At 37.9% G+C, this 72,089-nt stretch overlaps 2 protein-coding genes and 1 non-coding gene across 4 annotated transcripts; 1 reads left to right on the plus strand and 2 right to left on the minus strand.

Annotated features, from left to right (window-relative positions):
• Positions 1-7,930: 7,930 nt before the first annotated feature.
• On the minus strand, positions 7,931-26,141 carry Tyw3 (tRNA-yW synthesizing protein 3 homolog). Its single transcript, XM_042677985.1, has 6 exons — positions 25,887-26,141; positions 22,868-22,948; positions 20,781-20,879; positions 16,080-16,151; positions 13,383-13,516; positions 7,931-8,389 (listed from the first exon to the last, which is right to left on the minus strand). Exons 1-6 carry the CDS (start codon positions 26,127-26,129, stop codon positions 8,170-8,172), a joined length of 849 nt encoding a protein of 282 aa, XP_042533919.1. The 5' UTR covers positions 26,130-26,141; the 3' UTR covers positions 7,931-8,169.
• LOC122112998 lies at positions 9,531-9,660 on the minus strand. Its single transcript, XR_006148351.1, has one exon. It is a non-coding gene; the product is annotated as a small nucleolar RNA SNORA40 (small nucleolar RNA).
• A 72-nt stretch (positions 26,142-26,213) lies between the features above and the next one.
• Positions 26,214-51,389, plus strand: Cryz (crystallin zeta). 2 transcript variants are annotated; one of them, XM_042677977.1, is made up of 9 exons: positions 26,214-26,299; positions 31,845-31,968; positions 33,535-33,687; positions 37,332-37,495; positions 40,913-40,964; positions 45,279-45,428; positions 49,429-49,530; positions 49,621-49,716; positions 50,178-51,389. In XM_042677977.1, exons 2-9 carry the CDS (start codon positions 31,858-31,860, stop codon positions 50,340-50,342), a joined length of 993 nt encoding a protein of 330 aa, XP_042533911.1. In that variant the 5' UTR covers positions 26,214-26,299; positions 31,845-31,857; the 3' UTR covers positions 50,343-51,389. The 2 variants fall into 2 exon arrangements, with proteins under 2 accessions (XP_042533911.1, XP_042533917.1); XM_042677983.1 differs by lacking the exon at positions 33,535-33,687.
• The last annotated feature ends 20,700 nt before the right edge of the window (positions 51,390-72,089 follow it).

The raw sequence follows: 72,089 nt of genomic DNA on the forward strand, positions 1-72,089 counted from the left end.
GCTATGCACATATAACCATATAAAATGATGCTAAATGAAATGAACTCCAAGATAGGAACACAAGAGATTTTATCTTTCTTGCTGTTCTTGTTAATGTACTTATAGTAGACTGTGTTTTTTTTTTTTTTTTTTTGGTCATGGTGCCTGAACTCTGGGCCTGGGTGCTGTCCCTCAGCTCTTCAGCTCAAGGCTAGCGCTCTACCACTTGAGCCACAGTACCGCTTCCGGCTTTTTCTGTTTATGTCGTGCTGAGGAATCGAACCCAGGGTCTTGTGCATGCAAGGCAAGCGCTCTACCACTGAACCACCTTTCCAGCCCTGTGAATTTTTTTTTTTGTTGTTTCTTTGTATTTCTTTCCCCATGGTATAACCCATGTTGTCCTGCATTTTATATATACATTTTTCTAATTTGGGAAGGGAAAGGGAAATAACAGAATGCTCAAAGAAAGATATAGGATGATCCATTGTAACAATGAGATGTTCAAGACACTATGTTGAAAACGAACTTTACAACTTTGTGGGGGGATAGAGGGAGGGAGGGAGGAGTATGGGAAGTGGGGAGGAAAGGGATGGCAGGGGATAAACAAAGAAACAAAGGAGGGGGTAATAATGCTTGATTGGAAATGGACTCATTACCTTGTTCATGTAACTGTAACCCCTCTGTACAGTATCTTTCCAATGAAATATATATTAAAATACCTTCAAGTATTTATACATTTGTTATATATGCGTATGTATATGTATACATATGTTTGTATATATGTATATGTATACATATGTATATATAATGTAAAAAAGGATTGCCATAAAAACATTACTCTTAGTCACAAATACATCTTGGAATGCTGGGGTTTGGAAATTAGGATATTTTATCATAAATATTACATAAAATTATACACTTAGGGAATTACTTGAAGACTTATTTTACTCAATACTACCTTCAATTTTGTCATTCATAACATCAAGTAATGAAGAATAACAGAATTTGCTTAGGTCATTTGTCTATATAATAATAAATTAATGTTTTAGAATTCTTACCCATACAATGCACCTATAAATCAATATTGTTTTGAAAGTATTTGTTGAAAACCAACAAGCAAGGTATTAGAAAGACAGAAATGTTGGAAACACAGCTTTCTCCTGCTATTAGTCTAAGTTTAATATAGTGATAGTGGTGGCAGAATGTGTATATAATAGACAGTCATAAAGATACCCTTAGTATGTGTGACTGTAGAGGTATAATCAGAAGGTATTTTTATGGGAAAGACTGGGAATATAGAACTCTGGATAATAGGAAGGCTTCACAAAAGAGATAACATTTGAACGGGGTCAGTACATGATCCTAGGCAAATGTTCACAATATTGTCATTTACCAAGGTTACACAGTGAGTGTAAGTATTATTTTATCTATGTGACAGACATAGAGATGTTTGTGAAGTAAATGAGGGACAAAACATGTGCAACTCTTTCATACATCTGGAAATGATAGGTAAACAATCTGGTCATTGAAAGAAACTGTTTCTTCCTGCATAGTTTATATGTATTGGTGGACAAGGTGACTTCTAATTTATCTTTGGAATAAAGAAAGTCATTTCTGTAATAAGTAGATATGTGAAAAGTTTGTATTAATGGAATTTAAAATAATATCTAGACAAGGGCTCTTTGAAATTAACTACTGACCTCAAAATAACTTCTATAAATTAAAAAGAAGTGTTGAAATACAGAATTCAGACAGTAGATTAGACCTGAAGAAATAGTGACTTAATTGAAAGATAATTGAATTAAATGGAACAGAATGATGTATAGAAAGTAAAGAGAAGGGACTGGGAAGGTGGCTCAGTGGTAGAGTGCTTGTCTTGCATGCATGAGGCCCTGAGTTCGATTCCTCTTCCTCAGCACGACATAAGCAGAAAAAGCTGGAAGTGGTGCTGTGGCTCAAGTGGTAGAGCACTCACCTTGAGCTGAAGAGCTGAGGGACAGCACCCTGTCCCAAAGTTCAGGCTCCCCAACAAAAAGGGGGGAGGAAGTTGGGAAAGATGGGTGGAGAGGTTTGAATGCATGAACAGTAGATGTGTAAATAGGTTCAATATATGACTACAGTCTAAGTATTGGTCCAGAAGCACAGAAATAAAGAAATGAGAAGAGATGGAAATTATGGACTTTAGCTAAAAAATATATGGTCTTGTGATCATTTGGGTAAATGCCCAAAAAAGGGATTGCTGGGTCATAGGGGAGCTCTATGTGGAGTCTTTTGAGGAAGCTCCATACTGCTTTCCAAAGTGGTTGAACAAGTTTACATTCCCACTAACAATGTAGTAAGGTTTCCTTCTGTCCACATCCCCTCCAGCATCTGTTGTTATAGGGTTCTTTATTTATTATTTTTTTTTGTCTGTCGTGGGGCTTGAACTCTGGGCCTGGGTGCTGTCCCTCAGCTCTTCAGCTCAAAGTGAGCGCTCTACCACTTGAGCTACAGCGCCACTTCCGATTTTCTGGTGGTTTATTGGAGATAGGAGTCTCACCGTCTCTCCTGCCCGGGCTGGATTTGAACCGCTATCCTCAGATCTCAGCCTCCTGAGTAGGTAGGATTACAGGCGTGAGCCACCAGCGCCCAGCTTAGGGTTCTTTATTATAGCCATTCTAACTGGGATGAGGTGGTATCTCAATGTTGTTTTGATTTGCATTTCTTTTATGGCTAGAGAGGTTGAACATTTCTTCATGTGTCTATTGGCCATTCTTCTTTCCTCTTCAGAGAAGTTTCTCTTTAAGTCTTTAGCCCACTTATTTATTGGGCAGTTGTTTCTTTGAGGATTTGTTGTTGGGGGATGTAATTTTTAGAGTTCTAGGTATATTTTAGATATAAGACCCTTATTCATTGTATGGCTAGTGATAGTAGTATGGAGGTCCTCAAAAGACTCCACACAGCTCCCCTATGACCCAGCAATCCCACTTTTGGGCATTTACTCAAAGATCACAAACAAGACCATAGTAAAGCTACCAGCACAACTATGTTTATTGCAGCATTGTTTACCATAGCTAAGATATGGAACTAACTCATATGCCCCTCAGTAGATGAATGGATCAAGAAAACGTGGTATATATACACAATGGAAATCTATGCCTCCATCAGAAAGAATGACATTGCTCCATTTGTTAGGAAATGGAAAGACTTGGAGAAAATTCTATTAAGCCAGGCCCAAAGAAACAGGTCCCACGGTTTCCCTTATTTGCAATAACTAGTATATGTCTTGGACAAGCAGAAAAGGTCAGATAAGATGATGTTAAGCGAAATGAACCCCAAGATAGGGACACAAGTGGTTTTTTATTTCTTGCTATCATTTCTAATGTGTTTATAAGGTACCATGTGATTTTTTTTTTGTTGCTTTGTATGTCCCTCCCCACTTGGTATAACCCTTGTTTTCACTGTTTTTGATGGTGGTATAATTTGGGGAGGAGAAGGGAAAAAACAAATCGTTTAAATGGGGATATAGGTTGACCCATTGCAACAATGAGATGTACAAGACACTATGTTGAAAAAAACGAACTTTACAACTTTGGGTGGGGGGAGAAGGGGGGGAGAGGAGGGCAGGGATGGGAAGGGGAAACAGGAGGAGGCAACAATGCTTGATAAGAAATGTACTCATTACCTTGCTCATGTAAGTGTAACCCGTCTGTACAGTATTTTCACAATAAAAAATATTTAAAAATATGGGATCCAGTGCCTTCTTAGATTTATAGCCAATGCTTCTTTACTAACTGAAGAGTTGCAGAGTATTGTATTTTTTTAGACAAAGGGACTAGAAAAAGAGCCCTTCTCTTCCAGAGTTTCATCTACATACTCGGTTATGGAATCTTTGGTATGTGCCATTCTCTTAGGGAGCAATTCAAATAAGTGAGGAAAGGCCAATGGATGCTAACTCAGATCGGTTTTACAATAGCAGAACACATAGTTATTCTAGGACAGGATCCCCCGCCCTGGACCTACTGCTCTTCTTTAGGGCTTCTTTATAAAAATTTGTTTCTCTTTGCTTTTTTTATCTACCTGCTTGGCATATTCTGTTGGTTACAGTAGAAGAAATGCCCCAGACATTCTGAAACTGTTCCTGTCCTGCCCAAATTCTCTTCCTGACAGGACTACAGTCCAGTTTATACTTAAGAATGTCCACTGCACAAGTTCAAGAAAGGGTAGTGACATTGTCATGTCAAGGAATTTCCCTTCCAGCAGTTGTTCAATGTACACAGCTGCAGCCCAAGGGTAAGGGCAGCAAATTAATGAATTAATGTAATGTAGTTTTAGCTTATTCTCCTAACATGTATACACAAAGCCTATGCCACAAATATGTCGCAACTTCTATTATTTGCATGTTATCCTTAGCTTAAATCTATTGCTAGTGGATGCTCTAAGTGCTGGGTTTATTTTATTGGATATCCTGAGAAGAGCTGTTTAAAAATAAGGATTCCTAGACTCTGGGCTGAAGATTAGGGTTTGGAAAACCTAAAGTATTTTAGGAAGCAGCACCTTCATGACCTACATTTTTTTTTCAAAGACTTATGTGATGGGGCTGGGAAGGTGGCTCAGTGGTAGAGTGCTTGCCTTGCATGCATGAGGCCCTGGGTTCAATTCCTCAGCACCACATACACAGAAAAAGCTTGAAGTGGGTGCTATGGCTCAAGTGGTAGAGTGCTAGCCTTGAGCTGAAGAGCTCAGAACAGTGCCCCAGGCCCAGAGTTCAAGTTCCACAACCAGCAAAAAAAAAAAAAAAAGACTTATGTGATAACATTTTGTTATTGGTTCTTGAGATAACATTTGTCTATGTAGTCTGGGCTTATGAGTCTTTTAACTCATAATCTTCCGGTCTCAGCCTCCTAAGAACTTGAATCACACCCAACAAAGAATCAGTTTTCTTTGCAGTGTTGAGAATGAAATCTAGGGTCTTAAAATATGGTAGATAAATGGCTTACCACTGAGTTCTATTAGCTCCCATCATCTTTTTAAAAAGGTGTTAAAAATAATCTAACTTTTGTCTTAAGTTAGAATCTTCTAGCATGTGACTTATTAAGCAAGTGCTCCCAAAAGATGGTAGGGAAGACACAAGATTTTAGATAAAGTCACAACCGAAGCTGAATCCAGCTAGATTAGTTTATCCCATTTCTGAACAATGGAGCTAGCTATTTTTCAAAGCTCTTGAGTTGTCTTTATTAGATATGAAGCAATAGATTTGTGTGTGTACGGGGAACTGAAAATATTCACAGGCTCTTCTTCAGAGTACAAAGGCTCTAAAAATTTCAAAGAAAGGGGAGCAAAGGACATAGGTTGAGAGGTAGAAAGCAGTATTAAATTAAGGATATATGGGGCTGGGAAGGTGGCTCAGTGGTAGAGTGCTTTCCTTGCATGCATGAGGCCCTGGGTTCAATTCCTTAGCACCACATAAGCAGAAAACCTGGAAGTGGTGCTGTGGCTAGAGTGGTAGAGCTGAGGGACAGTGCCCAGGCTCAGAGTTCAGGCCTCACGACTGACCAAAAAATAAATGAATAAATAAGGTATGTATGGCAAGCTGGATAGAGTAACAAAGATGCTCTCAATAATATCCCAACCTTTTGATATTACACATTATTTATAAAATACATTAGCTTTCTGATTGTGGGAAGGCTTAGGAATATGGCTTCTTATTCCTTCTAAGTGCAGTGATTTTTTTTGTTTCTCTTGTATGTTCTTCCCCCATAGTATAACCCGTTTTCACTGTATTTGATGTTGGTGCTCTGCATCTTGTATATATTTTTTTCTAATGCTCCATAGGAAATGTACTCATTACCTTACTCATGTAACTGTAACCCCTCTGTACACTATTTTTACAATAAAAAAACATAAAAAGAAAACCCTCTGGATATTATGTAGAAAATAGATATAAGTAGACTCGGGAAAGTGGCCCAGCTGGGTATTTCATGACAACACAAAACAGTGGTGACTTTACTGTTTAGTAAGCTGGGTTTTTTTTTTTGTTGTTGTCGTTTTTACCTCACTTACTTCAGACAAGACACTGGAAAAGCCAGCAACTCCAAAATGCCATGGGATTCAGGCAAAAAAAAAGTCAAAACAAAAACCAATTTTCTCTTGCCAAAGACTCTCTTGAGAGAGCAGGCCACCAAGAAAGAAAACCTTCTGTAAATAATGGCTTTATTGCAGAGGTGCACCAGTTAGCCAAAGGACACAGGAAAGGACAAGAGTTGAGAAATACGATCTAATTGGTTAAGTTTCCTGGACTGGATGGGATGCTAGAGTTAAAGAGGAGAATGTAAAATGAAGGGAAAAAACAAATTTTGGAATGTCTATGATATTCCTATCTCATTTACAGTAAGAACAACTTGGGAACTTTAAAAAAATACAATGCCTCCTAAACATCTCTGGAGATTGAGTAACTTTCTATATGTTTCTAAGATTTTATAGATGATTTTAAAGTGTGAAAAAATGGAGATTTCATAAACAAGAAATGATTTAGAAGACGGTAATTTGGAAATCACTTAGAGGACAGATTCCTGGACACAAGAGTGACCAACCAAATACTGGGTAGCAAGATTGAGCATTCAAAGAAAGTTCTTTCTTGAACAATGAAACAAGAATAAACTTGGAACTAGAACTGGGTTTGAGGACTCCCCAAAAGTTGTGGGACTACAAAAAATTAGGTCAAAAAATGTCAGTGTCTTTATTTTATAGGGTAACAAGAGAGCACTTCAAAGTAATGATAGGACAAACAAAAAAAAAAACCTTACAGTTACATTTAGAACAATCTGAAAACTCACTCTGCTAATTTTACTGTGAAAACAGCAGATGTCTAGAAAATCAACCAATTCTTAAAAGAGTATAAAGCTATCAGGAGGAAAGTATTTAGAGGAAAATCTAAATATAATTCTTAAAGCTTAGACAAATTATGGTTAAAAAATGGAAATGGTCAAAATCACAACTCAATGTTTACTATGTTGTATTGTTATTTGACATTCTAGGGTTTAATAATTGATTAGTTCTAGTACTAACTAGTAATTTTTAAAAATATATTATATTTTATTTTTATTTTTTTGTCAGCTGTGGGGCCTGAACTCTGGGCCTGTGCACTGTCCCTCAGCTCTTCAACTCAAGGTGAGTGCTCTACCACTCGAGCCACAGCGCCACTTCTGGCTTTTTCTGCTTATGTGGTATTGAGGAATCAAACCCAGGGCCTCATGCATGCAAGGCAAGCACTCTACCACGGAGTCACCTTCCCAGCCCCTTAAATATATTTTTTATGATTTGGTACATTCTAAAAAGTTTAAAATAACCATTTTATAATGATAAATGCTCGCATACATGCACAGTGATCTACTCACAAATATTTTAAATTTGATACTGTTAATACTCCTATAATATAAATAAGGCAGTTATCAGAAATACTTTTATGCAGAAGAGCATGAAACAGAAGCTTTGGAAAGTAAATGGTTTGCTCTAGAAGCTCAAGCTTCAATTCACACTCAAGGCATCTGATCCTTGAATTTTTTCTATGGCACACTTGTTTGAGTATGATGCTTATGTGTTAGTGGTTATTTCTGATCAGCCTTAGTGAAAAATTATGCCCATGTGTTTCAAAGTCTGTACAATGTTAAGGTCACATTTATAATAAACAATGAGGAAAAGGGGTTCAGATATTTTTTCATGAATAAAATTGGTATCAGTTGTTTATTCAAGAGGTCAAAAGGGGGAAAACAACTTGTCACTGTACTCCATGGAAACAGGAGTAAATTCAAACTTTCTTCTAAAAGCTGGAGGAACTTTCAAAGTTAGTTTCATGTTACTATGATTTTTAATGAAATGTCCATGATGTAAGGTTGTCTTCAAAGAATGTTGTACTTTGTTTTCCTATTTCATAGAACTGGAAGTTGTAACAAAACAGAGGCATTGAAAGTGATAATTTTGCAAAGATTCTCTTTGTGTTTAACAAGGGAGTATTAAATGAGCAAACATTAAAACATACTGAATAAAGATACAAAACTATTTTTAAAAGTCATGTATACATCAAAATGGGTTTCTCTGAATATAGAGAAATATTGTGTTTCTAAATAGACAATACATGCAAAAAACTCTTATAAAGAGCAGTTTTATAAAATCTACTGGAAACATTTTACCAAAACACTTCAAAGGTAAATGCTAGTAATCTTCAGGGAAGATGGTAGAATTGATTTTTGGGTCATCATCATCATTGTCACTTTCAACTTTTTCATCATTTTCTTCAGGAATACATTGGCCATGTGTTTTTTCTGGTTTCTTTTTCTTGTGAGTATAAGATGACTTGTTTTTCTCTTTGACCTTAGGATGTGAATCAGTGATTGTTTTTTTTTCCAAAGCATGCTGTAGGCAGTTGTAAAACCTGTGAACAATTAAGTATTATTGCAATATTAGTGCACTTTGGAAGTAATGGCTGAAATATATCTAGAACTTCTAGATTATGTAAAACAACAATGTCCTATCATGAGTCTTATAAATAAAAACTGAAGTCATAGAAATAATATGCCTTTTGCTTTTGACATTGCTTAAACAGTAAGTATGTTTTCAGTTCGGAAAAATCCTGACAAGTGGATAGCAATCACTTCTAAACAACATGTATTCAATCTCAAATTTCATACCAGCTATAAGGATCAAGGAAAAGATATTCAAATAAAAAAACACGGAAGTAATGGAGCAGTACAATCAGGAAAGAAAGCAGCAAAGTGATGTAATAGAATTCTTCCTCTTCTGCCATTTGCATCAGGCAAACTATTCATTAATTTCTATTATGGCTTACATATTACCACTCTCTTTTGTTGTCCTTTTCTTTGCCTATCATGAAATTTCCCCTTTCTCTCATACAAAAATTCTGCCTGTAATTTTAAGGCCCTGTTCACTGACTTCTTCCCTGAAGCACTTCTAGAATTCTTTGAATAAAATAAGTTTCCTCTTTGGAAATCCTAGAGTATTCTATCTATCTTTCTTAGGTATTTAACATTTTCCAAGTTGAGTTACAGTTACTTAGGAGACAGTCTGGAGTCTCAATTTATGCTGCTATCGCTATCCCAGCAGGCCCCATTTCAGATTTTTCTCTGGATTCCAATGCCCAGCAGTGCTTTATAAGCACTTACGCATCTTTAATCAATCACCTGTATGATAGAATTAGGGCAACCCTTGTTTTCACCTGTTGCCAAGAACCAAGTAATATCTAGCCTTGGAGAGACTGAAAGCAGAGCTAGACTAGGTCACATAGGGAGTTCCGATGGAACTTGAACTGTAGCTGTGGCACAGCAAAGATCTACCAACAATAGGTCTTGCCAGTCTCTCATTCAGCCATTTACATACCAGTATTAAAAATCACCCATTGCTCAACTCAAGGATTTAAATGCAAGAACTGAAACTACAATTATTTTATTTTATTAACTTTAACAGTAACTTTATTCTCAGGGTTAACCTGTGGATTAACAAACCCCCACATTGCCAACTACTGTGGAAATCATATTCTCAACTACTGTGGAAATCAAATTCATATTTCTCACATGTATCAAAAATCTCACTCAACAATGAGTTCTGGGTTGCAAAAGAGGATTTACTGTTTGCACCTATCTGTAAGGCTTTGTCAAACTCTTTAAAAAAGTATAGGAAAAAGTTTCATTACACTAAATTTGGCAATAATTTGTTAAGTATGACACTCAAAACATATATGACAAAGAAAAAAAATAGATGAACTCTACCTTAATTTTTCATATGTGAAAAAACAGTATCACAAAAAGATGACCCACAAAATTGGAATATCATCCACAAGGAAAAATATATTGATAAGGGATTAATATCCAGAATATAAAGAACTCCTGCATCTCAACAAAAAAGCTGACAATTCAAAATAAACAATGAGTAAAGGACTAGAATCTTTATCCAAAGAAGAAGACAGATAGCCAATAAACACATGAAATGATGTCAAACGTCACTTACTCACTACAGAAATTAAAAGCAAGACTATACTGATACAGCACTTCACCCCCTGCTAGCTTAGAAAATAACAAGTGTTGGCAAGGATCTGTTGCAGTTTCTCACTGCTGGTAATAACATATAATGGTATAGCTGCTGTGAAAAAATAGTACTGAGGCTCTTCAAAAATTAAATGCAGAATTACAATGTGACCTTTCAATTTTGCTTCTAGATATACATCTAAAAGAACTGAAAGCAGGTACAGATACCTGTAAACTGATGTTGAGAGCAGCATTATTCACAGTAAGTAAAAGGTAGAAACTACTCAACTGTCTATGGACACATGAATAAACAAAAAAGGGTCTACAAATGGAAAGCATTTTTTTTCTTTTCTGAAACAGAAGAAAATACTGATATATGCTGTAGCATAGAGGAACCTTTATGATTTCAATGAGTGAAGTAAGTCAGACACAAGAAGACACATACAACTTTACTTTTATAAACTATCTATAGCAGTCAAATTCAGAGACAGAAAGGAGTAGTGCTCTCTAGGAACAGGGAGAATGGGGAGTGGCAGTAACTGTTTAATGGGTACAGAATTTCTGTGCAGGATGATGGAAACATTCTGGAGATGGATAGTGGTAACTGCTACACAGCAACGTCAATGTACTTAATGCCATTGGGAAATTCCATGTTATACATATTTTATCACAGTTAAAAAAAAAGAGTTAAGACATATCAACTCACTAGAAATAGACTCAATTACTTTGTCTTTCATATTCTATTCTTAACAATATTATATGCCAATATACCCAGCCCTTTTATGCTGTGTTTTGTTTAACATTTTCTTATTACATAGCTGATGAAAAGAATTAATCTCATTCATTCATGGTTAATTTCATTCTACTTCTAGACAACTGGTGGTTTCATTGGATCCATATCCTAACCTCCTATTAATAGACACAAAGAAAGCCTTCCTCTTGTAGTTAGTAAATAGATCTGTACACTTTGTATTTTCACCTGGAAATCATTATGTCTGAAATCATCTACTAGGCCTGGTGTCAATCCCTGTCTCTTCCAGTCTCCAAATTCACTGTTTACAAAGCAGGCTGCTCCTCGCAGGCCTTGTCCTGCCCAGCTCCAGAAACCACAGGAACCAGCTGTGCTGCTGGGTAAGTCCCTTCCCACTCAGAGTGGGCTTGGGAACTGTTTTTACAAACATGACTTTCTATTAAAAATACTTCACCTCTTCATTTTGATTTCTACTTTTGCAGACAATTTCTTCTTGCTGAAGTGTTCTATATGAAGATTTTTCAGTAAAGAAAAATTCTCTATAGAGAGTTGAATTGTGAAACTGGTTCTACGACAGAATAATTTTAGTTTTTCCTGTCTGATTGCATAACTCATCACTTCCCATATTTATTATTATTTTTTCTCCTTTCAGCATCAGAAAGCAGCTTGTAGCTTTCTCTGCACTTGGCTGAATATACAGCTGCTCCCAAAACAGCTCCCTAATTTGTTCACATTTTTTGAATTCACATGTAATCGTCTAATCAGTATCTTAAGACATTTTTTACCCTTCTTTAATTTTTCCCTGATTTTATATGATGAGCATAGCTCTCTTGATAGCAGTATGCATACTATAATCTTTAAAACATATTTTTGAGTTAATGGATTTAAAATGTAATTTGATTTTAGAGTTGGTGAATGTAGCTCAATTAACTTCACCAGGTGTATAGTTAGTTGATCTCAGGCTATATTTATAATCTTGTTAAAATTCAAGTAAGGAAACAGAAAGAACTGATTTGCTACTTTCTATGTTTTAGCAAATAGTCTCACTGGATTACTGTCTAATAAATGTATTAAACTTTTGGCATGATATCAGTCAGTTAATAACTAATGTTCAAATCTGTAGGTTGGTGAATAGCTAGTTGTTTTTCAGTTGCTTACCTGGAATCTTTGCTTTTGTTACAATCTTTGTACTTTGGACATTTTTACCAACCAGCTAGGAAAGTAAGCCCAAATGCTTTAAGACATCCACTATATGTAACGAATTAACTTCTCTACAATGTATATAAAATGGTACATTATTATGTACTTTCCCTGGGAGAACTAAGAAAACAGTCATTTAATTTTGTTAATTCTATGCTTCAAATAAGGAAGTGATGTGATGGTACTGATGTGACTCTAGGTTTATTCTCTTTGAGTGAACGAAACAGAAAGGCCACTACTCTGAAAGTTCATCACTGACCAAGAGAGTCAGTCAATGTTTTTTAGCTCTGGCTAGTTTAAGACCTACCCCTTTCTCATGGGTTAGATCTAGAATTGTGATTACTGGCCAACTTAGGAAGGGGTAAAGCTATCATTTGACATCTTTTAAACTTTTTGTACTATTCTTAAAAATAGCTATTTCCCTCAAGTCAGAAAAATTAAGACAGAGTAACCTGGTAGAACCAGACTGAATAACTTGGCAGAATATGATCTGAATCCACTTTTGCCTTTGGAGATTAATTCTACTTCTTTGTACCATGTCACACTAGTACCACTGGAACTTCTAGACTTTGCTGCTTCAAAAAAGTTCTCAATGTTGCCAGGCATCAGAGGCTCCTGTCTGTAATCCTAACTACTGAGGATGTTAAGATAGGAGGATAACGGGTCAAAGCCAGGAAAGTCCATCCCCAGTTAACAACCAAAAAAGCCAGGGACAGGGCCTGAACCCTAAGTCTAAGCTCAAGCCTCAGGACTGGCACAAAAAAAGAAAAAAGAAAAAGTCTAGATATTAAGCCAGGTGAGATGACAAAAGGCTGTAACCCTAGCTGCTTTGGAGGCAGAGATAGGGTGATATGAGTTCAAGGCCAGCCAAGATTTGTTTTCAAAACAGCCAGATACTGGCTGCTGATGCCGGTGACCTTAGCTACTGGGTAGGCTGAAATCCAGAGGATTATAGTTTAAAGCCACCTCATGCAGAAAAACTTGTAAGAGTCCATCCCCAAAATAACTAACAAAACGATGGGCAGAAGGCATGGCTCAGGTGGTAAAGTATCAGCTGAGCAAATATCTCAGTGAACTGGAGACTCTACATTCAACCTTGATACTAATTAGAAAAAAAAATTTGATTCCATCTCATCCAAGTTAGGGGTGTCTTATCCCAGTAAGAGAAAAAGCACAATGGCCAGAGTGTCATGTACCTGTCAGCCACTGCAAACTGGGAAAGCAGAAGTAGAAGACTCCAAGTAGAAAAGCAGTTGAGAATATAAAAATGGTATGGATTAATATTTTCAAAGCTGACATATAAACAAAGGAGGAGGCCACAATGCTCAATAGAAAATGTACTCATTAGCTTGCTCATGTAACCCCTCTGTACAGCATTTTTATAATAAAAACAGTGCAAAAAATAAAGAATAACAGAAATTTTCAGTTAGCTATACCTTTCAATTCTTTTCTTGTTTTCTTCCATTTTTTGATTTGCTATCTTTAATAGGAATTCAATGTATTCTTCTGTCACCATCAGATTTCCCTTATGACTTAATGGAACCTCTAAGCCATGTGTACTCCGGACAGCCTACCGGAAACAAACAAACAAACAACAGTTTAAATTTAAATATAAAGACTAATATGATACAGATACTAAAGATAACTAAAGAAAAGTTCTAGTCAGGGTTGGACTTGAACAGTTTAGTTTTACTATAGCATGTACATCTGTGCTTTGATATAATTTAACTGAACACAGTTGAATAAAGGAAGATTAAGTACATTTCCTCATTATATACAGTCATTCTAAAGAAAGAAATTCTACATTTTGTCTTCTGAGAAGCAGATTGTATCAAAGAATCCAGAGCAGAACTTTTCAATCTTACTATGTCTAAGCTTTAAATCGCAATTTAAAGAAAAGAACTAAATAAAACCTTAAGAGAACCCTCAAGGGAAAATAGAAAAGGGACCAGATGTCACCATTTCTTAGTTCACACAAACTATTTTCTTTCTTCCTCTTTCCTTCCCTTCTTTCCTCCTTCTGTCTCCCTCCCTCTTTCCCTTCTCCCCTCTTTTCTTCCTTCCTTCCTCCCTCCCTCCCTCCCTCTCTCCCTTCCCTCCTTCCCTCCCTTCCTGTCTTCCCTGCCATTTCTAGGACTTGATCTCAGGGCCTGGGCAATGTGCCTAAGTGTTTTTGCTCAAGGCTAGTGCTCTACCATTTGAGCCACAATTCCACTTCTGACTTTTTGGTGGTTAATTGCAGACAAAGCTATCATGGACTTTCCTGCTGGAGCTGGCTTTCAACTGTGATCCTCCGATCTCAGCCTCCTGAGTAGTTAGGATTACAGGTATGAGCTACTGGAGTCTAGCAGTGGCTGTTTTTTTTTTTTTTTTTTTTTCTGTTTTGTTTTGTTTTAATGCTTTAGGCTTGCCAATCTTAGTGGCCCTGGCATAAAGCAGTCAACATATTCCAAATAGATGATAAAGGTAAAAAGAAGAGCAGAAAAAAAGCAAAAATTAAAATTAAAAACAAAACAAAACCATATTATGCAGAGTAAAATAAAAATTCATCTTTGCTGAGTATCTGAAATATTCTAGCTCTCTTGTATGGTGGGAAAATGCAAGAAGAGGAAAAGGGGGCCTCTGCCTTTAAAGCTCACATTTTACAACAGGAAATAAACACAAAAACAAAGAAGGAGAAGAAACACATGCTTGCACACACACTCACATACACATACACAGGTGCTAATAAAACATGAAAGAACAACTAGTCTGAGGACTCAGTTTTATGGGAAATCAGGATTTGAGTTGAAAATTCTTTTTTAATAAAAGTTGCAATTTCACCAGACATACACAGAGGGACCACTCTGGCCACAGAATCACAAGAGAAGAATACAACACATTTGGCAAACAATGACCATGTATGTCTATATGGTCATATAGACATACTTAGTCATATAAGATCTATTAATATCAACATAAAGAGATATTTGCAGTTTTGATAACCTTTTGAATATTAGGAAAAAATCTTAAGAGACACAAAATTTTCAAAGGATTCTGACAGTGTTGGTTGGACTATTACTATCTATAGTACGAAGACTAACCAGAAATAGCTATAGAGAGGGGAGTAAGGAGCAAAGACTGAAGCAGAGGACGTTGCAGAGGTCTGGGGTAGAGTCAGGTGTGAGAAAGGTTTGATAGGATGTGCAACTAAGTGGACACAAAGAACAAAGGAGAAAAAGGTGAGGCTCTGCTTCTGCAGCGGCCACAGATGCAGTGTGGTGGGGACACAGACCAGAACTGAGGGCTTTGATTTTCTATTTAGTCATGCTTCATAGATCTTTTTTTTTTTTGTAAGGCTTCTCTATTTGGAAAATAGGTTATTTGTTAAAAATAGAAAATGTCTAGAGAGCTAGAATAGTGGGTAATCTGATCCAGCTCAAAAGCAAATAATATATACCAGGCCAAACAGTAAATACCACAGGCGATCAGAACTGGGTAAAATAAGTAGGGGTTGGCTCAGTCAGGAAAGGACAAAAAGAATGTGGGATTGGGGGGTATTATAGATCATCTAGTTGACATATTTTTCTGTGAAATAACAGTAAATATTTTTGACTTCATGAGTCATAAAGTATCTGTTCAACTGTTCAATTTTGCTACTATGACACCAAAGCAAGCATATCTAATGGCTAATCAGTAGGGAGAGTGGGTTCTGGCTCCTGCGGCTATACTTGGCTCTAGGATAGTAGTTTGCTGGACCTCTGAGAGGACTGAGAAATTCAGACCTGGGAGGTTAAAGAGCTTGCACAAGTTCCTGGGATATAACTGTAGTCCAGCAGTGTCACTAGGGAACGCTTCACATGCCTACGTGGCCCTTGCTACAACATCATGATGCTTATTAAATTTGGCCTTGACAATTTACAAAAAGGAGAATAGAGAATCACGTAAGCATATTATAAATTAAGACCATAAATGTAAAACCTTTGGCCTTTGCCTTCTGGGAAAGAGACTATGTTATTGTTAACTTTAGAGTAAGGAAATGACAAGAAAAATTGAGTAAGGATAGAATAAGGACAAGAGCCTAGCTAGAAGATTATTCAATTATCAGGACCAATTTACACGCAAAGAATTACTTTTGTCAAAAGGTATCTTACCAACATAGTCTTTCCTCTTTTTCCCACTGTGATGCCAGAGTTCCTGAAACCAGAGTCAATTGCCACTGAATGCTGTAAGAAAATAAAACATTTTATATTCTGGTACTCTAATCAGTTCAGTGCATTAGTCACAGAAGCATAATATAACTCCAAAACCTATTAAGGATTTTTAGCTATATGGACTATGCCTTAAATTCTACTAAAATTCTGACTGGACATATCAGAATATTGGTTTCTGAAGTACAAGAAAGAACACAACTAGAATAAAATAAGACAGAGGTTTAACTAGTGATAGTTTACATACAGCAGAAGATAGCAAAAAGAACTGACTAATTCCTATACTCATGTTATATAAAAGCAAACAAAATTAATTAAAACATCTAAATGCATGAAATTTTCTCTAAGAGTTAACCAAGAATCTTTCCCTGCCCTCCTCAGTACTAGAGATTTAACTCTGAGCTTTGTGTTTGCTAGGCAAGTGCTCTACCACTTGAGTTCTGCCCTCGGTCTGGTTTTCAGATAGGGTCATTAGTTTGAACTCAGGGCCTGGGCACTGTCTCTGAGCTCTTTTGCTCAAGGCTAGTGCTCACCACTTTGAACCACAGCTCTACTTCTGGTTGTTGAGTGGTTAATTGGAGATAAGATTTTCACAGAGACTTTTCTGCCTGGGCTGGCTTTGAATCACAGAGATCATCGTCCTGAATGGCTACAATTACAGGTGTGAGCCACCAGTGGTGGGTGATTCATAAGCCTTTTTGAAATTGCAATAATACTCTGTCTCTTGAGCAGCTGAAACCACAAGTGTATCCCACCACTGGGGCACAACTATCCAACTATCTCAGCCTCTTATGTAGCTAGGGTTACAGACACGGGCAACTACACCCAGGCAGCATTTTATTTTTCTAAAAAAGACTTTGTTGAATATTATTTTTTTAAAAAAAGCATATAAAGCCCCCAAACTCTGAACTTATAAGACCATGTTAAGTTACTTTGCCTGTTATTTTCTAAATGTCTAAAAAGTCTTTAAATGGTGGCCCTGGAGCCTTATGCTTCTCTAGTTCAGTGGGGTTTTTGTTGTTGTTATTCAAGACCAGAACCTACCACTTGAGCTACAGCTCCATTTCTGGCTTTTCAGTGGTTAATTGGAAATAAGTCTAGACTTTCCCACCCAGGCTGACTTCTACTATAATTCCGAGATCTTAGCCTGCTGAGTAGCAAGGATTAAAGGCATGAATCACAGGCACCTGGATTCTAGTTCAGTTCTTACTCTAGAACTATTTTTCCCTTAGGGGACAATTCTATAATGCCTAGAGACATTGGTTTGCCAGCTGCAGAGCTGGGAGTGCTTAAAGGAGAGGAGGCTGGTATATAATGGGTAGTGCATAGGACATTTTGACCCAAAGAATTACTTGGCTCTATATATCAATAGACTGAAACTTGAGAACCTTGCCCTAAGTACATGTTCTCCTTTTGAATTTCTATCCAGTTTCTTGATTTAAAGAACATTTAACATAAATGTTCTTTAAATCCGAACTTCCAGTTCAGATTTCTAGTCTGAACTTGACTGTAACCTTCATAAACTCCTTTCTCATCTCATTCAGTTCTGACTTCAAACCCAATTAGCCTTGGAATTTTCTACCTCATTTCCTATACCCAGTTCCTATTGACTCAACCTTCAAAGTACTCCTCATGCCCTCTCTGGTGTCTATCACCTTCCTCTACACTTTGAATCTCTAGATTAGTCTATCATTGTTGTTTCCTACAATCCATCCTTACAGACCAACCAGTGACAGAACCTATATTCTAAACCAGGCTCTGTAATTTCTATTTGACCTGGCTTGACTGCTGCCTTCATTTCTAATCTAACCTCAACTGGCCTCCCTTCAGATCTGTGAATACTCCAACCCTTTCTTCAGGCAATTTCTCCATTTTTGTTGATCCCTCTACCTGTACTATTCTCAGTAGTTATTATTTTGCTGTATTTGTTATTTCTTATTCCTAAAATAGTTACTTCCTAAAAAAAAATTCCCCAGCTACTTTCTTCAAAGTATATACCTCCACTACTCTCGAACATAGCTCCTTGAAACATCATACTTATTATAATAAGACAATCCCTCCCCTAAAGCACAAATAAAAGCTCATTAAGGAAGAAATAAATTTCCTTTTTCTTTCAACTTTTCCTTAATACCCATGCATGTGCTCAGAGAGTTGTGAATGAGAGACTTTCTCAGTTTCTCCAGTTCTTTTCTTTTCTTTTTTTTTTTGGGGGGGGGGGGGGAGTTCGGTCTAGGGCCTGAACTATGGGCCTGGGCACTGTCTCTCAGCTCTTCAGCTCAAGGCTAGCGCTCTACCACTTGAGCCACAGCGCTACTTCCGGATTTTTTTCTTTTTGCTTATGTGGTGCTAAGGAATTGAACTCAGGGCCTCATGCATGCAAGGCAAGCGCTCTACCACTGAGCCACCTTCCCAGCCCTCAGTTTCTCCAATTCTATTGCAATTAATTCCTCTCTCTGAGGCTTCTGGCTTAGAATATCATGGATTAGCCTTTTCAGTCCTAGCATTCAGAATGGGACCTGGTATGGGAAAAGGAGAGTTAAAAGTTTGGGTTATAGGTTAAGTAATATGTTCTGGTATAATGAGGGCATAACGTAAGGACTTCCAGGGAGAAGTAAGAACTGATGCCACTACAGCTATCTCTTATTGCTCCTGTTCCTCAGCCCTATTCTTTCTCTTTTGCCTTTCCTCTAGAGATGATTTATCTAGGCCCGGTACTTTAAATACTATGTACTGGCATCTTCCCAAAGTGTATTTTCAGTCCACTCCTCTGAGTTCCACATTTCTACCTAAACATCAGTTTGAAATTTTCATTTAGCTGTTGTTATGACTGAACTGGATCTACAGGGCTTCAGAATTTCTACGTTGAAGCCCTAACCCTGAGGTGACTGAATTTCGACATAGGGACTTTTAAGGTACTAAATCAGGTTAAATGAGATTTCTGGTAGGGTTTAAACCAGTAGGTCTGGTATCCTTTATAAGAAGAGATGCTACTGGCATGCATTCTGAGGAAAGGCCATGAAAGGATACAGGATAGGTGGCTGCCTGCCACCCAACAAGAGAGGCCTGAGGAGAAACCAACCTTGATGTTGGACTGCCAGCATCCAGAACTGTCAGACAATGAATTCCTTTTGTTTTAACTCATCCAACCTATGCGATTTTCTTTTTCCTTTTCTTTTAATTGTGAAAATACTGTACAGAGGGGTTACAATTACATGGGCAAGATAATGAGTACATTTAGCAAGCATTGCAGCCTCCTCCTTTGTTTCCCCTTCCCATCCTATGGGATTTTCTTATGGTAGCCCTAGCAAACAGGCAACTGAGACAGCTGTCAATCACATTTCATATCTAATAGATGACCAGAACTTTTGATTCCCACCTATTCAAACTCCAGCACACCCACGTAAGTGGATAAGAAATACAGACACCCAGGTACTCAAGCTACACCTAAGGAGTTATCTTTGATATATTTTTTTCTCCTCCTCTCTCAAGCTGATCTTCCCCATGCAACCTGCCAAATCTGGCAACTGAAACATTAAAATACATCTTGAATCTGCTCCCTTTTCACCCTTTACAGTACTGTCATGTTAGGCCAAGTCATCACTATTTCCCATTGTCTTCCTATAGTGGACCAAAACTGAGGGTTTTAGGACACAATTCTTATCAAGCTGCTCACCCTCAGCCTTGTAATTTTTACTTGTACTAGGAAAGCAGCCCCATTTCTTCTTCCTGGTCTATGAGGCCCTAAACAACCTGTTCTCATCTCTTATCTTTCAGGTGGTTCGCCCCTTAGGTCCAAGCTCTTTCCTGCTGACAGTACTATTATTTTCCTTCGCTTGCACTATTAGTCTTTTTGCCACTTTTCAGTCTTAAAGAAACAGGCCTGTGTGAAGATTTCCTTTTATGCTATTCTCTATCATCAGCTTGGTGCTCCCTGCCCCTCAAGGACTCTTTGTTCTTACAGTTCTCATTTTCTTTATTTTCCTGTGCAGTGTTTAATTTTGCTATCTTACCTTAAGAGATGGACCAAGAACCTCTCCAATCTTACTCATCATTGGTGAGGACCCCTAATGCCTGTTAAATGGGTCTCAGTACTTTGTTACTAATGAATGCTTATAAGGCAATTTTATGTGTAAGTCACAAAAGGTATAAAAATGAACGGGAGGATAAACTAGAAAATCCAAACCAGGGCTGGGAAGGTGGCTCAGTGGTAGAGCACTTGCCTTGCATGCCTGAGACCCTGGGTTCGATTCCCAGCACCACATAAGCAAAAAGAAAAAAGCTGGAAGTGGCGCTGTGGCTCAAGTGGTAGAATGCTAGCCTTGAGCTGAGGGACAATGTCCAGGCCCAGACTTCATGCCCCATGACCGGACCCAAAAAAAAAGAAAATCACAACCAAGCAGATGCTTAATACTAATTCAAATGATGAGAAAGTTATGAGTAAGGGACAAAAACAGAAGCCATAATCTGGATGCTATATTTTCCTAGATTATTTTTCTTTCTAACACTAAAAATAAATAGATTAATCAGACGCATGGACAGATAATTAAATAAAACAAAACTGCAAAACAATCTAGCCACTGATTATTTTTATAGGTAACTTAATGCTTAAAGTAAGATAATTCAAGTGCAATTACAAATATTTACCAGAATCTGTGCATCCTCCAACTGCCGACACTGCACATGAAGGACTAATGGTTCAAATTTTAAGATGGCATCACCATTCGCTTTCTTCAGAGCTACCATCTAAATAAATGAAATGTGATAATATTAGATGCAACTATACTGTCCTGTCCTTTGGTCACCTTTCACCTTTATAGCTAGCTTTAGTTTTTCCTAGAAGCTTTCAGGTCCAATTCATCCTATTTCTTTAATAACATTCCCTTTGCTTTCTTGGCCCTCTTTCATTAAAAACTTATTAATTAGCTTATTTTCGTAAATGATTTGATTCTAACTCTCCCATAAACCATCTGTATCATTTTTCCAATCATTGCTACACCCTGAAAAAGTAAACCAGTAAATTATTTAATTCCAGGAGTGTGGCACACAAAAACCACAATGGGAAGACAAAATTCTTTGTGGATTAAGGCAGACACAGGTATTGAGAGAAGTGTTCAAGTAAGGCCGGGCACCCTTCCTTTCTTCCTAGAAGGACTCAGAGTTGGATACAGGATCTACTAGTAAGCTAAGCTATCATAATGCATACAAAGAACTCAGGTCACAGCTAGTACAGTTCTGTTTCTTCCGTACAGGGAACAAAAATATTTTCTTGGAATGATTTACCTACATGTGCAGTCCCAGTAGAGCAAGTTCAGTATACTTTTGCTGCAGCACAGAGCTAGATGCATGCAGTCACAGCCCATCAGATCTGCTAGGCTGGCGCCTGACACATCACAAAGTGCTGGATTTCATATCATTTCTTTCTAGCTTTAAGTAAACATTATACCACTCGAGCCTGTGTATTTGCTGTCTGTTCTAAGAAATCCTGAGTTATTCACTGGCTTCTTCCTTGAGGGGTACTTAATTGCCTTTTGACCTTGGCTGCCCTATTATAGTTTATTGTGCAGCACAGCCTAGTGAAACACATTAATATGTCAAAGCTAGCATTTGTACGAGTTATTTCTGCCTGTCGAGCATTTTTTGGGCAATACTCTCCTTCTTTCCTATTTGATTCTGCTGGGACCATCAATTCTGACCTTATCACTCATCACTATCCATATATGTCAGAAGCCTCAGATGCCTATGCCTAAGGACATCGTGTCATATCACATCATAGCTTCATAATTGATCTACAATGGAGAACACCTCATACAGGAAAACCAAAGAGTCCTTCCCTGGGATGGATACACGAATATAAGGAAGTCTTATGCTGGGACTTCTGGCAGCTGTCACTTTTGCCACAAAGATTTTCTGCAGCAGATGAAAAGGGCCAACATGCAGAGAAGCCAGTTCCCAAAGATGGACACTGAGGAAGTGCTTGGAAGACAAGATTTGAGTACCTGAAGCAATAATGCCTGACTCCAGATCCATCTCTTTCATTTTTAGTATTTTAATCACCTTTTTTGTCTGACATGAAATTGGATTTCTAATAATCATTGGGAATGAAGCATTTGCTAACTTATATGAACTCATTAAACACTTCAATTGGGGAAACTGAGCACAGAATATATGAAAAATTTCTAGTAGGAATCCACATAAGTAATGTGTAACTTATTTCCAATACTGAAGGTGGTAATATTAGCACAGATGTTATCCTTTCTCCTTCTATAATTTGTTCCAAGTTATAGAGTCATTAAGTGGCAGGACTGAAATTGAAAATTTGGATCCAATGTGTCCAACAGTTTTATAAACTTTCTGATATGCATAAAGTTGTGTTTGTTGAGGTACAGTATGAATGCATGCATAATTATTTATGCTTTCACACATTTTTATCTCCAAAAGCCCAAACAAGCCACAGTAGTAAATGCTTTATAGATTTATAATATTCAGCCATTAAAATAATATGTACATTTCACCTTGAATGTTCAATTTTTTTCATATAAAAGTAACAGTGGACAGGCATGGTAGTGCTCCAGCCTCAGGACTCAGGAGGCAGAGGCAGGAGATTTTGAGTTTAAGGTTAGCCTTTACTACACAGCAAAGACCCAGTCATAATCAATCAATCAATCCATCGATCCATCAACATTTTTTAAATATTTGTGAACTTGTTTATTTATAAGTATATAAAAACTTACCACATCATCTTTTACACAAGGTTTGTGTGAAACCAGTAGCCAGCAACAGTTTTGTTTCTGAACCTCAAAACCGTTTATACCCTAAAATGATAATTTAAATATTTATAAATATTAGTACAAGACAATATGATATTTAAGCTTGGTTACATTAATAATGTGAATTAGCTTTATCAAAAACAACTCAATAAATTTTGAGATAAAAAAACTGAACCCAAATAAGTTGACATATGACTGAAAAAGTAAAGTACTCAATGCATAAGTTTTTGAAATATAGTCATGAAATATAGTTTATACCCTAAAATGATAATTTAAATATTTATAAATATTAGTACAAGACAATATGATATTTAAGCTTGGTTACATTAATAATGTGAATTAGCTTTATCAAAAACAACTCAATAAATTTTGAGATAAAAAAACTGAACCCAAATAAGTTGACATATGACTGAAAAAGTAAAGTACTCAATGCATAAGTTTTTGAAATATAGTCATGCATTAGACTTTATATATAGTCTAAAGTGAAGCAAGGACAAAAAGTCTGTGTTTAAAGAAGGCAAACATTTAACAGTGACTTAAACTTGACAAATGTTTATTTGCACAGTTCTGTTAGATATACACAGATCCTACCCTGAATACACTGGAAAGACAATGTAGGAAATCACATGCACAGAAATTACTATACTTCTACAAAGTAACTATTATAATGGTGGACAGGAGATTGCTGTCTGGCCTTTGCAGCTGTATAAGCATTGAGTAACTTTGGTTTCCACTGTAAGACTTCAGTGATTTATGAATGTAACCTTGTGCTAGTTACTGTCTCAGAGGCAACAGTGTGGCCTTACTAAGTTTACAGAATTTAATGGAATGATTTGGAAACTAATGATCTACTTAATTCATCTAAATTTTCCACGTTGTTTTCTTTTTAAAAGTCACTCCAAATCCTGAAATAAGAGAAAAAATAAAGTGCAAGAAAAGAAGAAATTAAATAGAGACTCAGATAAAGTCCTAAGCCAGTTCAAAAACAGTAATTATTATCACTTATAAGAAGATAGTATGGCTTTATGTAAGTGTATGTGCATGTTTGGGTAAAGGAGGGGGAGATTTGGAAAAGTTCCAAAGGCAAGTTAAAACGATGACAAAGGAAGTTCAATTTTAGTAATTAGCTAAGGTGAAGTGTACGGGAAAATAAGAGTTAAAAGGTACAGTACAGTAGAGGCCTGGATTTCTAATGCAAAAAACATACAATGAAAGTCAGTGAGTTCACACAGTATTCTGCTTTTAAAAGGCCAATCTGGTCACTAGAGATGTGGTCTATGCTTGCAATGCAAATTCTCAAGAAAGAGAAATGAGAGAAACTGTAGCCATCCCAGGAGAAAAAAAAAGCTTGAGATTCTGAGAAAAGAACTAAAAGCAAAAGGGTGTGGCTCCAGTGGTAGAGCACTAGTGAGTGCTACCTTTTACTACCTTTACCTCTGTAGGGTGAATCCATTAGCGTGTAACATGGTTTGGAGAAGGGAGAGCAGACTGACTGGGAAACACTGCAAGAGTGTTTAGGATGCAAGTGAGTTAGGATGGTAGAAGGGAGAAGAGAGACCACAAATGGGCAAGATTGCTCAAGACGCCACGGAAATAGGGCGAAAAGAAATAAGCCTTGCTAATTTGGGAAATCAGTAAATCATCAGCCAATTCTGGGCCTAAAGAATGAGCCTATGGATCTGCTATCTTGAATGATCTAATAAAACACTCAAGAGAATTTTTTTGTCGGTCGTGGGGCTTGAACTCTGGGCCTGGGTGCTGTTCCTCAGCTCTTCAGCTCAAGGCTAGCGCTCTACCACTTGAACCAAAGCGCCACTTCCGGTTTTCTGGTGGTTTATTGGAGATAAGAGTCTCACAGACTTTCCTGCCCGGCCTGGCTTTGAACTGTGATCCTCAGATCTCAGCCTCCTGAGTAGCTAGGATGACAGGCCTGAGCCACCGGCACTGGGGCCAGACAACGACAAACGTCTTAGTACATGATGTATTTCTTCCACACAGAACTCTTATCCTCACCACCTTCGGTTCTTGAGGCTGGAAGGGGCTGGGTTTCTAAAACTCTCCGCACTGCACATACAGGTTTGGTTCCTATGGTAAGTACACACCCGCCGCTTTTATTACTGCACTAGCGGGGCTGTACGAGTGGAGCGGAACACGGAGTCAGCCAGCTTCTGAGGGTCACCTGCGGGCAGGAGGAACCGACTTGCTAGAGAGATGGAAGTGGACTTGGCCGGGGTGGCAGGTCTTTAAACTACTCTAGCACGGACTGCGGGACGCCGGTGGCCCGCGCCAGTCATCCTAACCGACTCCCGAGGCCGAGAGCTGGGAATCGCGGTTCGAGGTCCGCCGGGGCAGACAAGTCCGTGAGGCTCGTACCCCCCCCCCCCCCCCCCCCGTTAACGAGCACCCGGAGCCCGGAAAGGCGGCCGAGGCTCCAGGCGCTAGCGCGCGAGCCCTGAGTTCAGGCCACAGGACGGGCATAAAAATAACCGAGCTCCGGCAGCGCCGGATCCCCGCAGCCGGGTCGGCGCTGTCCTCTGCGGGTCACGAATCCAGTTACCGAGACCCGCTAGCCCCAGGGCCGGAGGCCCGGGAGAGGAGGAGGCGGTCTGGTCGGTGTGGGGAGCGCGCGCCGCGGTCGGGGTCGGGTCGGTGTGGGGAGCGCGCGCCGCGGTCGGGGTCGGGTCGGTGTGGGGAGCGCGCGCCGCGGTCGGGGTCGGGTCGGTGTGGGGAGCGCGCGCCGCGGTCGGGTCGGTGTGGGGAGCGCGCGCCGCGGTCGGGGTCGGGTCGGTGTGGGGAGCGCGCGCCGCGGTCGGGTCGGTGTGGGGAGCGCGCGCCGCGGTCGGGTCGGTGTGGGGAGCGCGCGCCGCGGCCGGGTCGGTGTGGGGAGCGCGCGCCGCGGTCGGGGTCGGGTCGGTGTGGGGAGCGCGCGCTCCGCGGACCCCAGGCGAGGGCGCGGCGGCGGAGGGGCGACGCGAGGCCTCACCCCTTCCAGGAGCAGGACGCGGCCGGCGCAGGAGCTGGTGGTGACAAACTGCTCCCGAGAGTTGAGGAGCCGCACGAGCTCCACCACGTCCTCGTCCACGCTTCCTTTGCGGCTCAGGTCGGCTCGGTTCAGACGCTGCGCCTTCCACCGCCCGAACTCGGCGCTGGGGTCCACGGACGCGCGGGTCAGACCGCGGCCCGCGGGGCAATCGCGGCTGTCCAGCCGGCTCCCGGGCGCCGCCATATTGGGACGGACGGTGGCCGCGGAGGTCCGGACTTCCTCGTCGCTCCGCGACCTCGAGGGAGGCGGAGTCGCGAGGTGGGTGGAGCCTGAGAAAGTTGGCAACGGCCAGCCAGCTGTGGCCCTGCAATCCCGGAGGGCCGAGCAGGTTCCCGTCCCCACTCTAGAGACAGGTAAGTGGTTTAAAAAATAGAAAAAGATGTCCCCTTAGTTGCATAGGTTGCTACTTTCCCCCTGGCTGTTTCCAGCGGAGTCTGTGGATTTTTTTTTTTGGTGCACTTCTCTCCCATTTTGCCCCCCTTCCCCGCAACACACACACAGACAGACACACAGACAGACACACACAGAGACAGACAGACAGACAGACACACACACACACACAGACACGCAGACAGACACACTGACACAGACAGACACACACAGACACACACAGACACACAGACACACAGAAAGACACACAGACACACACAAACACACAGACGCACACACAGACAGACACACAGACATACACAGACACACAAACAGACGCACACTTTCCCCAGTGCAAAGGAGAAGCCATTCTGCCAAGCTTCTCCTGGGCTGCAAGGGCCTAGCAGCAAGTCACCTGGGGTGTCTTCCTGGACTCCCAGCCCTGGGTTCCAGTGGGATCTGTGGGCTGCAGTGGGATCTGTGCTTAGGCTCTCACAGCACCGCACCGGGCCCTGGGAGGGCGGGGGGAGGGGGGGAGTGAGGGGGTGTTCCTGCAGCCCCACCCCACCCTTACCAGCCCAGGGCAAACTGCTGGAAAGCATTCCTCCAGGTTCCTACAACCCTAAGTCTCCCCAGCTCCCTTTCCTCCTGAAGCCTCCAGCCTGCAAGCAAGGGTAGCAGGCTCCTTTGGGAGAGAAATGTGTATAACTTTATTGACCCAGTGCCCTTCACCTAGAATAATTTTCGAAAGAAAAACGGCAAAAGAAAAAAAAAAAAACGGCAAAAACACTGTTGATCCTTGGTTGTGTGTCTACTGACTTCTTAGAGTTCAGTGTGGCTCAGGGACCATGCATTAGCGATTGAACCCTGTGAAGGCTACTGTTTGGAATGCTTGTCCTTTTCTATTGTGAATGGCAGTGAGTCAACAGGCCTCCTGCACTTGTGTCTGCTCATTGCTCTAGTAAAATCATCAGCTAAACTCTCCCAATGCTGGAGAGCAGCCTGCCCCTCAATCAATCCAAATTTAACCCCTCAGACGCTTAGGGGTTCAGAATTAAGGATTTACTTACTCCCCTTATCGAATGGGCCTTCATATCCACATTGACAAGCAGAGAATTTTCTCTAGCCACCTTAATTTTGTTTTTAATATATGTATGGAAATGGAAGTGTGGCACAAGTGGTAGAGTGCCAGTCTGGAACAAAACAGCCAAGCAAGAGTTTAAAGCTGTGAATTCAGGCCCCAGGCCAGCATAAAAGAAAAATTTAGCCATGCACTGGTGGCTCACACCTGTAATTCTAGCTACACAGGAGGCTGAGATCTGAGGATCACACTTCAAAGCCAGCCCAGGCAGGAAAGTCCCTAAAACTCTTACCGCCAATAATCCACTAGAAAACCGGAAGTGCCCTGTGGCTCAAGAGCTAGAGCACTTGCCGTGAATGAAGAGGGTAGGGACAGCCCCCAAGCCCAGAGTTCAAGCCCCACGACCGACCAAAAAAATAAGAGAAAAAAATAAATACATTTTCTGGGTCATGAAGAATAGGTCTATATAGATCCAGTGCCTCCCTAGCAACTTCAAAATCCTGACCTCAGTATGGTCAGACAATAAAAAATGAAATAGCTATCAAAATAAGCCAAGGTCCATAGATCATTCTTGTTTAAAAGCAGCATATCTTTCCAAGTTTACATTTAAAAACATTTTTCCTAATAATTTCTTGATTTTACTTACCTCATAAATGTGCCATGTTTCTGGCTTTGTGAATTAATTCATTCTATATTAAAGTATACACTTCTATCATCTTTCTTAGATGTTTCATTTAACGTAGCCTGGAAAAAAGAAAATTACTGTTAGAAGAATTTTAAACTTATCAGTAGAATTGGCAACTTTTTAGTGGTAAATTAAAAAATCAAAAAAATTAAAACAAAGTTCTCCAAATGATTTTCAAATAAATAGATTAATTACTTAATTAAAAGGCTTGTTTGAACCACAGTTTTTTGTTTTTTTTTTAAGCACTATCAAACCAAGTCAGCCCTGTTCATTTTGGGAACACAAAGGATTTAACCTCAACTTTATGTCTAGGTATGCTGCCTGTCAGATGTGCTGTGAACATCTGTGGGTGTTGCAATTCACCTTCACAAGAATCTCTTTTATAGATAAGAAAATTATAATTAAAAATTATAATTATAACACATCTTTTGTGTTTCTACTGGAGTTCCTGAGTTACATACATTAAAAATTTTTGAATTCTTAAGTAGATGCCTTAAACATAAAGTATGTGATCCTATTTATATCATATTATTGTCCTTCTAAAATTTGTAAAGCAAGAGTTTTGTGGAAAGTTGTAGAAAGCCAGCCGAGAATGCTTGAAACACTAAATTTAAACGCCAGTATGGCTATGAGAAAAATAAAATAATATGGTATTTTTTTCTAGGTAATTATAGGTGATCTCTGCTAACATTTCAAAGGGTGAGATTTAAAGGATCACATAGTAAGGAAAGAAAAAAAATCAACTAAAAACATGTAAGGCATAGGACTTGCATTCTAGCTCTGCTTCAAGTCTCTAAACTTCTGATGTTTTCTCATTCATGAAATGAATGGCGATTTTATTTTTACTTCTCCATGAAGAAACAGTCTTAATTAGTATCAATTTCTACTCGAGAAAATAATTAAATCAATAGAAAGTGATTTAATTACTGACACTTTTTAAATAAAAGATATTGTTGGTCTTTGAGAATTATCATAATTACTGTTGGTGTGTCATGTTGTTTTATTCTTTTTTTTATGATTCTCTTTGATAGAGGGCCAGTATTATGAAACAGATGCTGCTGCTGAAGTTGAGTTCAAAGGCAATGAGCACTGACTGGAGCCTGATCAATCAGAATGGCAAAGGCTCAATGGGAAAAAAGATCAAGAGAAGCAGGGTAGAAATTAGTGCTGTCAAGGTCATGCTCTATCTCCTTACAAGCACTGTAAGACAGTGTGGTATGCTGGGCAAGGCAGGTGGATTCCTAAACCCAATATTAAGTCTTATTCTTTCATTGCTCCTTTCTCTCACTTTACTCAGTGCCAAAATGTAAGAGAAATAAATATGTAACGTACAAGATGCAGGTCCTATTTCAGGCTAATTTTGGTTTTATTAATTGTCCAATACTATATTAATTATATATAATGACTAATAATTGTATTATTAGTCTGTACAAAAAGGAAAGGCTCAAAAAGTTGATTGCCTTGCTGGAGGCCAGTGGCTAGTAGATGATAGAGCCTGGATTCAAACCCAGAACACTTAGTATGTCTATAGCTGACATACTTTTGGTGACACCTTTCACTTTTTGTCTAAGAAAATCCCAGTTTGAGTGATGCCTTTAATACACAGTAGTGAAATATCTAGTAAGATTGGCCAAACTTGTGCTGGTCTGTGTCTGACATGTCTTCCTGCCGTCAGGACTGCCTCCTTGCTTCTACTGTGCATTTAGCTCATGTCTTCTTTCAGCTGAGCTGCTCTTTGGCGGCCTGTTTTGTCAGGGTACATTACTGCTAATGAACCTTTGGAAATTTCACTTTCTTCTTTGTGTTAGGCACTGGTTTAAATCACTCAACCAGAGGATTTTAAAATGATGCAGATTTTGATTGTATCAAGAACTCCTCATTAATAACACCAGTTAAATGCTTTTGATCCCCACCCTCTTCCCCGCCGCCCTCCCCCCCCCCCCCCCCCCCACACACACACACATGGAATGACATTTTGTAACCAGTATTGGCTGTGTTCTGAGGAATCATGTGCTGAGCTCTGGTACAAAGTCTGAATTCTTTCATCACAGGTCCTAGTCTAACTCTCATATATTTAAACTACTTTTATTTGAGAGACATGATTAGTTCAGAAGTTAGCAAAAATGTTCTAGGTGATGGCAGGACTTAGCAATATTGGATTTGGGTTAGGAAATTATGATAATCTACAATTAAAATTATGGAAATATAAGCAAAACCCTTTCATATATTTCTACCAATATAGGAGAATTTCCAAAGTTATATGATTTTATACACTAAATATCTTTCACCTTTTCTTATTATTTGTTTATTGTTATTATTAAGTAGTTGTATAGAGGGGTTACAATTCCATAACCCAGGTTATGAGTATACTGCTTTTGTAATGTCACCCCTTCCTTCGCATCCCCCATTTCCCCCTCCCCCCAACCCACAAGTTACATACTACAGTTTTTATGTAGTATACATTGAATACAATTACTGCACTGTATTTATCTTTAACTATGAGTTTTCTTTTCAACTTATTATTTATCTTTAACTATGAGTTTTCTTTTCAATTTATTATTAACAGTGGTAAGACAAAGTTGGTTGAGCTCTAGCAAATTGCAAAGGTTGTATCCAAGCTGTGTTTCTCACCTTTTAATATCTTCTCCCTTTTATTAACAACATAAATCCAAGTGTTTCAAAAAAAATAATTCTCAAAAACGTGACACTGAAAGGACAATGTAAACTGCAGAATTAAATATAGCACAATCTAAGTAAAGTTTAGAAGAATTGCAAAATAATAACACATATTAGCCAATTGCCAGTGTGCATGCCTATAATCCTAGCTACTTAAAAAGTTGTCAGGTGGATTGTGGTTTGAAGCAGTCTGGACAGAAAAGTCCTTGAGACTTCATCTCCAAAATAACGAATGCATTGTTGTATAATGCTTGATAAGAAATGTACTCATTATCTTGCTCATGTAATTGTAACCCCTCTGTATGGTATTTTCACAATAAAAAAAATAACGAACGCAAATCTGGTTTGGCAATGTGGAGCTAGTGGTAGAGTGCCAGCTGAGCAATCACGCTGAGCAAACTGGAGGCCCTGAGTTAAAAAACAAAAACAATATTGTTTTACTAGTGTAAACACATGTAGTAGTGGTATACCATGCTAAAGAATGATTAGCACTGACTTTGTAGTAATCACCTCTTAAAAAGAGTAGTCCAGAAATAGGTTTGGAAATGGGTACAATTACATCTATAATGTTTTAGGTGATTAAAATGTTAACATTTATTAGAGCTAGTTACAGGTGTGTTTATTATTTTTCACTGTTTACAATTTCACATTTTAACAAAGAGATCTATTTAGCTATATTCATAAATTTAATATTGGCTCCTGAAATTTCTAAGATGTTGAAAACCAAGCGTGCGCGTGTGCGCGCGCACACACACACACACACACACACACACACACACACACACACACAAAATCCAGCTATAAGATGTGGTATCATGCTATGTCTGTCCAGATGTTTTTGTTTGCATGTTTGATTCTCTTATTGAAGGCACTGAGTCCCCACAGGAAACAGAATGAATTATTTTGCTTTGTAGCTTAAGGATTTGTAAGATGAAAGGTCCTTAAACATGAAATGAGATCAGTGGTAAGCTCATGATTTAAATTGTTATTTGAAAAATCGTTTGATCTGCCCCTTTCAGAAGAAGGGGGGGGGTAGAACATAGTGATAGCCTTGATACAATATGATAATATATTATTTTTTTCTTAGACTCTAGATCACCATGGCAACTGGACAAAAGTTGATGAAGGCTATTCGGGTTCATGAATTCGGTGGACCAGAAGTGCTGAAACTGCAGTCGGATGTCGTTATACCAGTTCCAAAAGACCGTCAGGTGGAAATAATTACTCTACTCAGGCAATGATTACTCTGAACGTGAGACCCTAACACACCAAGTTAGTGTTCAAAGGAAGCAAACTCACAATGGTTTATAAAGACATTGAATTAGGGCAGAGTTTCACACTGTTTGTCTATAAGGCAAAATTAATGCAAATAATAGTGAAATATGTATGAAAAGGAATGATTTTTGAGTATAAGAAAGTTTAGAATCAACTATGTAATGTAATAATTAAATAGCTATGAATAAACTCCTAAGTAGTTTTGACATTTTTCTATTATAAACTTCCATAATTTTTTTTGGTACGTACTGGGAAGAGAATTTCCTTCCGCATTCATGTTCTCTCACATATGATTGAAGAGAATTTTAATTGTAGAATTCAATCACCACTACTGGTTATAGAACTATCTTTTTTCACTCAAAAGTATTTATTTTCATAACTGCACTCACTACAGCTCTCAAGTCTAATTTCTTAGCAAATCTTTACAATTTGGCTATAACCTATCTGTAAAGGTTTATTTCTTATCATTTTCTCAGTGGACTGTGTTGTAACAATATTAGAACTATATCCCGTATTCCTAAGACTTTCTTATTCCTTCTGACATTGTGCACAATTTTTCTTTTACCTGAAATGTTCTTTTTAAAAAGATTTTTATTAGCATATATTAGCTGTACAAAAGGGAATTTCATTCCATATACATATACAATGAATCCCATCAAACTTGCCCTCTCTATCTCTCTCCCTCATGCCCTCTCTCCACTTTTAAACCAAGTTTAATTGTTCTATTTTCATATGTTCATATAAAGCATTTTGACAGTATGCATCCTCATTCTCTCCCATTCCTAGTCATCTTTTAAGGTCTACCTCAAATACTTCTTTCTCCGAAGACCTTTTTTTACTCTTAAAAAAAAAACCTAAAAAAATGTGTAAAGGGGTTTCTTTATAAGAAAGATAATCATTCTACATTAAGGGAAAATTGGGAAAATTAGCTCCCCTAGGAGAGGTAATCTCAAAATCTCAGTGGTTCAACAATAGAAAATTATTTTCCAACTTATAAAGTGTTGGTGGGTTTTAACAATGACTTACAGCTTTTTTCATCCTACAGCTCTACTGCCTTTGGCAGTGGACTCTCTAGTCCTCCATGGAAGTGCAAAAGCACAGTGTGGATTGTCTGGGTCAGGTCTGCAAGTGACTCTTTTGTCACCGCAAGGACTCCATTTCATTGGTTAGAACCCAGTGCCTTGACTATTCATAACGATGAAGGGGGCCAGGAATTACTGTTGTTTTCATGTACCTAGGAAGAGAAGTAAATAGGCCTATAAATACATAGAGATCTCTTCCTTAAAATATTTATGGTATTGTTTTCCAAAACTGTTTTAAATATAGCATGTAAGCCAAGACTCTTACCTTTTTATTTATACATGGTTTTGCAGAATTAGAATGTGAGCTCCTGGAAGATAGGAGCTTATTTGTTTTATCTATTTTCATAATCTGCAGTTATTACATAATCCTAAGACAATGTCTACATGTGCTGTTAGAACTGAAATACATTGTCATTGCAGGTTCTGATCAAAGTCTATGCGTGTGGGGTGAATCCAGTGGAAACCTACATTCGCTCCGGTACTTACAGTAGGAAACCAGCCTTACCCTATACCCCTGGCAGTGATGTGGCCGGGCTAATAGAATCTGTAGGAGATCATGTATCTACTTTCAAGGTATTACATGTTTAATTATTTCTATTTTGCTTTAATATGTCTTCTTAAAATATTTTAGTTTATTTCTGAGGCATTCATAGGCTCCATTATATAATTTCTGCCACTTGGGGGACTCCTCTAGTCAGAAAAGAAATTCCTTCTTATCCAGAGACTTTATTTTTCGGAATCATATAAAATGAATGCTGAATAATTTTTATATCTTCACAGCTCCACAGAATGAACTGCTATCCTGTTGATTTAATAGAAATGTGTAAATAAATAAAACAAATAAATAGTATATCCTAACTCTCTGTAGTATACAAGCCAAGACGCTTTTTAATTCCTTTTGTAAATTTAGTTTTATAAAGGGATAGTTAACTCTTTTGAAGATGAACTAAGACAAGTAAACATGAAAGGTCATTGTATAGTTTCAGACCCATGAACAGACCGAGATCAGTGAAAGTGTTATGATCAGGGCTTTTGTTTGCTTCTTGTTTTGTCATGCCAAAAGGTATAAACAGCATGGATCGTGTATGCCTAGTGTGCTCATCTTCTAGTATCTTTCCTTAGTTTCTTAACCTGCTCAACTCTGGCAGCACATTTACCAAAATCAGGCTCGAGATGGAGAAGCTTACAGTGCCCCTGTACAGGAAGAGGAAGAAGAGGGCAGAGTCATACAGCTTTTCACTTCTCAGATTGTGTCAGTCTGGCTTCTGCCCCCAGAGCCCCACTGAAATGATTCTTGCTAATGTCACTAATGGCCTCTATATTGCTGGAGTTAATGGGCCCTTTTATGTCATTATCTTTCTTGACTTCTCAGTAACATTTGACACTTTCAGCCACTTAAGTTTTTTTTTTTTTCTTAAACAAGAAAACAAACCTTTTTCTATAGTTTCAGTGGCATTTTCCGCTGTCTGCCTCTCCCTTTCCTCTCTGGCCATCCTGTCTTAGCCTTCTTTTCCCTGGAGGTCCTTCAAATCATGATGCTATCCAGGACCCTTGGTCCCTTTTGAATCCTTGGGCTTTTTGTTTTCAATACCTATTATGTGATATTTTCTGCACTCCCTTTGTTTTCACGACTGAGTGTTCTGTCTTTTAAGCGTTTTCTAGGACAGTGCTGTCCAAAATATTAATAGTCATAGACTTATTGTGGCAATTAAAATGATTGTCAAACTACCTTAAATTCACATTAAAAATCCAGTTTCTAGGCCATCCAACATGTGATGTGTTCACATGGCCCAGGCATCGCCCCTATCCAGCTGGAGAGTACAAATGTAGAATGTTTCCTTAGGTGCAGAAAGTTCTACTGAAGAGTACTGACTGCATGGGGTTAGCCTGCAGGAGACTTTACTCAACTTATCTGAAACCAAGCCAGTCAGTTGTCACTGATGATCCATTCTGTGGTTGATTCCTGTGGCTTGCGGCTCACTCACTTGGGTCTCCCTCACTCAGCTCTCCCTGACTGTATCCAGTGTTTCTTGTTGCATGCCCGCCGCCTGTAGCTGAGTTCAGGTTATTTTACCCACTTATCTATATCTCTCTCTTGGACACTTAACTTGTGCTCCCCTTTCTTCTTGCCCCTGAAATCTTTCCTTACTCTAGGAAAAGAATCATTTTTCTAGACTGGAAGTCTGATTATTTCATACTTCTATTTTGATTCTTGAGTCAGTTGCTTGCAGATGTCAGGTATTGCTGATGCAGCTCCTTATGGGATAAGGTTGTCTTATGCTCTCTCCTGCTTGTTTTTTCACTCTCAGCTCCCACTCCGCCTCTTTTGTAGTTCAGTCTTTAGCAGAGAATGGACTGTTCTTCTCTGCATACCCCATAGGCTCTCATGTCTATGTGTTTGTTCATATTGGTTCTTTTGCTTGGTAGAATTAATGTTAATCTAATAAGCTTGGATTTGAGGTATATCATACTCCAGCTTTCATTGCTTTCCATTTTATCTCCTGAAACTATTGCATACATACTATAGACTACTAACTTTTTCATTGTGAATAAATGCTCATAAGCTCTTTATTCTTGCTTCTATTCCTTTGGTAACTGTTTTCTTCACCTATAATTGACATCTCAGTTTTAGTTTTCAAAATCTCCTTCTGTCCTTTAAGACCTGTGTCAAATATTTGCTTCTATGTAATTTCCTCACTTCAGAAATAATTCCTTTATATTTTTGTACCTGCCCTTGATGATTCTCTGTGCTTGCCTTGCTTTTACAATAGATAGAAATAACTTCCTCTTTTTTTCTTTCCTCTCACAGTTTAGGGTGCTTAGGATTAGGGACAATGTCTTGGTACTAAATCACTTTTTAGAACTCAAACAATGCTTTCCATGCAATAAGTTTTTAGTAATGAGTTACAATGAAATTAATTCAAAATGTGTCTTGGGCTGTGAAGATGGCTCAGTGATAGAGTGCTTGCCTTGCATGTGTCTTAAGATGTAAAAGTGAGATTTATTGGAACATAGTCCTTTTTGACCATTTCCTGAAATACTGTTGGATGAAGATGCTTGTAAATTCTGAGATGCCCTTTGAATCTTTCTTTGTATTTCTCCCACTGTAGAATACCTTTTCTCATTTTTTTAAATTATAAGATTGTATAATATATACTGGACAGTCTTTGCCGTTCTAAAGAACATGTATTTATTCTTCCAAGGAAGAAAATTTAGGATACATAATTACAGTGGCATTCTAATTTCACCTAGCATACAGATAACATTGCTCATATAATGCCATCCAGGTGTTTTACCATAGTGAAGGCCCAGCCGACTCCCTGTGACTAGTTCCTCTGAGTGAAGAAGTGAGTCCTGGCTCATCCTGTTGTTGGAATCCATACTTTTTGTTGTTGGTTCCACACTTTGTGGGGTGTATGCACGAAAAATAATGGGAATACAAGAGTGAGAAATCCATGAAAGGAATTTAGAACCTGTGTTTTATTTGAGGAAGAAACTGTACTTTGTTTCTTTCCTTAGTATCTTACACAAAATGTAAAGGTTTATAAGAACGCCATTTCCTACCAACTTGATTTGAGGATACTATGGAACTTATTTGTACTTCCAACAGCCTTATTGGAGAGTTGAGATAATTAAAAAAGAATACTTGCCTCACATAGGCTGTTGTGATGACCACATAGGACACTGAATGCAGAGCCTAGCTCTCAGTAGAGGCAAGTTATCATCATCATCATTACCATTATCATCATACCACTCAAGAGGGTCTCTGTTTTCCCATTTTCTTAATTTTTTCTTTTTTTTTTTTTTTTGTGCTGGTCCTGGGGCTTAAACTGAGGGCCTGCATGATGTCTTTGAGCTTCTTTTGCTCAAGGCTAGTGCTCTACCACTTAAGCTCCAATTCTGGCTTTTTGTTTGTTTGTTTGTTGAATAGTTTGTTGAGTCTCATAGGCTTTCCTGTCAGGGCTGGCTTTGAGCCACGATCCTCAGATCTTGTTAGTAATTAGGATTGTAGGCATGAACTACTGGCACCCGGATTAATTTTTCTTTTCACTAATTTTATTTTTAAAAGTTCAAACTTATTTTTATGAGATCCAGTGTTTTAGAAATCAGTTTATAAATACTTATTTCTTGTCATAAAGGATACTTCATAAGGAAGTATACCCATTTGGCCATGACTTTACAGCCCTGAAACCTTTATTATTTGATCTCTTCCCCAGAAAGGTGACAGAGTTTTCAGCACCCACACCGTCTCCGGGGGCTACGCCGAGTATGCTCTCGCCAATGATCACACTGTTCACACACTCCCAGAGGATCTGGACTTCAAACAAGGAGCCGCCATAGGTATCCCATACTTCACTGCCTACCGAGCTTTGCTTCACAGGTAATGACACACTCAGTAAACTTTAGAGCCAGCCTCAGAGGTGGGCAGTGCTAACTGCCTTCCTTCCTGCCATCCATCCATGCCTCTGTCTGTCATCTTGAGCTATTTCTTATTTATCATTAAATATTTATGGAGCAGAAACTGCTAATTTGTGAGGTTTTGCTGACCACTAGGGATACAGAGCAGAACCAATATCCTCTTGATGATGCCTCCAGACTAGTGAGGGAGATAAATCCGAGTAATAATATTTATATATAATGTAGAATCTTCAGTGGTGAAATGCACTGATGTGTATAAGGGTTTATAGAATCATAAGGGATATGCCTGTGTTGATGAGATGCTGTTTCCTGGAGAAAGGTAAGAATTGGATTATTTTTAAGGCTTAATTCAAATACCCTATTGTACATTAGAATCTTCTAGGCAGAAGTTTAAAAATACAGTAGAGAGCCCTATGCCCTTAGCACCACTGGGACCCGAGAATCTATGTTTTCATCAAATCCCCTAGGCATTTAAAGAGAATCAGAAAGAACTTGCTTGAGGAAGAGCGCTTGGGAGGGGCTAGAACATTCTTAATAATAGGAATAGAGTGGCATGTGGAGAAAACAGCATGCTATCTCGGGAGAGGTATAGCAATTGTTTTTGTTGTATTGAAATTTTCAAGTCAAAGAACAGCAAAGAATAAAGTTGGAGCATGGTCTCAATAAATATTAGTTATCATAATCTAATAGGGTAGGTTTCAGATTGTAGAAAGCTAGACAATAGAACATTGTTCTGTAAGGGATTGGAGGTCAGGAAGTGTTTTCTACCCATATATTTGAGACTTACTGATATTATCTATCTGCTGTGAGAAGGTTGTAATTTAGGACAGGAATGGAAATCCTATAGCAGTCTCCCTTGGACAAAATCTCACAGGCCAGAGAAAAGGATATGGAGTGAAGAGGAGAGACAACTTTAGTATAGAAAAATCATGAGCATTTAGTAATCGTTTGTAGGTCAAGAGTGAGAGAGGAATGGTGCTTAAGGGTACTTGAAGCTTTCTAGCTTGGCTAATATAGAACTGTGGCAATATAGCAATGCGATCTGTACAGAGAAACCAGCAGTCAGACTTAGCAATTAATAGGTCATCAGGGCTAGGAATGGTGGCTTATTTTTACTATCCCAAATACTTGAGAGAAAAGATCAGAGGAATCATAGTTTAGCAAATCTAATCACAACTTAGGATCAACTAAACCCTGGTCAAAAGGTTTAGCAAAATCTCGTCTTAATAAGCTAGACATGGTGGTGCACACCAGTGATCGGAGAGCTCTGAGGGATGCCTTAATCAAAATTGAGAGACCCTAACTGAAAAACAGCTGAAATCAAAAGGGCTTAGGAGCAAGGGTCATTTGACAGAGTACATACAGGAACTGGAAAGCCCTAAATTTTAAACCCAGTACCACCACAAATAAATAATAGTCTTTGGTGACTTTAATCAGACTTGAACATGTTTCTAGCTGAGAAAGCATCTAGCAGAGGGATAGGGGATAGAATGCCTGATGGAAGAAGGTCCTATGTAAACCAAAACAGAAAAGACATAGTACATAGGTAGAGAGATTGACTCTACTCATGTCAACTAATGGAAAGATAGCTGATCCCTAAAACCTGTAAGTGTAAAGATAGTATAAGTATGGAAATGTAAGGTAGAGAGGGCAGTGCAGTGTTGATAGAACTATATGTGATTGCTTCACTTTTCCTAATTAAGTAGAGACAAAGTAGTCATTGGAGAATTAGAACTAAAGGAAGCCAAAATGTGGGATAATGGGGTTTTCTTTTATAGTACTTAGGCATTTAGATAAGTTACAAAGAAGCGTGGTTTGAACATTAATCCAGAGCTGGAGTATTGGTGTAAAAGTGTAATAGTGCAAAGAAAATGAAGGTACTGTAGAGAGAGACACTGGATGCTCTGTCATGGGGTGCTGGCCGAGTAGGGAAGGAAATGATGGGCGGAGGTAGACATGGACAGTCAGCAAGCTCTTTGAAAACCTGAAGAAGAGCTCTTAGCAGGGATTATATTTCTCAGCTGGAATGATTGCTGGTGTTACCTTAGAAGTGGAGAAGTCTGGGATTGTGATAGTAAACTTTCTTCTTGATGAATATTGAAATCTACAATAGGGATGGGGTTATAGAAGAGAAGACTTTGTATTCATCTTCAAGCACTAGGAGACATCATGGGTCAAGTGGCATGGACTGGCAGGTGTTCAAGCCTATGCCATGAGCATCGGGGGAATATGAATGTGTTAGGCAGCATTTCCCAGAGACAGAATTGACAGGACTGTTACATGAAAATTGTGGAGCTTTGGCAAGTCTAAAAATTGATGGGATAAACCAGAGGGCTGGAGACTCAGGAAGATCTTCAGTTTATGCCCACAGGTATCTACAGAGTTGCTTAGGGAGGTCAGTCTTTGTCCTGTGCAGACCTTTGCCTGATTGGAAGAGGCTCCACACACTCACTGTAATACCTTTAATCAAAAGCTATCAATTTAATCGCTAATCTCATCCAAAACCATCTTCACCGAAACATATAGAATGATGCTGGAACAAGTATGAGATGCCTCATTATGTTGTATAGGTAGCATTAGTTGTCACCTCAACTATGAAGAAAAACTGTCCTAACTGAGAACACAAGGCAGGATTTGCCACCCTTTTTTCTCTTTCATTTCTGGGTATTTATGGAAATATGTCCTTAGTGCTCAAGGGACTGCCTGAAAGATTTTCTAAAATATTCATTGGGGCAACTGAGGGTGATCTCATGCCTGTAAACAAACCTGCTTGGGAGGCGGAGATCAAGAGGATCATGATCTGGACATTTAAGGAAGCTCTGTGACAGAGTTTGTTGTCTCCACTTTGCTGACTGAGCTAAGCTTCTTGAAATGAGAGCTTACATGCCAGTGTCATATGATGTTCACAGGTATAGAAAGTAAAAACATTGCCCCTGGCCACAAACAGTCCAGTTGCTGTGCTTACCTGTCCATTACTCTGGCCTACACAATAAAGACTGAGCTGTAATAAATCTGCCTGAAAACGCCTTCTGTGGACATATGTAGGAAAGAGCAACTCAAACCCCTCTTGACTCAACAGCTCCACTTTTACTCACAAGAATTTCAGCCTATCTGATTCAGCATCGTGCTTCTAATTGTGGCACTCAGCAACCCCCAATTAAAAAAAATGAACCCACATTTCCTTTGACCTGTGGCTCTGAAGATGGATCATTTGACCCTGTGGAGTTCAGCGAATACTTTGGGCTATGTGACAGGATATATTTGCTCTTTGGATAAGTGTTAGCTAGATTAAAGTTAGAAATTCCTTAGAGATAACAAAACACCTGACCCTAACTAGCTCCGAAGCATGAAATGATGGAATCTCTCCCTTCTTTTGCAGTGCCCATGGGAAAGCTGGAGAAAGTGTTCTGGTTCATGGGGCAAGTGGAGGAGTAAGTCATCTTTTTTAGAGTGATATTTATATAAGCTGAGTGTGACTTACTGTTTTCACATTATAATCTTTTTAAAGGTATAATCATGGGGTCTTTTTTCCTTTTATATAGTGAAGGTTTTATAAAAAAAAATTATATCTTCTCAAAGATTGTTCCTTTGTCATTACTGGAGCATTTCTTAGTTAATAAATCAACAGAGCACCACATCAAAAATGTATGTAGTAGAGTTTTCCATCTAGACTGGGTGTGGACACCAAGATACACTGGCCTTATGTTTGCCTTCCAGTAACATATGCTATCAGAACATTTGTTTAGAATTTTAAACAGCTCTAAAGGTTAATATCAATTCCGTATTCTCTTAGATAAGGAAATAAGGCTCATTAAAGCTCTACCTGACTTGTCCCAGATAGCACCACACAGCCACACTGTGAGTTCTCAGTCCCTTCTATCTTCCCTCCACTGTGTGCCTGCTGAGCTTTGATGACATTCGCAGAGTGCACAGTGTACAGCTGTATCCTTAACACCGCAACCCATAGCTCAAAATGCTAATGTGCAGGGAGAGGACTCAGAACTTATCAAATAAGCCCTTCATGGAAATCACCCAGCACAGGGCTGTCAGAAACCTCTTCAAGAACCAGCTGCCAAACTGCCTTTGAGGAGCTTAGAGAAAAAGTTAAGAGCTCAGAGGATGGAATTTAACAAGAAATGCACATGACCTCTATCCTGCATGTAGAAGCTTTAGAAATTTTGGGGCTGAGATTTTTTGCTTTAAATAAAAATAAATAAAAGGCTTAGGATGAGATGGCTCACCTTAAGCAAGCTGTTATCCCCTTTAAAAGTACTGTGTATTCTTGGGAGGAGATGTAACGAGATGACTTATTGTATACCATTTTATGCCCGGGCTGAGGACAGTAGTATACTGATACTATGCACCTACCCTTAAAAATGGCCGAATTATTGAAAAAATTCAGGCCATTTTGTCTTCTTGTTTTGAATCATGAGATTTCATATCTTCCTGTATACCTCACAGAGATCAATTCTGAAGGATTTCACTGAGCCAGACTATTTACTAAAGCACCAAGATGGTCCCATTGGCGCTTGAGAAAATATGAAAGATCAACCCTGTCAAAAATCTTCCATTGTTGAGCTTTCATAGAAGAGGTTATTTTGGGGTTAAGTTAAATTTAACCCTAAATCACTGAAGTTCTGTCAAGAAACGTGTATTTATTTAACTTGTCTTGCTTTCTGAAAGCTAGCATGTGTTCTATATATAAGAGAAATATTTTGGTCAGACAAAGAGAGAAGAATTTAAAGAAAATCTTTTTATTTCCTATGCCCTCTTGTAGCCAGTTGCTTCACCATGATTGTTTTTCTGCTTTTAAAGTTAAAATCCTCAGTGTTCTCAGAGCTGGCTGAGTTTGTTAAATCCCTGGCTGGCAGGGATAGGCTGGCGACTGGTGAGTGAAGCGCTTCTGATCCCCCTTGCCCTATCAGAGGGAAACAGTGCTGAGCTTTTTTGCCTTGCATCTGTTCGTGCTCTCTGTCCTCATTTAATTCAAATTCCTGTGGGATTATGTCTTACATTTAAAATGCTGTGGACTTAGGAACACAGCTATAGTTTCAGCGTGTTGATAGGGAGTGCCCTGTGTTACTGTTAGTAAAGTAAGAAGCAGGAAAACAATTTACACAAACTGGTACATCATCTATTGAAAGAACATCCCTAGTTTTACTGTTGACAACAACAGAATAAATAGTACCTTTTCAAAAGCTATTGAGTAACTCTTTGTAAACCTGAGCACACAGAAATGTATTTACATTGAATCTTTGGTTTAAAAAGAGAGCTGTATTTTTTATTGGAAGAGTAGCCAGAGTTGGTTGTGCTGACTCCATAACGTTTTGTATCTCACTGAAATGGTTGTTTTTGTTCCTTTATCCGTTCCATGTATTATCTGTTTCTTTGATTCTGCTGGATCTGACAAATCTCTGCCATATTTAGAACTCAGGTCAGGCTCATCAAATTCCATGGGCCTCATAATTTCTAATGTCTACTGCAGGCCTGGGAGTCTGTGATGGCTGCCATTTCAAGAGTTCCGCTCATCATTTCTTAATCTTAATTATTTTCTGTTTTGCCCTATCCCATCCTACTAGATCAGTAGTTATCAATAAGGTGTGGGTGGTTTCACGTCTTCTCTTTTTCTCCATAAGGACGTTTGTCAATATCTATAGACACTCTTCATTGACACTGGAAGGAAGAGGAGTCTGGCATCAAGTGAACAGAAACCAGAATAGTTCAGGATAGTTCTCCACCGCACAGTTTCCTGGCCCAAAAATGTTAAAATGTTACTAATTTGACATATAATCAAACACATCTCCGAGTACTGCTACTTAAATAATCGTGTTTTACCTATATTCTATTTTCTTAAATTAACTGCCTTCCTTTTTATTTTTTATTTATTTATTTATTTATTTTTTTTGGTTCCGGTCGTGGGGCCTGAACTCTGGGCCTGTGCGCTGTCCCTCAGCTCTTCAGCTCAAGGCTAGCGCTCTACCACTTGAGCCACAGCACCACTTCCAGCTTTTTTTTTTTTGCTTATGTGGTGCTGAGGAATCGAACCCAGGGCCTCTAGCATGCAAGGCAAGCGCTCTACCACTGAGCCACCTTCCCAGCCCCCTCCTTTTTATTTTTACAGCATCCATGCAGCCTTGGCTGGCCTCAAACTCACTATCCTTCTTCTGCCTTCTAAATTCTGGGTTTATAAATATTCACCACCCAGCTTTCCTTCTCTTTTGTACTAAGCACATTTGTGGAGTATTCTAGCAATTCCACCTAATTCTGTGGCTTTAATACCTAAAACATGATGAATTTCAAACTTATATCTCCAACTATCCTTATCCATCTGATTATAGAACATCACTTTGGTGAGTGTTGTGCAACTCAGCATAGTGAATTCTAAGTAGATTCTTCGTGCTTTTAGTAAGTTAATACTCTCAGTTAGTGGGACTAATCAGTCTGACCAACAACCCTAGAGTGGCTTTTCTCTCCACCGTTCACTTTACTATATGAGGAAGTCATCTCAGTTTACCTCAACTGTACCTGAATTTATTATTATTTCCACTATCAACCAGCTTAGTCCAAGCTTTATATCTTATCTAGACTTACTCAATGGATTTCATCTTCCCCTGTTCTTCATTGGGTATGCTTTGAGTGATCTTTAGTGATGACTAAATTGATCATATACTCTCTTGCTTAAAGCTATCCAATGATCCTATGATAGTCACTTTATAGTCCATTGATCACTACCAAACTCCTGTGTCACTCAGCCTCTCTAGACTCATCATCATTCTTAACAGCATCCATCCCTGATCCCTGCTAACCCTCTTCTGCCCTTTGAACACCCTCAGCACATTCTCAGTTGACCAGTTAGCCATGGCCATGCACCTTGTCAGCCCCCAGATGGCTGTCCAGTGTTATTTTGGCTGCTGCTCACTTTCTTAGGTTTTGTTTCTTCATAGTGGCCTTTCCTGATGACATAAGTTGTGGCTCTTTCAATCTCATTTTAAGCCAACAGCCAGTTTGGTCTTTTTCCTGACACTATTTTTGGAATTTATTTTATACATTTGTTAGTATATGCATTGACTGTCTAACCCTCTACTTCTTGAATTAAATACCGTGCCTAGCACATACCAGTCATTTAAAAAATGCAGCATATGGATAATTTCATTATCTCGAACACGTACCTGTGTCTTTATTTAAGTAGTAGAGGTCTTTGTTTTTGAATATGAAGTATTCAATTTGTGGAACCATAAAGTTAATGAGCCTGTTCAGGTTGTATAACGCTTACACCTTTTACACAAAGCAGATGCTAAGCAACCATTTTTGTGCAGTGGTTAAAATTCAAGTTCTGGCTAAAGGTATAGTTCAAATGGTAAACTATGTCTTCTTGGGAAGTCCTGAGTTTAATCCTGAATATAGCCAACAAATAAACCAACAAACAAAAATCTCAGGTCCTGTAGTCTGATTTGCTCTGGCTCCTGTTTCTCTATCTGCATATGGCTTAAGCAAAGTACTATATTTTAAAGCTAACTCTCTCTGTAGAATGGAAGGAGACATAATATATAAGTCATAGGATTATTGTGAAGTCAAAATAAGCAATGTGTGGGAAGGCTTATTATTATACAATAAAAGTTATTTTCCCTACTTATTCGTTTATACCCTAAGTTTCTTAAGAATCTGAAAATTGCTCTGTATATGTAATAAATATTTGCAAGCTATGGAGAATGTATATAACTGGTGGTTTATATTTTGTTTTGCAGGTTGGATTAGCAACATGCCAAATTGCTAGAGCTTACGGCTTAACGGTTTTGGGCACAGCTGGTACTGAGGAGGGACAAAAGATTGTCTTGGAAAATGGAGCCCATGAGGTGTTTAATCACAGAGAACTTCATTATATTGATAAAATCCAGGTAAAATTGTGTATAATTTTTAAAAGTGAAATATTATTATAGCCTCACTTGGTGTTTTATAAATCCTTTTGCCAGCTACTCTCTCAAGGTTATTTGTTTGTTTGGTATTCCTGTATGTATTTTTATGTCTGTTATGTGTTTTATAGTTTTAATTGACTTAAAAAGCAGATCTACATTACCATTTTTATATCATGCATGTGTATAAAATAAAATGAAATCTCTCTAAATTGGTGATGTTTAATGCAAATTACGTTTTAGGTAAAGCACAGCCTAGTATTTATAACTCCTGATCCGAGTTATCCATAGAGACTGAGATGCCACCTCAAACTAGATCTGTCTAGCAAGGGAATGAAGTTTTTAAGGAAGAACAGTCCAGTGTGGTGATAGTATTTAGTGAGGTTTTGTTGCATATGACAGAGTTCAGAGTCATTCATTATTTTGCAGCTCTGAGTATGAAACTTAGGACCAAGAGCATGCTAGGCAATGCTTTACCACTGAGCAAACCCTGATGCAAACAGATTCTGAAGTTCTCCTATTTTATTTTGCTCGCCGTTTACTAAATAGTAATCCTCAAACCACTTCCTCATGTTGAGAAGAGTTAGAATTTCTTAGGTACTGAGTATTGTATGGACTAAGTCATTACAAACTAAAGAAAACTGTAAGGAAGAGTTTATTGCCACAAAATCACCTTACAAAAACACTAATGTGTCCAGACAAGCTAGAATCTAGCTCTTAACCCTGATATTTTTTCTCTAAGAATATTTACAAATAGGAGTAAAGCCTTGGTTATTTTATGAATATGTTTCTGTTACTTAGCAGCAATCTGACTTTAAGACATGAGGCCTTTATCTTGTCTACTGATTTCTTCTGTTCAGGTCGTTACTTCTCCCATCTCAAAGAGCATCCTTCTTCTAACTTATCCTCCCATTCCTTTTTTCTTCCCCTTTACCACCACACTTTAAAAAAAAGGAGTACTTACTGCTTTTTTATCCTCTTATTCCTCATTACAATTTGGCTTACATGCCCACGACTCAGCCTCTCGGGGGTCAGCGAGGAGCTCCTCCTTTGCTCCTTTCTGTCGTGTCTCTGTCTTTATCCTGCTTTATTCTCCATGAGCATACCTCTCTAAACTTTTCTTCCTGAAGCTGCTGCTTTTCTCACTTCACTGACTGTACTTGTAGTCCCCTTCCTTCTCATCTGACTTACGTATTAACATTTTTCTGAGCTTTTCCCCCTTCTTCTTGTCTTCCACATACTGAACTTATATCACAATTGTTTCTCTTCCCTCTAGTGCTTCAAGCATTGCACATATGCTATCGATTTTCTGAACTGTCTTTGGCCCAAGATCCATTCTTTCATGCCTTGAGCCTGGTAGACATTGCCATTCATCTGTTCACCCAAGACAGAGCCTCTCATTACTTACCTACCTTAAAAAAAATTAACTTTTTCATTTGGAGGGCCAGTGATGGGATTTGAACTCAGGACCTCACATTTCTTAAGCAGGTGCTCTACTACTTGAGACAACCCCCCTCCCCAGTCCTTTTCTGTCTTTATTTTTCAGGTAGTGATTTACATTCTTGCTCCGGGCCATTTTTGGACTACAGTCCTCATACCTGTGCCTCTACATAGCTGGGAATACCGTTGAAACTACCAAACTTGGCTTGTTACTTAAGGTGGGAAGTTGCTAAGTTTGGCTGACCTTGAACACCATCCTGCTAATCTATTCCTCCTTAGTAGCAACTGTTAGACATGCACCATCACACCCATCTCTTTCCCACTCAACAAGTTGTCATTTCATTCCATCAGTTTCATTTCTGATAGACCTTTCATTTTCTCTTCCATTCTATTGCTTAGTTTAGATCTCAGCTTTTCCAGGATTGTCTACTATTCACAACTAAGCTAATCTTTTCTTTGTCATCTCTACCCCTAGAGTTATTAGTCTCTCTTTAAAAGTATCTAGAAGTAACTCAAATAGAAGCTCTATGAAGAGAGGAAATTTTGAATCTTTTGTTTGGTTCTGCACTTACAGTACCTCAATCAGGCTCTGACGCATTAGTGAGCTTGAAAAAGTTTAAGTTCCTTAACATGACATTCAATGTGTTTTCATAGCCTTTTCCAATTTACAGTACCCTATAGTTTGGATAAGCATTTCTGCTGGCCCCTGTGTCCAAGGCTTGGGCTCCTAGCCCATGATGCTATGATTGGAAGGTAATAGAAGCTTTATGACGTAGAACTGAATTGAAAGGCTTCGGTTATATGGAGTATGCACTTGAACGTGATGTTGGGACCTTGGACATCCTCTTGTGTTCTCATTGCTTCTTAGCCATCATGAGATGAGCAGCATGAACCAACATGCACACCTTCCCATGATATACCTACTGCCTTGCTATAGCAATGGGGCTACTGACTGTGCAGTGAAATCTCCACAACTGTGAGCCCAAATAACCTTTTTCTCTTTTTTTTCTTTTTTTTTAATTTTTAATTTTTTTATTGTGAAAAAACTGTACAGAGGGGTTACAATTACATGAGTACATTTCTTATCAAGCATTGTAGCCTCCTCCTTTGTTTCCCCTTCCCATCCCTTCCAAGCCTCCACCCCCCCAACCAATCCTCCCCCCACCCCCCCCACCAAAGTTGTAAAGTTCGTTTTCGACATGACAACTTGTACTTCTCATTGTTGCAACGGGTCCACCTGTATTAGAACAAACCTTTTTCTCTTATAAAGTGGTGATTTTATGTGTTTTTGTTAAAGTAGCAGAAAGTTAACACACTTCTCTCTACTGCTTATTCTTGCCCATACATATCCCAGCTTTTCTTGTGAGTTTGCTTTTGATTCTTGTATTGAGACTTGCTGTTTACCATATCTACCTTCCCCTTCTTGTCTACTTCTATTTTGCTGAGGAAACTCCTTTTTTTCTCTCAAGGCCCATGTCTTTGACTCTGTGGTGCCTTCTCTACCCACTGAAGGCAATCCAACTTTAAATGGTTTCTTGTATAGCCTCTGACTTATTTCTGCTAGCATAGTACATAATCTATATATTAGAGTTAGAGTTAAGAGTATGATGTTCTCTGTCTTAACTCCTAGCTTTGTTTTGAGGCTGATATTTCCATTCTTTTTTTGTTGTTGTTGTTGGTCATAGGGCTTAAACTCTGGGCCTGGGTGCTGTTCCTCAGCTCTTCAGCTCAAGGCGAGTGCTCTACTGCTTGAGCCACAGCACCACTTCTGGTTTTCTAGTGGTTTGTTGGAGAGAAGAGTCTCACAGACTTTCCTGCTCAGACTGGCTTTGAACCAAGATCCTCAGATCTCAGCCTCCTGAGTAGCTAGGATTACAGGCGTGAGCCACCAGCACCCAGCAATATTTCCATTCTTTGCACTCTATGATAATGTCTGGCATAGACATTTTTGTTTATCTGTTTTTGTAAAGTAAAATAATGAAATGTATATATATTAGCTTTTATAAGAGACAGTTTTGGATATGGGGAAACAATATTAGAGTGCCCAAAAGAAAAGTTAGTGTATGAAGCACAGTGTAAAGTATTTAGAATAAAACTGAATGTGAGTAGGCATCTTTCAACACTAGATCCCAGTGTCTTTATATCTCCTCCTCCTTTTAAATAAAAATTACAATCCCCAGGAGGATTTAGATTTTCTTTAATTGATAGCTCATATCTCTGTAAAAGTTCATTTAGAAGTTAGGAATTTTCAGCTAAGGAAAAAGTAGTTTATGCTCAAACTGAGTCTAATATCTGAAAATTTCTGTTAAATTTTATGTCATTATGGCAGTTTATCAAGTATATGTAAACCTTTATCATCTTAGCTATTATGGCTGTTACTTTGGAATTACATCATATTATATCATTATATCATTTTAAAATTTGCAGTGTCTTAAAAAGTAGCATTTTTATATCATTTGACACACAATTCTGTAAAACATAGTACTATAGTAGCTATTCACAGATTTGCAATTTCTCATCTTGTACATTGTTTTGTATTTTACAGAAATCTCTTGGTGGAAAGGGCGTTGATGTGATTATTGAAATGTTAGCTAATGTAAATCTTAGTAATGACTTGAAACTTCTGTCTTCTGGAGGACGAGTAATAGTAAGTGTTTTTCTTTACCACTTGGAAGTTTTGCCACAGTTACATACTATTTTGAAATAATCTTTAACTGTAGACATGTTTTCATAACAGATTGTTGGCAGCAGAGGCCCTATTGAAATAAACCCACGGGACATCATGGCAAAGGAGTCTAGTATAATTGGAGTTTCTCTCTTTTCATCCACCAAGGTAAAAAAAGATAGATAGACAGTCCGACAGATGGATAGATCGGTAGATATATAGATTTTGATAACTTAAACATTGGTACAATTTACCTAGTCTGGCAGAGTGATAGTTAACGAGCTGTTCAGGTTAGTTAGCTCACTACAGGAGCAGATAAAAACTAGAGGGACAGTAAGAAGGACAGCATAATTTATTATCCATGTTCAGGACATTTTGAGAAAGTAGTAGTTGTTATTTCAAGACAATTAGAATTTTGCAAATACCACTGACCCACACAAACTGAGCATATGGTTACCCTTCTCATAAGGACTTTTTTCTATAGTTAGTACAAGGTAGCAAAAAACACATATTTGTAAGAGTCTCTGTATGGTGCTACTCTTAGATATAGAAGTTTTTTTGATGTTTCTAAAAATTTAGTCATCTACTCGAGTACAAAACAAAAAGTACTTTGTTTTTTCTTTCCTCAGGAAGAATTTCGGCACTATGCAAAAGCCCTTCAAGATGGAATAAAAGCTGGTTGGTTGAAACCTGTAATAGGATCCCAGTATCCCTTGGAGAAGGTGGCTCAGGCCCATGAAAATATCATTCACGGCAGTGGGACTCTTGGGAAAATGATCCTTCTCTTGCGATGATTAATGCTGTCACAGACTTTCTGAGTAATTAGGAGGGGTTTTTTTTCCCTCAGTATTATAAATACTGCCTTTAATTAACATTCATTTGATTCTGTAAATTTCATACATTAAAAAAAAACAAGATTTCTCTGTAGGGAGCGGAGACAACGCAGTAAAATTTATTTCATAGCTGACAACATTTTCATGCCTCATCTCTCACTCAGGTCCAGGGGTCTCCAAAGGAGGAAGTGGCATGGTAATGGCCATGTGGCTTTGGGCTGCATCTCAGAAATTCTAACTTGACTAATTCTGAACCTTTGACTAAAATGTGCTAATTCAAAATTAGACTGTTAGATTTCTGAGCTTACTTTATTTATGAGTCGCTAATCAACAAGACAGCCCAGAACTGTCTGACTCAAGAGTTTTTGGACTGAAAAAGCGAACAAGCACACAAAGTCCTTTTATGAATAACTAATCTCATCTAAATCCATAAATCTCATGTAAGGACAGAAATAAACAATATCCAAAGAAAATTGTTAGCTTTCCTAATACTTCCCAAATACTAGAACATTCTCTGCATTACTGATTGAGCATGTGTGCTATAAGGGCAACCTTATCTTTACCTTGTGATTCAGACAGATAATTCCTGATTGGTTTGATTTCCAGAATACATTTAGAATTACCTACTTGGGTGAAACTTAAATTACTTAAATTAATGAGCTTATAAACCTAGCATACTGAGAAGAGTCTGAATTTGTTTTTGTAACATGATAATCTATGATAAAGTCTATAGAAAATGAAATCTTGTGTTTGACTTATCTGTCTTTGTCATTTCTACCTTCCATCACTGCTGCCCAGTTCCTAATGGCTACTTGCTAATGGTGTTCCCTGTAGGAAGCTATGTAAAAGGGTAACCTTTTAGACATCTTAGCACCAACAGTATGTCCAGTAAATTTGTTTCTTTTTGAGATGGACATATCTTTCTGTTTCTTGTTATTGATTGACTGACCTGACTTGTTCAGTTGATTGACAGTTTGTAATTTGAATGTGGAATCCTGCTGAATAGTGAAAAATATGTGCTATTAATTCCTGCATTTGGTGTGGGGGGTGGTGGGGAGTGTCATTGATTTTTGGCTTTTTGTGTCACGACCAAAGTGTTTTGGCTATTAACATTTTTCAGTTTCATTCACTGTTTTGCAGTTTATCCTACAAAATGACAGTTTGCTTTTTAAATTATCAAAATGATAATGTCATCAAAGCATAGGCTAGCATCTTATGGTGCCTCCTAAAGCAGGAGACTCTTTTCCATTCAAAAAGATAAAGGAATCAGGCTGGACTGCCTGTAATCCTACCTGCTCAGGAGGCAGAAATTGGGAGGACTGAAGTTTGAAGCCAGCCCAAACAAAGAAGATAGTGAGATTCTATTTCAACAAATGCATCAGAGGTGATAGTTCATGCCCATAATCCTACTATGGGGATGTGTGGGTAGGAATATTGTGCTGAGAACTGACCCTGGGCAAAACTGTGAGACCATGTCTGAAACATAACTGAAGCGAGAGAAGACTGGAGGCATGCATTGCTCTTGGTAGAGCACTACCGTTTAAGCCCTAGTACTCCTTTCCCACATCAAAAAGGGAATCATTTTTATCCTATAAAATTTTGATTTGTCTATACATCTCTCATTCACAGAATGGGCAAATATTAGTATAATGCAGACATCTTAACACTGACATTTATTGTGACTAGTGCAGTTGAACGACCTGTCCCCAGTTTCAGTTTGCCTGGCCTCTAGTTGCTGACTCTACTGGTCATCCTTGCCTCAGTTGTAACCTGTCTCCTAGGCTGTCAGTGTTTATTGAAGGGATTATTCTATTTGTCAATTAATTCAGCAACTACTTATTGGGTACTTAAAGTCTTAGAAGGTATCTGCTGGAATTTGAGGGTACAAAGATGCATAGGACATGGTTCTCATCCATGGGTTTACAGTTGAGTTGTGGGTAAGACCTCACAAAACACTTAGGAGTATAAGGGAGTGTCACTGCTCTCCAGAGAAACATAATCATTATGACACATATATTACAATGTTTATTTGAAGGAATTCTCTCAAGCATCATGGATTGGACAAGGCAAGGTCAGTAGGGTATGAATACAGGGCAAGTTTCTATCAGCACTATTTCTTTGTTTTTAAGACAAATACTATGTACCCAAAGCTGGTCTGGAATTTACTCTATAGCCAAGACTTGACTGGAATTTAGGATCCTCCTGATTTAGCCTTCCATGGGCTGGCATTACGTGCATGTGCCATTTTGCAATCTTGAGGCAAAAATCTTTTTTTTTTTTTTTTAACACCTGCTATTAAAGCTTTCAGCTAGTTGGATGACATCTGCTTACATTACTGAGGTATACCTAGAGTCCACCTAATCTTATAAACTATAAATAAAACAGTGACTTTATGCTGACACCAAAAAACTCACAGGGAGCTGGGTGTGGTGGCTCACGCCTATAATCCTACCTACTCGGGAGGCTGAGATCTGAGGATTGAGGTTCACAGCCAGCCTGGGCAGGAAAGGATGTGAGACTTTTATCTCCAATACACCACTCAGAAAACCAGAAATGGCGCTGTGGCACAAGTGGTAGAGCGCAAGCCTTGAGCTGAAGAGCTGGGGGACAGCACCTAGGCCCAGAGTTCAAGCCCCATGACCAATAAAACAAACAAACAAAAATCTCACAGGGGTGGACTAACACCTAGTATAGCTTATAATTTGCAGTTTCACACGAATACTTTTGACCCATTATTAGCTTTCCCCATCTATTATAATAAATTTGGCTATAGAACTAAAAAAATAGTAACTTTGGTGCTGCTAAAAGTGGGAGAAAGAAAGAAATCATTTGATAATATCCTTAACTCATCTTTATTGAAGCAAGAAATTATATGTATGCCACCAGCCTGACACATTCACATTATAAAAGGCTTTTACATTCTGCTCAAGAAAACTTCGAAGAACAATGAAACCTACCAGGTCAGGTTGACCTGGCACAGCCTACTCAACCATGGCAGGAAAGCAACTCAGCTCAAATCTTAATCCTGTCTTTCTATTGCCACAACATTTTAGTATAATGCTTTTTATAAAAATGCCACTTAAAATTGTCATATGACAGTTTTACTACTCCACAGGGCTCCTATTATGAAATTACCCACCTCAAAGGAAAGGGTCTAAGAAATGTTATGTCATAGAAAGTTACTTTTGTCTGTCAGTGGCTTGTAAGTCATACATGGGAAAAGTCCATGTATGTTCTTTAAAAGTGAGTATAGCACTGATGTCCAAAACAGTATAAGATATCAGAAGTTTATTAAACAAGCACCAAATCAGCAGTCCTGGGTTTATTCAATCATGGAAAAAATAACCAAGAAATTATAGTAATATGTGAAATTGAGAGGAGACCCATGCAGAAATCCACTCAGAATTTCTAAATTCATTCCAGTATGTGCTTCATTGAATCAAAGTAACTGCAGGGTGATAGAAAAGATCCCATCTTAGCCTTCTCCTTTATTCATCTCCCTAAATTCATCTGTGTCTACACTCAGGCTCCAACATCCTCCAGCTCCTTGCTTTTGTCTGAACTTCAGAACTACAACCTTCATTTGTTCAATGCAGTTGCAGATGGAGGGATAGGAATTTTGTACTGGATGTTGATATGATTTGGATTTTTTTCAACACATATAGGTTTGTTTCCTAGCTTGGTGCTATTGGAAAGTGGCATAACTTTTAGAATTGGGATTGGTGGGAGGTATTGGGAATGATTTCAAAATGAATTTGGGATCCAGATTTCTAACCCTTCCACAATTCCATAGTGCCTCCACATTGTGTTCTTGCCATGATATACTGCCTCACCACAGGCTCAAAAGCAACAAGGCCAACCACCCATGGTCTGGCATCCCCAAAACTGAGTCAAATAACTTTTTTATCTTTATAAACTGGTTATTTCAGGATTTGCTGCAGTAACATAAAAGTAATTATCAATGTACAGTCACCCCAGAGAAAGCACAGAACATAGTGGAGAGTAGAGGATCTTGCATTGAAGCAGATGCTGCAGAGAATACAATATTTGTTCAGTGAACATTTGCTGCTTGTAATAAAGCCAGATTAGGAACTGGAGCAGAAGATGTTCATGCTTTAGCAAGCACTGGAGTGGATACAAGGTATTTAAGAGGCCTTTTCACAGAAAGTGAATCTAAAAAGGAACTGAGCTCCCTTATGGAAAAGGAGAGAGCCATAAAATATGAAATTCTGATATAGTTGTTTATGGGATAAAAATACAGAAGACTGGCTTTAAATCCCAACTCTTTTACTGACCAGCAATGAAATCCTAGGCAAATTAATCATTTGGGCCTTCAATTTTCTAATCTATAACATGGGATAAGAAGTATGAATTGTAAGAATGGAATGAGAAAATGGGTAGCACTTTTACACTCTTATTGTTGAAATAATCTTTCAGTTTTAGTAGCTGGAAAGAAAGAGTAAATTGAGAAAAGAGGGATAATAAAGAACAACCTGACATGCAAAATAGGGAATACCGAAATGCAAATTCCAAGAGTTATAAACAAAATTACAGAAAACTTTACTGCCCATGTAGGTAAACATGATAAGTCTCAGAGTAGAGGGGAAACAGATGAGAGAAATATGTGAGAACAAATAGAAAATGAAAAAATGCAACCTTCAAATTATACATGTGATTAAAAATGTCAGAATATTGAAAAAAGTAATGAAGAAAAATTTCCTGAGCTAAGCAAAAGAGCAGTTTATCATTAATGGTACTAATTATGTCTGTGTAAATGACTACTACTAATAAAACATACCCTTAAGATTTGTAAATGTCACAAAATTTACAAAGGGACATATAGAAAAGTCATTTTCAGTTATGCTTTAAAAATCTGGTAAATGTAAGAAGTCAAATGGAAAATCTATGAATAATTTCATCAAGGCAACAGATTATATAATAAATTTATAAGAATTAATGTAATCTGAAATGAAGAGTTAACTATAATGGCAAAAGATCTCATTCAACTTTAACATTACTGTGATTACTAATTTAAAAGCAAAGAAATGCATGTAACAAAATGTATAAGAAACATGCAGAATATTAGAAAGAAACCTAATATTCTCTTGGGGGGACTTAAAGGAATACCCAAAGAAAAGATTCTTAGATTTATGTAAAAATCTCCCTTCATACTCTTAATAAAAGCCTGAAAGTAATTTGTAACGAACATTTCAGAAAGGATTTTTTTTAGAAGCATAACATAATACCTGTGTGTGGGGGTGGGTGAGCGGGATTTTAGGTGAAAAAGGCAAATCACCAGAAAACTTAAAAAGACAATGAATTGAGCTCACTCCCAGAAAATTTGTTCTAACTTGAGTCACAATGCTCCTAGTACTAAGTCAGTGGAACAAGACAGACAGACATTAAATGCTTCTCAATTCTTTGTGCTTTTATTAAAATTTTGATTTTATTGTAAAATTGATGTATAGGAGGGTTACAGTTACCTAAATAAGGCAATGAGTACATTTCTTTTTGAACAGTGTTATCTCCTTCCTCATTTTCTCCCACTTCCCTCCCCACCCCTCTCCCCCCAAACTGGAAATTTCAGTTCCAACATATATCTATTGAGTATCACTGTTGAATTGTCCCACCATATCTGTGATTCCACCTCCCTTCCCCAATCAGAAATACTTATATACAAGACAAAGGGTACAGAAATAAAAAACAGCGACAACAGGGAATAAACAAAAGGGAACAAAAGAAAGAAAAAAAGTAACTGCCAACAGTACAATTAAAAAAAAAAAAACCCTTGTTTCCATTTCTTGCAGTTCATTTCGATAAGCATCATTTTATATGTTCATATGCACATAACTAGTGAGCCATTGTGATCCCTTCTAAGAATATTCTCCTTTGTTCTCACTGTGCAATGTTTAGAGTGCTGTTTAATTAATCATGTCCAAGTTAATATACTTAGAGTTCAAAAAATTAAACCACCCCCACTCCCTGACCCAGAAAACCAAATACCCAAAGAAACAACAATCCCATCAATAAGTGGACTAAAGATTTAAAGAGACTTCTCTGAATAAGAAATAAGAATGTCCAGTAGATACATGAAGAAATGTTCAATATCTCTGGCCATAAATTAAATGCAAATCAAAACAACACTGAGATTCCATCTCCCTCTCCTCCCTAGTTAGAATGGCCTGGCCATTATCAAGAAAACTACTAACAGCTGCTGGTGGGGATGTGGCCAAAAGGGAACACTACTATAATGTTGGTGAGACTGTTCAACTACTCTGGAAACTAGTTTGAAGTTTCCTCAAAAGACTAAACAGATCAAGTGTTTTTTTCTTTCAGGTGATTGTTTCTAACACATTTATAAGATTATTTCTTTGTTGCTTTGTATGTCCCTCCCCCATGGTATAACCCCTGCTTTACTGTATTTGAGGTTGGTATAATTTGTGGAGGGGAAGGAAAAAAACAAATTGTTTAAATAGGGATACAGGTGGATCCATTGCAACAATGAGACATACAAGTCGTTATGTGGAAAAACTAACTTTACAACTTTGGTGGGGTGGGGGGAGGAAGATTGGGTGAGGGGGTAGAGGGAGGATGGGAAGGGATGGGAAGGGGAAACAAAGGAGAAGTCTACAGTGCTTGATAAGAAATGTACTAATTATCTTGCCCATGTACTTGTAACCCCTCTGTACAGTATTTTCACAATAAAAAAAAAGACTAAACAGAGAGGTTCCCTATGATCCAGCAATCCCACTCCTGGGCGTTTACCTGAATGACCACAATCAGCCCTCACTAATGCCACCAGCACAGCAATGCTCTTTGCAGTGTTATATACCATAGCTAAGATAGGGAATCAACCCAGATGTCCCTCAGTGGGTGAATGGATCAAGAAATTGTGGTATATATACACAATGAAATTTTATATTTCCATCAAAAAGAATGATATAGCCCCATTCATAAGAAAATGGAAGGATTTGGGAAAATTAAATTACGAGAAGTAAGCCAGACCCAAAGAAACATAGGCTGTGTGGTTTTGCTCATTTGTAAATCTACAAGTTAATGCAATGGATAATAAAAGACAAATAATTGTGATTCTTAGCCGGGTGCCAGTGGCTCACGCCTGTAATCCTACCTATTGAGGAGGCTGAGATCTGAGGATCACTGTTCAAAGCCAGCACGGGCAGAAAAGTCCGTGAGACTCTTATTTCCAATTAACCACTAGAAAACCAGAAATGATGCTGTGGATCAAGCAGTAGAGCACTCGCCTTGAGCTGAAGAGCACGGTGACAGTGCCCAAGCCCAGAGTTCAAGCCTCACGACCGACCAAAACAAACAAACAAATAATTATGATTCTTAATTCTTTGATTAAAAATGGCTTCCCAGTGGAGAAGAGGCTATTGAAGGAAAATGCCTACTTTTGAAAGAGATAACATGTAAGTTCACTTTTAAGAAAACTTTCAATATTGAGTAATTACAATGTATGTAACAATGGCATGCCAAATATTCTTCTAATGTTGTGGGGTAAAAACATAACCATAAAGACTCAGCAGAGTGAGAAAAGTAGACAAATATCTGTAATAAGAAGATTATTAACCTGAAAGACACGATATAGGTCAAATGGAAAGCTGATTGGCATGTGCAGAGAGTTCAGTTTTAAGCATACCAGAAAAAAAAGATGATTAATCTTAAACAATTAACCAAATAAACCAGGCGTGGATGGCTCATGTCAATAATCTAGCTACTCAGGAAGCTGATTAGTTGGAAGTCAGCCCAAGCAGCAAAGTCTGTGAGACCATTATTTCTAATTAACTACCCACTTTCCACCAAAATAAAAGCCAACAGTAAAAGTTGTGGCTCAAGTGGTAGAGCACCTAAACACAAAAAGCTTAAGGACAGGACCTGCATACATATACACACAATCCAAGTTAATTAGTAAATAAAGAATACCCCTGGATAGGAGCAGACATGAGTGGATGATTCATACAAGAATAAATAAATACGACCTGAGAAATTACAGAAGTTGATCAACTCCGTTAGTAGAAAAAATAGGACCCTGTGTACTGTTGATGATTTTTAAATTATTTTTAAATTATATCTAATATGGAGGGCACATAAACAATGTTTTTAAACCTAAAATGTAGTTATCCTTTGATCCACCTATACCACCACAGGAATTTACATAATGAGAGACATTTAAATAAGGACATATATCAAATGGTCGTCATTGGTCATTGTGGCATTACTTCACATGGTAAAATATTGTAAACAACCTAAATTTTCGTCAAGAAAGTGATGAAAATGTTGAAACAACCATACGATACAATGTAATGCAACAACATCAACAGCAACAGCAACAACAATAACAACCTAGAGCCATAGTTTTCTGACCTGGGATGATGGTCATTGCTGGTATTTAGAGTGTTCATTGGAAGAAGCTGATAGAGAAAATGTACTACAATTCCACTTCTACATAATTGTGTTCATGCATTCCAAGAGATTCCTGGTAGATATTTGTCAGATTGTTTCATCTTACTGCAATATTATAAATATCTTTGTCAACATTTATTCGACAGACATTCCAAATATTGTTTTAAGTAAGAGGCATCAGTGGCTCACACTATCATCTTACCTAGTTAGAAAAATGAGATCTGAGACTTAAGGTTTTAATCTCTCCTAGGCAAACAGATCCAAGAAACTCTTATCTCCAATTAACAAGCAAAATGTTCTATCATCTTGAACTATGGCTTAAGTGGTAGAACACTAGCCATAAGGTAGAAAGCCAAGCAACTGCAAGAGGCCTTGAATTCAAGTCCTAGTATTGGGTTATTATATTTAGTAGGACATTTTCTTAAATACAAATATTAACAGGATTAAATATAAATACTAACCAGATTATTTCTTAAATAATAAATACTAACAGGATCATAAAGATTACTATTACATATAAAAATGATTAAATGTCAGAATTATACGTGTTTTATCTTGATCCTTCATATATCTGTAGATTCACAGCTCTCACTTATGTAGATGATTTATAGTTTATTCTTCAGACATGCTCTGCAAAAAAAATCCATTGTAGTGTGTTTGAATTAAATTTATACTAAGTGGGTCAAAATATTTAAATGGAAACTCTTGGGAAATAATTTTAATTAAAGAAGAATCTGATTTAGGGGAAAAGGTGTTTATATTTATAGTAATAAATGGTCCAACTTAATTCATAGTTAATACAAAACCCAAAACGAACTTGAGTTTATCGATTTGTTTTGGATATTTATTTTGATCGCAGCATCGCATGTAAAATCCAGTTGTAAGCCTCACTTCTAATCAAAGCCCTTTAGTAGGTGTGACCAATGCATTTTAACTAAAGTGAATGCATGCATTGTTTGGTGAAATATTATTTTGCTTAAGAATTAACATTGTAATCTGTTTGGCAGATTACGCATGTAATTTGAGTCTTTACATGTCTTGCAGTTCCTTTCATCCTAAAGGTAGGCTTTGAGTTTATTAGCTGGTTTCACTTAGTCTGTTTACGGCCTATTTCTATAACTTCTAAGCGCCACTCAGATGATGTTTCTTTTTATGTCTATCAAACTACATTTCAACATAAACAAAAACTATTCAGTTGCTGAAATTCTTGTCCCCTTATTGTCAGCCTACTATCTAACCAAATAATTAGGTTTGTTCTACCCAATATTAGGTAATTTGTCTACTTTTTCTTTCCAATGAAGAAAATAATAGCCCTATTGATAGCCCAAAATTTATCAATCCTCATTTCTCCTGTTCCTTTGGAAATGGTAACCCTCCTTACTATGCAGTGCCCCAAATCTCTTTTTTTCTAGCCTCTTCAGAAATTTACTACTTTGGTTATCCCAAGTCCTGTATCTTCATCCTCTTCCTAAAAATACAAACCTCTAATATCTTTCTCAGCTTTACATCTAGAATACCATATTTATGGTATCACTGAACTCTGTTTCTTTTGTAAATGTTGCATTTTCCACTCACCTTTTAAATGTTAATGGATTTTACTTTCTGATGATTGGCTGACATCCGAACTTAGGCTGCAGTATTACCTGTGTGTTGATGACCCTTAACATTTCTTTCCAACTGTTCAGTGTTCTGCAACCTATATATTAGACAGATCCTTGGTCATTAATTGGATATTCCATAAACTTCTTGGCATCAGTATGTCTCAAACTGATTGTGGCCTGAAAACAAAACCCTTTCTTACCTCATTGGGTGAGGACAACTTGGATGTAGTGAGCCAGGCCTGATAATATCCTCAATTCTTCCCCTTCCCAAGTTCCCAGTCATACCACAGTAGAGAAGAGAAGAAAGCTGTGCTCAGATTCTTGGAAGACTTGACAGATGCAAGACAGAGGAAACTTGACTTGTTCCTCACATACCTGGCCCTTCAGAAATACTTGATGAAGATTTTCAGGGAGCTATGTATCCTTATGCCAAAGACTGGAATCACTGAGTTTGCATTATTATTATTGCTATGATTTAATTTTCCCAATCTAAGGTGGTACATTCTGGAAAACCTTAAGTTGTACATCTCCTTGAAGTGTAAAATCATTGTCTTCTAGACAGAGGTATATAAAACCATTGTCTTACTTCATTTTGACTGCTATAACCAAATTCTTAGACAAGGTGGCTTATAAACAACAGGAATCTATTTCTCACAGTGTTTAAGGGTGGTAATTTCAAAATCAAGGCTCTAGCAGACTCAGTAGCTGGTAAGGATGTCCCTTCTGCTTCATGTGGCAGAAAGGGAGAGTTCCTCTCCTGGAAACTTAATATACGAATTTAGGATGACACAAACATTCAGACTACAGCATCAGATTTCTTCAGCTGAAGTACACCTGCTTTTTAAAAATCTTATTCAGTTCCTCTATTTCTTTCCTTGCTTATTACTCCTCAGTCCAATGGCTGATTCAGCCCTTGGGTCCAATCAAGCCCAGTCTGGTTTGGCTTGGTCACTAGAATTTCCTTAATTGTCTTGAATCACCATTCTACAAAAGCCACTCATTGAAACTTAACCCTGAATGAAACCCATAATCTACTTTCAACTTCCAGCTCATTCAGTATTTCATACATCCAATACTCAACAATAAAACATGATAATGTATCCTGTCCACCGTCCCCTCTTATTTCCTTTCCAACCAGCATTCCCTTGTTTCTAATTCTGTGGGTGTTCTCCTCACTCCATTTGCTACCTTTGCCCCAAGTAAGTCTGGAAGATAATCAATGAATTAGTTTTAAGATGGCCTGTATATTTGTTGCAGCATTTAGAAGATGAGCAAGATATCGTCCCTCTTGGAAGGTAAGAGAAAGAGCCTAGTCTTCAGATGTCACTCAGACCAGGAGTGAAAGAAAATCATTATATACCACGCCATAGGGAAAAAATAGAATGGATGAAGTTTGGTGTGATAAACAATTGTTAATCAAAAGGAATAAATATCTTCCCCTACTCTGTCTGTCTGTCTGTCTCTCTCTCTCTCTCTCTTTCTCTCTCTCTGTGGTGCAGTAGATTGAACCCAGTGTTTCACACGTGCTGGGCACATGCCATACTAATGTGTGCACTCCCAAGCCTTGACTTCTTTTGCACTTGAACTTAAGAAAAATCAATGTGAGGGATAAGAACATTCAAATGTTTATGAATAGAATATTATAAAGATGGACTAGGCTTTCTTATAAATTTTTCTCTCAATATAAATGCATGTGTGTGCATATACATACATGCAGGTATGTCGGTGTTTTTAATTTGAAATTTACATTTTGTCACAGATGAACATATAGGTAGATAGATAAGTTTGTACATCAACCATAAAGTAGACTTTTTATCAACTATGAAAAAGTTGGCTTTATCATTCCTTCTGCTGGATGAGTAGAATTCCATTGTGTATATATACCACATTTTCTTGATCCATTTGTCCACTGAGGCATCTGGGTTAGAATAATATCATACCATTCATAAGGAAATGGAAAGAGTTGGAAAAATTATATTAAGAAAAGTAAGTCAGACCCAAAGAAACATAGGTTGCATGGTTTCCCTTGTTTGTGGTAGCTAAAATGTGCCTATAAATCTACAAATAAATACACTGGATGATAAAGAAAAAAAACAACACACTTGGATCTGATAAATTATACAGCAGTCTAGGCATTCATACACAGTGAGACCAAAGGAGGATATTTTTAGGAGAAGAAGACAAAGGCACAATGACTATGTGCATTTGATCATATAAAATAATTTATCGAAATGAACTCCAGGAAATAGAAACAAGAAGCTTTTTCTTTGTTGCTGTTTTTGTTTTCTTTTCATTCTTGTTTGTCTGTTTATCTGTGTTTGGGAAGGGGGGCAAACGAACAAAGGGACAAAGGGTGAACAAATGCAGCAATAGAACTCAGTAGATACTATGTTGAAAATGAACTGTGGGTGGAGATGGGAGGGAAAAACTGGAAAAGAGCAAGAAATTCAAAAAGAAATGTACACTTTATCTGACATATATAACTATAACCCCTCTGTACATCACCTTTACAATAACAATAAAAATGCATAAAATAGATAAATACACAATTATAAACAACAAAAAAGCTGGCTTTATGTGCTACCAAAGCTGAGCTCTGTGTAGCTAACACTTTGTTTCAAAGAAAACCCATTTTTTTAACATGAAGGGAAAAACATGAAATAAAAGTAAAACAAACCCATTAAAACATTTATCTTCATTTATTATTTTGTTTGGCTGAAACAAGAATCTACTTTTTGTAATCTTATTCAATTTTTAGCCTTAATAGCCTAGTTCAAACTTACATTCTAAACTACATGGCATACTGAAACTACATGGCATAGGTCAGGCTTAATTTTTAAAATGTCAATTCAACTTAGTGGGGGAAAAGCAATTGATGTGCTTCAGTAATGACTTCCACTTGTTTTAACTTGTTACATTAAAGCTTGAGATTCTATTTAATTGGCATATAATTTAATTGCCATACAAGTTATTTAATTATATACTATAAATAGAAAATATTGTTTATAGGCTTTTTTTGTGTGGAATTCTACATCTTCTCCAGCCTTCTGTTGATATATAATTCCTTCATGCTGATTGTTGACACTGCATATTTTGTTTTATCACATATTAAATTGTTTTATCATTTTTTAGTGATATATGTTTTGTGTGTATTTGTATTTCCTGTTACATGTTAGTAACCATTTGAGAAAGTCAGATTTTTTAAACAGAGACAAAAGATATGTGGTTTTCTGTGGAAATGTAATATCACAATATCATTCATACTACTTGTTCAGGCTAATAAGCTTTATTCTTCATCTATTGCCTAATTCTAACACGTTCCTTTTGAAGTTTCAAAATTACTTAAAGTGTTACTTCTACTGGAAAGCTTTTCTGACCTCATTAATGATTAGATGGATTTCTCTATGTTCCTTTTAAGTACCCAAACAATAGAGTCAGACACGACTGTATAGTCTTTATCTTTACTAAGTATTGTAATGCTGGGTCCCAGCAAGGCGTGCTTGGAAAAATTCAGCTTCCCTGGTCACTAATCAGACTAACAGACACTTATTCCATTGTATCATATACCATTTAGATAACCTTTCTTATGACTTTGCACAATGATTGACTCATAGGAAATCTTTGAAAAAATTAGCTTTCTTCTATTAAATGTTCTAACTGGCTTACAATTAAGCCATGTCTTAAGTAAGGTAGAAACTAGACACTGTCAACTAGTAAGGTGGTTTGTAAATTGTGATAACCTCTAGCTTCCTAAAATCATTCATGAATTCTTCAAATAGATAATACTAAAGCAATGAATAAACAATTGACTAGCGCTCTACCTCTTGAGCCACAGCACAACTTCTGGCTTTTACTGAGTAATTTTTTGGAGATAAGAGTCTTAGGATTTTCCTGCCCTGGCTGGCTTACAACCATGGTCCTCAGATCTCAGCCTCCTAAGTAGCTAGGATTATAGGTGTGAGCCACCAACACTTGGCTAGGTGACAGTTTTAAGCATGTAAGATGATAATATGCAGCGTTCAGTCTTTTGTTTAATTTTTTTTTTTTTTTGGTCGGTTATGGGGCTTGAACTCTGGGCCTGAGCTTTTGTTTAATTTTTATTTATTTGTTCTTCTTCAAGAATTTTTTTGGCAGTACTGGTTCATAAGCAGACATTCTACTACTTGAGCCATACCTCTGGCTCTGTTGTACCACTTTTTTTTTTTTTTTGTCTTTCGTGGGGCCTAAACTCTGGGCCTGGGCACTGTCCCTCAGTTCTTCAGCTCAATACTAACACTCTACCACTTGAGCCACCGTGCCACTTTCAATTTTTTCTGTTTATGTGGTGCTAAGGAATCGAACCCAAGGCCTCATGCATGCAAGGCAAGCACTCTACCACTGAGCCACCTTCCCAGCTGTACCACGTTTTAATATATCAAATAATACAAAATATGATTTTTTTTGGGGTCCGGTTGTAGGGCCTGAACTCTGGGCCTGGGTGCTGTCCCTCAGCTCTTCAGCTCAAGACTAACACTCTACCACTTGAGCCACAGCGCCACTTCCGGCTTTTTTTTTTCTTTTTGCTATGTGGTGCTGAGGAATCAAACCCAGGGCCTCAGGTATGCAAGGCAAGCGCTCTACCACTGAGCCACCTTCCCAGCCCCCAAAATATGATTTTTCTAAAAGAACATTGTTGTTTATAATGATTATTCTTTTTTAAAATCTATCTTTGTAAAAATAATTTATAATCAAAGCTAATTTGATTTTTAAAATCAAACCTGATTTAGTGATAATGTACATTTTTAATAAAATTTAAATAAAATACTGACATTTGATAGTTCAAACAAAGTATCAGGCATGAGAAAATCATGTTTAGTTTGTAAAATTTAAATGGGAAATTCATAGGTCACAAAAGTACATGCATGTTGTTGACAGCTTGGGAACATTGTGATAATTTTACTTAGGATACAGAACAAAATGCACAGACCTGACATTTAGTACTATAAAATTTTACACTGGATTAACTGATACTTCTATGAGTAAGGTACACTCGAAACAACTGATTCTGATGACCAATGAGCTGATATTTTATTGTGTAACAGAGACTTATTGGTTTTTATAATGCTTAATTGTTGCACCAATAATTTAAATGACAGACATCTAGTTGAAAACATAGTAAAATTAAAATAAAGAGTACTAGCAGCTTTGATTCACATTTTTATGAACAGACACAAGACAAACCTGTATTTTACACTTCTAGCAACTATTCTTGTGGCACAAAGTAATATGGTAAGTGAACCAATTTTAAGAGTGATATCTTGGTACAAAATACCCATAGAAATGTGGGTGTACAATATTTATAATTTGGGGTTGTCAATTTAATAGTGACCTAATTTCTTTTACTCTTTGTAAGTCTCAGTAAGATGTATTTTAATAAGCCTAATTAGAAAAGTAGTAGTTTGTTGCTAAGTAGTGTGATGTAGATGATTGAAGGCATAAGGATACACTTTAAAGCTAGAGGTATGTTTTTATATTTAAAAATATGTCTTGAATTAAGTAATCTCCTCCCACTCTTCAGTTATAGGTTAAGTTGGCTTAATAAAGGAGACATTTTAGAATACTTCATGGGTAGAGATTATTGTTAAAGTAGAGTCATACACAGATACATGTAGATATATAAACAAGTGTGATACTTATCCATATACTTTCATAAGTGAGACTCTGGTCCTAGAACACAAGGGAATTTATATTATTTTTGATATTGCTTTCTTTTGGTGTAGCTTGTGCATGCAAACACTCAATAAAACCTTGCTGAATAAATGAATATAAGTGTCAGCACTCGCCTGACCTTCAACTGACAAAATTTATTCCTTGGATTTACTTTGACACTAAGGGAAATCATAGTGTCCTGAACTTATAATTATAGGTGTTCACTTAAAAGTTTTTAAAATTTGCTTTTGAAAAACTACTTACAATTATCCAAATTTCCAAGGGACTTTGGTCATGTCTTTTACTAAGGTACTTAAGCACTGTTGATATTGATTGGTATCTCTGGTTTTAAAATTGTACTTATTAAATGTTGTCTATTTAGGAGGAGATCAAGTTTGTGACAGTGTTCAAATTGAGTTTTTAAAATAATGTGCTTGAATGCATGACACAATTGCACTTTCATATAATGTAACTCATTAAAACATATCTACAATAAGAAGGCTGGGAAGGTAGCTCAGTGGTAGAGTGCTTGCCTTGCATACATGAGGCCCTGGGTTCGATTCCTTACCACCACATAAGCAGAAAAAGCCAGAAGTGGCTTTGTGGCTCAAGTGGTAGAGCTCTATCCTTGAGCTGAAGAGCTGAGGAACAGCATCCAGGACCAACAACAACAAAAAAGAAAGAATCTGGACTTTCTTTTTTTATTTAAAGAATTGTTTACTTTGTTATCAAATAAGCATAAGCTATTCTTTTGAAAACACATTATAACTATAACCTACATACAGATATTCTCTAACAGTCTTTCCTACAATAATAATAACAACAACAATAATAAAATTCTACTGGGTTCAAATTCACATTGCCTGCCCTAATTCTGATAACTCATCTCTCCAGGATTCAGCTTCTTCCTGTTTCTTCTCCCTTTCTTTTTTTTCTTTTCCCTTTCTTTTTTTCTTCTTTCTTTCTTTCTTTCTTTCTTTCTTTCTTTCTTTCTGTCTTTCTTTCTTTCTTTCTTTCTTTCTTTCTTTCTTTCTTTCTTTCTTTCTTTCTTTCTTTCTTTCTTTCTTTCTACATTTTTTTTTAACTTGTGAAAATACAGAGGGATTACAATTACATGGGCTAGGTAATAAGTACATTTCGTTTTTTATGTGAACATTTATTTATTGTGTTGATTTGCTATTTGAAAATTTTCTTTTTAAAAAAATGAAAGCATGGATTAGTTTTTATTCCTTTAACATTGAGAGTTTTTTTTATTTTTTTGTCGGTCATGGGGCTTGAACTCTGGGCCTGGGCGCTGTCCCTCAGCTCTTCAGCTCAAGGCGAGCGACCACGTGCGCTCCAGCGCCACTTCCGGTTTTCTGGTGGTTTATTGGAGATAGGAGTCTCACGGTCTTTCCTGCCAGGGCTGGTTTGAACCGCGATTCTCAGATCTCAGCCTCCTGAGTAGCTAGGATTACAGGCGTGAGCCACCAGCGCCCGGTGAGAGTCTTATTTTTTAATTGTGAGAATACCATACAGAGGGGTTACAATTACATGAGCAAGATAATGAGTGCATTTCTTATCAAGCATTGTTGCCTCCTCTTTGTTTCCCCTTCCCATCGGTTCCCATCTCCCATCCCCCGCCACCTCTCAGCCCTACTCGCACTCCGGCCAAAGTTGTAAAGTTCGTTTTTCAACATAATGACTTATACATCTCATTGTTGCAATGGGTCCATCTGTATCCCTATTTAAACAATTTGTTTTTCCCCTTCCCCTCCACAAATTATACCAACATCAAATACAGTGAAAACAGGGCTTATTCCGTGGGGGAGGGACATACAAAGCAACAAAGAAATCATCTTACAAATATGTTAGAAACAATCGCAGGAAAGAAAAAAAAACATTTGAATACTTATCTTGGGGTTCATTTCACCTAACATCAACTTATCTTAACACTGTAGTCAAGGGGACTTTTTAAACATGAAAATTTTAGCCAGGCACTGGTGGCTCACACCTGTAATCCTAGTTACTCAAGAGGCTGAGATCTGAGGATCATGGTTCAAAGTCAGCCCAGGCATTAAAGTCCATGAGACTCTTATCAATTAACCACTAGAAAGGCAGAAGTGTTGCAGTGGCTCAAGGCGGTAGAGCACTAGCCTTGAGCATAAATAGCTCAGGGTCAGCACCCAGGCAAGGAGATCAAGTTCCATGACCAACAACAGCAACAAAAATCTATAATCTCTTTGCTGTCATGCTTATATCTTGTACTGAGACCTTTCAAGTCCTAGAAAATAGAACTTGAAGTCATTTCTGGTCAGTAATAACACAATAGGACTCTGTCTTAGGCACACACCTGGAGTAGCTTGTCTTTCCCTAGTGCAGACCTCCCCTGTGCACACTGTACTTCCTAACCTGCTGCCTCATAAAACCTACTCACCTGTGAAATCTTCAGCATCACGTCCTCTTAGAAGTCATCTCTGATCCAAGAAATGAAGTCATCCCTATAATCTCTTATGTGTGTTTAACCCACTATATGTACACTTAAGTAAGAATCTCTCTCGCAGCCATGGAGATAGAAATGTTCCCTTCCTATGAGACTATAAGTTTCTTGAATGCAAGGACTGTGCCTTCCAGTATCAATCATGTGGATGCCTGACACAGGGCTTGAGACATACCAGAAATACCAAAATGAATGACAGGTTATAAAATGACAAAATTCCTCCCAAAAGGCCATTGTTTGAATTTGCTTTTGTTGCTGTTCACAAAAATGCAGTTCATTTCGTACCAGCAGGTGTCGCACTAGCTCTATGTGTTTAATCTTTTTTTAGCTTTTCAGTTTTGCTCTAACATATTAATTGGGCTGTTATGGGAAGGAGATGATAATTTAGGCACTGTTTACAGAATAAAGCTGATTTAACCTTCAGTTTTTATATGAACAGTTTTTTTCAAATGTAGTGTTCCAACTAAAATTGCCAAAGTAAAGGAAGACTTCAAACTTAAGAAACGATTAGAGTGAAATAAAAATTCAAGATAGGACATCAAATGGAGAACATAGGAAAAATGTGCAGCACAAAATCAGCACCTCAGAATGGTAATGGCACAATAAAGCCATAGTCACACAACTGTTCATCCCTAGCTCACAAGCAAAACACAAATGGCACTTGGTATTTGAGCCACAGCATGCAAAAGAAAAAACAAGGCCCAGAATGAAAATGTGCCTCTGTTGTAGTGTCTTTAACTCTGAAGAGCTCAAATTTCACATACAGAATTGTGGACCTCTGAACATAAGTCATGTGACACTTTCATATACCCCAAACTGGAGAGAAAAAACAAAGAATGGAAATGATCATCTTGGAAGATATGAAAATAATATGATAAAGATAATTCTTTAAATTGAGAAGAATGTAATCAGTTACATGTTGCTGGATATTTGGAGCTCCAGATTTGGAGCTTAGAGGAAAAAGAATTAGATTCAGAAAATCCAAGTGATTACTTATTCTTAGATGTCTTAGCTGGGTGGCCTAAAGGCTATCTATATCTGACCTCTTAGATTGTCTGTGTCCAAGTATTAAAAGAAAGCCTTTTGACAAAGGTTCTTGTGAGAATCAAATAAGATAACGCATGGAGCCAGGCACTAGTGACTCATGCCTGTAATCCTGGCTACTTAAGAGGCCAACATCTGAGAACTGAGGTTCAAAGCCAATCTGGTTAGTCAAATCTTAAAGACTCATAGCTCCAAAAGCGCTATGGAAGTGGAGATGTGACTCTGGTGGCAGAACACAAGCCTTGAATGAAAAAGCCAAGTGTGAGTACCAAACCCTGTAGTTCAAACCCTAGTACCATGACAACAACAACAACAACCTGGAAAGAAAGTACATGAAAGCATGGTTCATGTTCCTAAAAATGCTGTCTTAGCACAAAGTCGTAAAGGTATCAACTTTATAGAAAATGTCACAAATCTTCAAAACAAATGCTGATGTCTGTTGGGTAGTAGCTTTGTGGCAGAAGCCCATGACAATGGGAATATGACTTAATAAAAGGTGTGCACATTCACATGCCAGGGCAAAGGGACATTTTTAAAGACAAAAATGAGAATGATTACAGCAGGCATTTTTTAGGGCTCTCATCCTTAACAAACAAACAACGGTGGGTAATAGCAGGAGTGGCATCAATCAGTGGGAGGTTGAACAGTTCCTGGGCAGATGGCCCCTCTAACAGACTTTGCATAGGAGGTGCCCGTGGCCTCTCTGCAGGATTGTGCCTCTGGAAATCTTTTGTGATTGTTGCTATCATGTATTCTTACACAGGATACCTTCTTTTATAACCCCCTGGGATTATTTACTTTCTTTTGGTAATGTGGACACAAGCTACTCCATTTTGATTCTGACTTTCCTGTCACATTTCTTTCACAGAGGAGAATCGTAAAGGTGTTGCCGAGTGAGTGTCTCTCATGAAGCAAGTACAGTGACAAGCTTCTTTATAATAAATCATGTACCATTTTCTTCCAGTGGGCAATCTCTCCTAGGCTTCCTAGTCAATGAACTTTAAACCAGGAAAGAGCCCCCTCCTTCTCACAGCCCCTTTTCTACTTATCCCTACCACTATAAGCCCAAGAAAGATCTCTGAGACATGGAAATGATAGCTTTTACTACTCTACCATCAACAATAAAGACCTCAGGAAAGAGTGAACCTTACCAGAATTGATAGTTTTCAGGCTCCAGATGCCCTATGGTAGTGGTGAGTTAGAATTAGTGCTTCTAAGAAAGCTCCTGGTTGTGGAACATTCTTTTGAAGATGGTAAAGAATGTATCATTAGATGTAGATGATAGATGCCTCTTAGACCTTCCCAGATGGGCATATGAAATGATTTGGAAATTAAAAGTTGTCTCTATTGCAGGACACAAACAGTTTTGGAAGATGTTTCTTTGAGGAATCGGAAGAATCAGCTGTTGGTAAACTCAGTAAATGTTTACTGAATGAATTAAAGTTAGGTTCTATATTGGGCAAGTCTAGAAATCTATCTTTTGAGGTTATGAATTTTAGTATAGGCAAAGAATTGTAGGTTGTTTTGTGGCTTATAACTTTTACTTAATAAGTAATCAGACTTGGACTGCAAACTATAGTATAATTCTTCATGGATATGTGCTTGGGATGCACTGAATGTTATTGTTCTAATAAACTTCAGATGTTATTTGAAAAGAAGTAGAGGAAAATAAGATATTGAAAGGGGGAGTTCTAAGATTTTATTCAATTTAAGTTGAAGAAAGAGAACCTATCGGCTGTACATGTCTTTAATTCCATCAAAACATTTTCTCCTTTTATTCATTTTTAGCTTTTAGAGCAATTACACTTGAAGTATTAGCTGTTAAAAAAGAAAGAAACCTAGTAGTACAGGAAATTAAAATTTTCATTCCCCCTCCAACTGAAGAAGTCTGGATGAGAATCATGCAAATGTACTTGGGATATTACAATTGCACATAAAGGATTGCATCTTTTATAGATTTCGTATGCACTTCTGCAAAGCTTCATTATTTCCATGACTGTTGAACTGACACTACTTCCAGCTACTAAAAAAAAATCTGGTCAGATATTATGTTGATAGCTGATTAGTAGCTCTTTTCTTTGACAAGGTTACCAGTGCTGCCATTTGATGTTTTGTCCAGAGTAGAATTAATTTCCTTCCAGGAGGTAATGGTAATGAACTCATTCCCACGTGCACAAAGCAGACTGGACAGCAAGGGCTGTCTTTCACGTTGGCATTTATCTGTAATCAGATGCTTTATCATCACAAATCCAGTCTGTCAATCCTCCCACCCCCATAAACTGGATTTATTAATAGAGGTTGTTACTCCTTGTTCTAATAATGAGCTTCACTATTGATGGTTGTTCAAAAGAACTGCAGAAAAGCAAAGCAGAGGACCTGTCATTAGCTATCAGACTACATAGGCAGTGGGAATTGGATACAGCTTTAACTCCATGCAATTGATGGTAATTTTTGGTTGCTTGCCTGATTTGC

Source organism: Dipodomys spectabilis, unplaced genomic scaffold (assembly GCF_019054845.1).
Source record: "Dipodomys spectabilis isolate Male_0828 unplaced genomic scaffold, ASM1905484v1 ptg000002l, whole genome shotgun sequence".
Lineage (NCBI taxonomy): Eukaryota > Metazoa > Chordata > Mammalia > Rodentia > Heteromyidae > Dipodomys > Dipodomys spectabilis.

Bases quoted from the DNA above. Each gene is read 5' to 3' on its own strand.
- Tyw3 (XM_042677985.1), bottom strand. From the start codon at position 26,129: ATGGCGGCGCCCGGGAGCCGGCTGGACAGCCGCGATTGCCCCGCGGGC. The intron at 22,949-25,886 runs GTGAGGCCTCGC...TTATCATTTTAG, and splicing joins GCGTCCTGCTCCTGGAAGGG to GGTATAAACGGTTTTGAGGT. The intron at 16,152-20,780 runs GTAAATATTTGT...ATTTTCTTACAG, and splicing joins TGGAGGATGCACAGATTCTG to CATTCAGTGGCAATTGACTC.
- Cryz (XM_042677977.1), top strand. From the start codon at position 31,858: ATGGCAACTGGACAAAAGTTGATGAAGGCTATTCGGGTTCATGAATTC. The intron at 33,688-37,331 runs GTATTACATGTT...TCTCTTCCCCAG, and splicing joins ATCATGTATCTACTTTCAAG to AAAGGTGACAGAGTTTTCAG. The intron at 49,531-49,620 runs GTAAGTGTTTTT...TTTTCATAACAG, and splicing joins CTTCTGGAGGACGAGTAATA to ATTGTTGGCAGCAGAGGCCC.